The sequence below is a fragment of the Equus asinus genome, chromosome 18 (genome assembly GCF_041296235.1).
Source record: "Equus asinus isolate D_3611 breed Donkey chromosome 18, EquAss-T2T_v2, whole genome shotgun sequence".
Taxonomy (NCBI): Eukaryota; Metazoa; Chordata; class Mammalia; order Perissodactyla; family Equidae; genus Equus; species Equus asinus.
Window position 1 is genome coordinate 583,312 of NC_091807.1, and position 72,089 is coordinate 655,400.

The following is a 72,089-nucleotide window of genomic DNA, read 5'->3' on the forward strand; positions in this document are numbered from 1 at the left end:
CATTTTATCGAATGACATTTTTTTTAGATTCTGAATTAACAGAACTGAAAAAGCTTTTCACTGCCATTAGTAAAGACAGAGTTATTCTTAAAAGAAATCAGGCAAGAGCATTCTTTTCCATACTACTTTATATTAATTTTTCCTTTATTCCTTCTTCAATTAATCTTACTGCATCCATCACACTTTCTATGCAGTCTGTATTTATAGCAAAATATTAAAGGAAATCTCAAATTCAGTATAACTGGCTGATCAGTTAAGGTTGTTAACATTTAAAAAATTCCTGGGTAACAACCCAGAAAGTTGAACTTTTTCCATACTGTTTACATGACAACAGATAAATATTTGAGAGAGAGATTAAATTTGATTATGTCTTGGGTCTCTATGAGCTCTAAAATTTCCATGGTTCTCTGATTTTTGTCATTTCTCTTCAATATGCTAAATATAAAATTTTAGGAAAAAATCTTCTAAGGTATTTGGTTATGGGAAAAGAATTTTAGCCACTAAAATACTGTAATGCTATGTACTAATAAAAAAGACAAGAGAGAAACAACAACCTTTTATGGTCTACTCATTAATCCCTGTAGTAAAAAATAATGAGAACTCCAAGTCATCACAATGAAATACCGAACCACCGCCCCCCTGCTGACCCTAGCAAACACTGCTCAAAAGACTATTATGATAAACAAGAGTAAAAAAGTAATAGCTTCATGTTTTGTTTGCTTTTCTGTTTTTCCTTCTTATACATAAGAACTTCATCCTAGTATACGCGAGGTACCGACCTGCCAGAGCAGGAACAGGGACTTGGTAAAATAAATAGAGAAAAATAACTAGTAAAATGTGATTTCTACATTCAAATTTGGATTATTAGACTGGAAAAGAGGGTTTCAAGCTAGGATACCATCTAAAGAAACCTCTCCGCAGTATTTGTATCTCCCTATCTGAGTTTGAAGAGACTTCTGACTGTGATTAAAGTATCTGAAGGAGGATTTGCTTCAAGGGCAATAGGTTGATCTGTGAGATTGTGAAAAGAAAGGCAGGCGGAACGGCTGGAGAACAATTTTGCTCCATCCAAAATAGAAACTCTGTGTTAGACAAGTGATGGTGAAGCCAAAGATAGAGTTAGAGGCTTGTGCTCAACTCAATTTTAAGAACTCTCAAAGGATATGATCTCAAAGCCAGCCCCTCTATCAACCTGGGATGTCGGGTTATCAACTTAATCATGCATTGTTGGCGGCAGAGGGAGACCTGGAGGCTTAGCAATCCCCTGCCTCTTTCATTTCTTGGGTTAGACAAGTAGTAGACATTTGGCTAAGAAGATTCCAAGTGAGGGTGTGACGGTGGGGGTGAGGTGGCACTGTGCCTGCCGCCTCGGGGCCTTCCCTGTGCGCTGGACAGATACGTCATAGCCAGATCCCAGAGTCTATAGCCTTACCAGCACCTGGGTTCTGAGGAAGGCCGCCTGGCCTTGATTGGCAAAAATCACAACTAGAGCAGAATTAGAGCAGCTACAGATTTAGTTGCAAAGAGCAACTCAGGTGGACCAGGAAGAGCAGGAGGCGACGGGGAGGCGGAGGGCCCTGTCTCCGCCATTGTGACAAGGGTGACCAAGCCTCCTCTAGTCTCTACTTCCACCTCTCATTTAGGGGAGACAAGCAGGATGGGAGGGAGGCTATACAAGCCACTGAGCAACTGAACACTTAATTTTCATACTGTGCTGAACAGCGCCTATCAGAAAATTTTCAGTTACAAGATTGGGTCGTTTAAAATGTGAGATTAAAAGTCTTCCCCTGCCTCCTCCCATAAATTATGGGAGGGAACTTTTGAACATGATCAAATCAGCCACATGCAATAAAAGAAATTTCTTTCTTGTGTGTGTCTCTGAATTGTTGTTTGACATTTGTACCAATGCTTCACGGTATGAGATTAAAACGTGTGTTTTTATTCAAAGACATGATCTTGTTTTAGTTTAGACACATTTGTCACAAATATTATCTGCATATAGTTTCAGATACTGCTTTCCTATTTTCAGGAAAAAAGATTTTCTTGCTACAACTAGGTTTTAGAGTTTTAAATAGTTCTCATTCTTAGCAAGGCCTCAACATCTGTTTTGAACCCACAGTTCCCCGGAAGCCTCGCTCCCATGTGCAGCTTCTCTCACCGCTGGTTCTGGGAGAGCCGCCGGCCTGTCTGACAGCACCGTGACCTCGGAGCTGGAGAGCAGACCTTCGTCCAGGCAGACATCGCAACAAGGCTCCCAAATGCGAGTCCTTTTTGAACACCATTCAAGGACACATCTCACCCCTGTATAGTACACACACATACATGGACAGACACACACAGTCTACTCATAAAGTTGTATAAATAATTTTAAACCATAATTACATTTTAGAGATAAACTATGTGAACATCAAAGGAAAAAAATCATGTAATTTAAAAATATTAAGAAGATTAATCCAGAAAAAATACTGGACATAGACTAAAAAGTTATGAAAATATTTGTTGTTGTTGTTGTTGCTTTGATGGAGATTAGCCCTGAGCTAACATCTGCCACCAATGCTCCTCTTTTTGCTGAGGAAGACTGGCCCTGAGCACACATCCGTGCCCATGTTCCTCCACTTTATATGTGGGACGCCTGCCACAGTGTAGCTTGATAAGTGGTGCCATGTCCACACCTGGAATCCGGGCTGGTGAACCCTGGGCCGCCAAAGCAGAACATGCGAACTTAACTGCTGCGCCACCGGGCCAGGCCCGAAAATATTTTTATTAATTGAAAAAATCCAGTTTTCTATATAATAATTTTTTCAAAAAGTTGTAAGAATAAATTCAAGCTTTAGCTCTTGAATCTATTTGAAACATAGTTTGGGGAACTTCCTTGTTTTCTGCTATGACAATATGCTGCAGGCTCATCTTGGGCATTTCCTGACTCAGACCCTGCGTCACACGGTCTTCCAAGGATCCTAATTCTTGTTACTGGGAAATGGTATCTAGTCTTTTCTGTAGTCTGAGCTACAAGATATGTATACTTTAACAGAAAATTATCATGAGTTCTTACTGTTACTTCCAATTCAAACTAAGGACCAGAGAGATGTTATGAAACTCAATCATCTCACCTTTGTATCTCCTTTTTTCCTGTTCTCAATGACGTTAGTGCAATTCCTCATTTGGTTTATCCCACAGCGCACACACATGCACACCAGGCTCAGAATGAAACTAGCATCGCTCATAAATAACAACTACAGAGAAGAGTTTAATATTTTTTGAAGTTCTTTTTCTTTCTAGGGTATATCTACAGTCAAATCTCTGTATTTTAAAGTCATCATGTGATTGTGCCTCTAACTTGATACGCATTTTGTTTCGTTTGTTCCATTGGGTTTTAATGTTTCTGGATAACTTACCAAAATGTCATTTTGTTTTGTGTGTGTTTGAGACTCCAAGTCAAACTTGCACACATCCTACATGCAGATAAATCTGGCTTCTCTTCAGTCCTTTTTCCACTTCTCCAAATAGACTGCTCATCTCCCCCACCACCTGAGGTAATCCTGTTTATTTTTATAGTTTCTACATGCATTTCTTAAAAATATATAATTTGGAGCAATTTCAATTTACAGAATGTTTGCAGAACTAGCACAAAGGACTGCATTCCACTCCTTCAGAGAACCCATTTACATTACGCCAGTTGCCCGTGAATTAGTCCCGGCCACTGCGGTGCGGCCGGTGTTCGTCTCTCTAGACTCCTGGTTCCTCATCGTTCCTGGACTCTCATGACCTTGACATTTTTGAAGACATGAGCCAATCATTTTGTAAGCTATTTAATTGATAATTGTCTGATGTTTCCTCACGTGTAGCTTCAGTTCATCCATTTGGGGCAGGATAGCACAGAATTGACCGTGTGTTCTTCTCACTGCCTCCTCTCAGGTGGTGTAGAACATAAATTTGATTAAAAAGCGATTGCCAAGTTTCTGCATGATAAAGTAACTTTGTTTACATATTTGTTATTTTTCTTCATTGTTGTTAATAAATAATTTGCGGGTAGATAGCTTGAGATTATGTAAATATTTCACTAAATTGCTTTTTGAATTTTCTTGAATCAATTTTATTAAATTATTTATTAATTTTATTGAAGATTCTGAAATAATTATTACTGAGGTAGTTGCCAAATGGTGATTATCTAATTCCACCATTCCTTCTGTGGATAGCTTTTGATATGCTACTATATGGATGGGATTTTCTTCTCTCTTTCTTATTTACTAGTTGTTTTATCTATGTAAACACATGAAATCATTGATATAATACATCACTATCTATGTGTATATCTACCATCTACCTATCTACCCATTTTAAGTGTGTGGTTAGATGAAGTTTTGTAAATTTGTTGTGTATTTTGATGGTCAACTTTTTCCAGACTTGCCTGAGGAGTCCCTTCAAGCTGGCTTTTGTATTGTTTTGATACGTTCCACTACCCTTTGAGAATTTCTTTAATTTTGAGATTTATTATAAGGAATTGGTTCATGACTATGGAGACTGAGAAGTCCCATGATCTACCGTTTCCACGCTGGAGACCCAGGAAGCCCCGTTACAGTTTGAAGGTGTGAGATCCAGAAAGCTGATGGTGTAGATTCTAGGCCAAGTTTGAAGGCTTGAGAGCCAGGGGCTCTGAGGACAGGAGAAGATGGATGTCCCAGCTCAGCAGTCAGGCAGAGAATTCAACCTTCCTCCTCTTGTTTGTTCTAGTGAGGTCCTCAATGGGTTGGCTGATGCCCACCCACATGAGAGAAGGCCATCTGCTTTACTCAGTCCACCAACTCAAATACTAATCCCTTCTGGACACACCCTCACAGACACACCCAGAAATAATGTCTAACCAGATATCTGGGCATCGAGTGGCCCAGTCAAGTTGACCAATAAAATTAACCCTCACAGGCACCTGTTCAAAATTTCCCCACAGGATGTCATAAAACTACATTGGTTATTTGAAAAAGTAAGTCTAGTATAAAGAGGTCATTGTTTCAAGGCTGGAAATTCTTATTTTGCATAGACTGGCTGCTGAATAATACTAACTCAGTCAACACAGTTTTGTTATCTTTATTATTTCATGTTTTGGATAAAAGGAAATGTGTCATCATGTTAGAAAGAAAGCAGAAATGATTGAGTTTACGATGATATTTTCTATTTTTCACTTTATAAGTATAGAGGCCTCTAACAAAGTGAGATAGAAGTTAAAATATATACACCAGTGAGAAATGGATATTCCAGGTTGCAGTTAGAAATCACTGACATCTCATCTTTGATAAGAAAACTCATATGATGAGTAACAGACTTGATTTTGCAAATTTAAAGAATTTTTATATTTCCATTTGTTTAGTATGGGTAAAGTATTGTTCTAAGCCTTCAAAATATATTTAATTCTTTACTTCTGATAACAGCCTTATAAAATAAGTATTATTATTTTTTCCATTTAAACATAAGGAAACTGAAGTTGAGAAAAGTGGAATAATTCACCCAAGGTCACACTGTTCTTAGGTGGGAGAGCCAGGATTTATGCTGACAGCCCAGCCCAGTCTGGCTGTCCTCTTACACACTCTGCTACAAAGCTCTTCAAATTATAGATTAATAAGCTGTTGTCCACCAAATATCATTGCATTTTCTCATTTCATTATAGAACAATATGACATTTTCTTTGAAAAATGTTTGCATGCAATGACTGAGAAAATACATTTTTAAAAAGTAAGAACCCTTCAGTCAAATATAGGAATTTTTTTTCTGGTTGAAGATCAGATATCATTTTAAGATTTTTATCTAATGTTTCACAAACTATACAGTCAAAGCCTTTGAATAGCTGCATAGCTATTTTGTCTAAAGAGAAACAAGTGAGGATGTGGCTATAATCCTCCAAAATTAGTTTTAAAATTACGTATCCTAGAGGCTGTGATCTTTAAAGATGAACATTTTAAAGCAAAAAAAAACCCTGAAAGTATGTGGCACAGTGTATTATATATTTCTATTCTAAATGAAAGTATTTTTTGAGGCCAAGAAGGTATTGGTATGAGTAACACTAAAACATCGTGCAGCTATTTACATGTTTGCCGTTGTGTCAGGCTGAAAGCTGAGGAAGAACAAATGAAGGAAATTTATAACTCTATGCCCTTCAGATAGAATAGAAGTGAATTAAACACTTCCAGTTAAATAACCTTGTTAACTTTCAAGGTTGTAAAACTCACTCCCATTGCAATTTTCTTTAATATTGAAAAAGAAGATATAGCCATATTATAAAACAATCTAAACATTTCTGTGGACAAGAAACAAAAGAAAGCCGGCAGCAGGAATTGAAAAGTGTCTGGCTCCCGGTGTAAATGGGTGGTGGTTGTCAAGATGCTCTTCCTATGTGGTAACAGGGACTAGAGCTCCTCCCATATGGTGGGAGGCAAAAGCCAGACTCAGCACCTGAAATTACGGTGTGAGCTCCCCTACTTGGGCTGGGTGCCTAAAATCAACTACAACCCCACCTGAGTGCTGGGACCTTGTTGCTCTACTTCTAGGAATGGTATGAGGGAACAGAGAGATACATGGCCGTACAATAGGATCAGGGCAAGGCAACATCCCAGCCCTTGATTTGTTGCTGCGGATGAATAGCCTCAGGTACAAGGATTAGATCTGGATCTGAGCAGGGGACCATGTTAGGCCAGATGAAGGCCTGTCAAACCACCAAAAAAGAAAGTGGGTGCACAGAGAGAGAAAAAGGAAACACACACGTGTGTGCACCTGCGCACATCTAAATAAAAGCACACGACTGGAAGGGCAGCCTTTCAAACTGAAGTTCCAGAGCACATGGGGGGAGACAGATTTCACAAAGGATAGGCAGTAAAGGAATGAGCATGCTTTCAAAGAAAAGCAAATGTTATCATAATATTCCAAAAAGTATATAGCAAAATGTGTTTAAAACTCTCTAACAAAGAAATTAATAAGCGAAAGTAGGATAATACAAATTAAAAGCAGTAGAAAAAATAATAAGAAAAATTTTAAATAAAAAATTTAATAGAATATTTGCTTTACTGGACTTAGTTGAAGAGATGAGTAGCTAACAGAAAGGTAATATTGAGGCATTGATGTAGAAATCTGTACAGAAAATGCCGAAATAAAGAAATTACTAAAAAAAAGTTACCAATATCTGATAGAGTAGAATTGAAAGTGAAAATAATTTAAAAGGTACTATATAATGAAAAAAGTCACAAAAAATCCAAATGTAATATTTATGACTAAAAATCATATATTCATTAAATATAAGGAAAAATAGAAAACATATTACAAGGAAAATCAACCAAATCCAACACCATGTTGGGAGATTTAATATACTTCCTTCAGAAATTTGTTAATCAAAAAAATTTTCTATAAAATTATCTTTGATGACATAAAACAGCACAACTGACTAACTTGATCTAATAAATACATGGAAACTTGCCTTGTCTGCACAAAGACAGACTATACATACATACACGGAATTTTTATAGAAATTGACTCCATACTAACCTACAGGGAAATTTTAATATTTGAAACAATGTAATATAGATTTTATTTTGTGAACAATAAGCAATTAGATTAGAAATCTATAATGAAATGATGGTTAAAAATTCACACCAAGTACATTTGGAAATTAAAAAGCAAATTTTTATGTAACTCACAAATAACAGAAGATGGCTTTTCCCTCGTAGAGACATAGGTCTGAAAGCTTTAAGAACTTTTCAAACCCAAGGTAAGATTAAGGAAAAAATCCATAGAGGCTGGCCCCATGGCTGAGTAGTTAAGTTCAGGGCACTCTGCTTTGGCAGCCCAGGTTCAGTTCCCAGCCATGGGAACCATCTATTGGTGGCCACGCTGTGGCAGTGACCCACATGCAAAGTAAAGGAAGATTGGCACAGATATTAGCTCAGGGTGATTCTTCCTCAGGAAAAAAAAAAAAAAAAAAAGTCCATAGTCATTCCTAAATCCTGAGTATAAAGAAAATATTTTAAGCAACACAGTAGAAAAAAGAATCAGTTTATAACCAGACTTCTCTACAGTGACTTTGAAAACTATATGGTGGTAGAATAATATTCACAGACTATTGTTAGAAAACGTTTATCATCAAAAAATCAGTCCCCAGTAAAGATAGGCTAGCATGGATAATTGTGCTCAATATACTAATCATCGTTGTATGTGCTATAGATCAATCTTTCGAGATGGATGATTTCATTATCCCCAATTTACATATGAAAACACCGAGGCCCACTCCTAAGTGTCCCAGACAGGAAGCAGCAGAATCTGGTTCCAGATTCACCATTAAACATATCGGCATCTTTACTCTAAAAATCACGAATAGAACAGTGCAAAAGAAAGATGAGCACAAATTAATAGAATGCCCCTCTTTATCTGCAGAAAATACTTAAAGGATACTCTAAAGACATAAATTTGACAGTCAATAATAAGCGTTGCCTCTTTTATGTGTAGCTATATGTAAATGAGTGACAATGGGACTAAGATTTTATACTTTTAAGGATAGATAAAAATCTTGAAACAGAAGAGACACATTGTAAATACGAATCTCAAGACTTTAGAATTAAGAATTATCTCAGTAAAATTCCTAAGATTAAATATTTGAGAGAGGAAGAGAGGGGGAGTGGGGAAATAAAAATATTCCAAAGGCTCATTACTAGTGGGTTTGGAAAGAAACAGATAAAGCATCTTAATTGAGATGGTATTTTTATTTTATTTCCATATAATTATTGGAAAAATTGAGTTTTAGATATGATTACAAGAAATGCAAATGGAACGTGCTGTGAGCTGAATGTTTTCGTCCCTCCCTCACCAAACTCAGTTTTAAAGATCTAATCCGAACGCGATGGCGTTTGGAGGCGGGGCCTTTGGGAAGTAACTGGGGTTGGATGAGGTCGTGAGGGTGGGGCCAGAGGGAGGGGTTAGTGCTCTCAGAAGAGACTGTGAAAGCGTGCTCTCTCTCTGTCCACCGCGTGGGACCCAAGAAGGTGCCTGTCTTCAAGCCAGGGAGAAAGTTCTCACCAGGAACCAAGTGTAAACGTTTAGTCAAAATGGATCATCTCTATTTATCGCAATTTGCTGAAGAAATTATTTATTAGTTTCATTTTTTAATTAATTCTATCTTAATTTGGGTACTACTTTTACCAATATCTATTGTTCTTTTTTCTTTCCTTACGTTTTATGACTTAATTTATTTTTATTGCTTTTTTCCCTTGTTAATTTAGAAATTCCTACAGTGAAATTTATAACAATTATATCATGTAATTGCTGCAAATTTGTTATAAAAGATGTAATTGTTATAAAAGACACACCTAAGTCAACGTGGAAACAATAGTTTCAAAATAAAAGAATGAGTAAATTGTACCAGGAAAATGCAAACAAAAAGAAATCTGAAAGTGACAGATTAATGACAAAGAGAAATTTGACATGAAAAGTACCAAGGAAGAAAATATGGATTGTTATTTTACATTAAAAAATACACTCCCAAAAGAGATGACAGAGTCATAGATCTTTGTGGATGAGACAGTCCAGCAATCAAGTGAACAAAGCAAATTCCAAGGAGAATTTGATTAAGCACAGATATAAACATACATTTATATATATATTTTCAAAAATTAGAATGAGATAAAAATAACCAAGAGCACACTATGTTTACAAGACTGCCATGGAGCTCGTGTGTTTGTGTATGTTTGGTTGTGCAGACATTTATCTAAATCACTGCTGTGGGAGAGAGGATTTTACTCTAGTTACAAGCTACTGAGTTAGCCTTTTACTACTGGATGGATCCTGACAGAAGATGCAAGGCTCTTGGCTGAGAGAAAGAGGACTTATTTTTGACAGTACAGTAAGGAACATGAGCACGTCTACACGGGTTCCCTTTCCCTTTCCAGTGACCTGGGGTTGAAGGAGGTGGCCCTGGTGCACGCCTGCCCCTGCGCTGGGTGCATTACAGAATAGGAAGGCTGAGTCTGGGGAAAAGGCCACTTTTAGAATGAGGGGCAGGTAAACCTGCTCTTTGTCTCAGAGGGAGAGAGGACTTTGTCCTTCTAGGCTATGTCTGCAAACGCAACCCAGAGGAATTGTCTGGATACAGTGCCGTGAGTGAGAGCCTTCTGTCCCGCTCGTCAGCAAGGGCATACAGGACGCTCGGGGCCCACGGCAGGGTGACTCTCTCAACAATCACACTGGAGGTTGAAAGCAAACTCATTAAGAACATTAAGTAACTGTCCGCCAGGAGAAAACAAAAACAGACCCTATTATACTGCATCTAATAACAAATTGTGTATATATTGAAATAATTGAAATATTTCAGTAAATCTAAGAGACTAAAAAATATGGCAGGAGAGAATTTTGAAACAAGACCAGAAAGGTGGAAGCTGGGAAAAAGATAAAAGATTACTTAACTATAGAAAACATTTTTAGAATGTCATAAATGGGGTCAATAGAAAAATAAGCTACATAGACATATTTTTGTAGTACAGAGGATTATTATCATTAAATTGAAGTGAAAATTACCAAAATCCAAGACAAAAAACCAGAAAAATGATATGAGTAGAGAAATCATAGAAAAGCAAATCTAAACAGTAAATAGTAATAGAATAATACAAGTCAAAGTAAAAATGAGATAATTTTCTGTAAGACTGGTAAATTTGTAAAAAGCAATGACACTTACTTTATGGGGCTGGATCAAAGGTGCTGACGTAAATTTGACAGCCCATTGCTGGGAAACTAGCCTGTAATATTTTTATTGTGTAATGTTACTTGTAGTAATTAGTTTTGCAAAAATGTGGAAACAACATGTCAATGGGTAGATGCTGAGTACATTATTGTACATTCATACTATGAAGTATTCTGCATCATTTTAAATAATGAATTATGGTTATTACAGAAGATATGGAAAAAATTCCATAAGCTAATATTAAAAGAGAAAAGCAAGATTTAGAAAAATATGCATACTCCAGTTTTCTAAAAGTTACAGTAATAAGAAGTCCATTTTGAGTATATGAATGTAAATATATCGTAAGTAACAGTTTTGAATATGGTGAAAACTGTGGAATAACGCACAACTTTGAGGAAGCCGAGTTCTGAGGTAGATATTAAGTAAGAGATGGGGAAGTGCAGAGCAAAATCTAAAAGAAAATTAAAAATGTTGCATCTAGGTATAGAGTATTGAGGGTTAGAACAGCCACTTGTAACTGCATGGAAGCTGAGTCATTTTATATATGTATATATATAAATATGTCACTAGAAGGAAGAGGAAGCTACCCAGCTAATAATATCTTGTGTGACTCATTAGGTAGACTCTTTGGATCCCAAGTCCTTGCTAACTCCCCATCAAAGGAATGGTCAATCCACCTGCAGCTACTGGAGCTCAGATGGCTCCTGCTGCTCTCCTGAGTCTGCTTTATCTGGCCCCACACCAGCTCTGAGTGCACCTGGGCTGGACAGTTGGTGATTCACCCTGCAAAGTGCGCATCTGTCCCTTCTGATAGGGCTGCTCTTTCAGAAAGTGCCTGAAGAGTGCCTTGTTACAGAACCCTCACAGAGAGGAGGCTCTCCTCAAAACATGCCCGCCTCTCCCCTCAGGTGGCCTCCAGCTCGTCATGGGCACAGACACTTGGAGCTGTCTAGATAGACTCGGAGGGAAGGAAGCCAGGGAAGGGGGAAAGGACAGCAGGAGACACATACCCAGGCTGAGGCGTTCTCTAAGACAATGTGTCCTCTAAGTGCCAGGAGATAAAGCAGGAGTATGTGCTTTTGAATGGAACCATGAAAAGCAGATGATATGAAAAAAGTGACATGTAGAAGTTGCTCTTCCTGGCATATACCTGGGACCTCTAAGTTCTCAACTTGGATTGATGCCACAGAAGGAAGCACAAAAAGACATTCAGAGGGAAGGGGTCAAGGGGCCAGCAGACCAGAGGGTCACCTTCACCACTGACCACTGTAAATGCCAGCTATGGCCTAAAGTGAGAGCACGTCTTGGGTTGAGTTCTTTATCTACTCACCTGAGATATGCCAATGATGTATTATTCAGAGAGAAAAGCAAGGTGGAAAGTAGTGTCTATAGTATTAATACATTTTCTTAAAAAGAGATGTTAATAATAAAACCCCTTACATGTGTGTAGATGTTTGCATATTTTTAGAGTAGGGCAAAGACAATATTGATTACCTGTTGGAGACAGGCATTTAAATGGAAAAGGTTTGGGGAGAACATATAGCAGCTTTCTTCACAGACTGCTGTATTATTTTACGAGTTCTTATGTGAAAGATTTACTCTGATAATTTTGGAAAAGCAATTTAATAAAGAAAATAATAAAAGACTTGGGATTTTGTGCCTTTTCACACACAGAAGTCACAGCATTGTGACCAATGGTTGAAAGTGTGTTGAAAGGACTCCCTTTCCTTTATCAAGTATATATACTGGCAAGAACACATAATAAAACTAATGAAAGAAAATCACACCCAACCTATGTGTCAGTTTAGACTTCACCTTATGATTGCAGTTAAACTACCTGGATCTTGTTTCCTTTATCTGTCATGGAGAAACTTACCTCAATGACCCTATGCTGAGGAACGAAGAAGATATTATATTGTTCTGAAAGTAATTCGTAAATAGGATATTGCTATTATATTGATCTCAAGATGATAAGAATTATTTCACTATTCCGTCTCCAACGTGAGTATGAAAAAGGATGGGATGGGTGAGGAAGAGGTTGCTTTCAAAGACAAAAATGAAGTTACCTTTATAATTTTAGAGAGATGGATAAGCACCTTCTTAATAATCATATATTATCTAGTGCACCTACTCACCTAGCAATGTAGACATGTAAATATAAAATTAAATCAAAATACTGTCATTGCAGAAAGCTTTTAGAGAAAACATATTGATTAGTCTAAAAATGAAATGTGTTAAAAATGTGAAAAAATTCTTAAGAATGATATATAGGCTTTTATAATATTTATTTCTATGATATATGTGCATCTCTGGAGATAGTCCTGCCTTTTAAGACCATAGGAAATTAGAGGAAACTGAAAAGAAAAGTCTTAAAAGGCACAATGTAGTGGGTCATTCCACTACGTCAGGCACTGCTTAACAATCTGTTGAGAAGGCAACTTGAACTAAACAAGCAACGTTTTACTCGATTTCCAAGAGCGACAGGTGCAAAGAGGCTTGAGGAAAAAGCATTCATTATGGGTGAGGTTAAAATTAGGTACTTAAAATTCGTCATCTAATTTAGGTCATTTATCATCCTCCTCAAAGCCCCTTTTGTACAATTGAATCCTGAAGTGCTCAGCTTCCTATTAGGTCATCACAGCTGCCACGGTATCACTCAGAGCAGATGTTTCGCAGACAGAAAGAGCCCCGCTAATTTTAACAGAAACATGGTAACTGTAAGTCACTTTTTGGCAGTTCCAGCAGTGAATGTGAATGTACCATGCAGGTGCAACTGTACGTAGTGAATTGAAAGATAAATGCTTTGAGAAAGGGAAAAGTGATATTGGTGAGAGATCCCTGAAGGGTTTCGTTCCTGACAGGTTGGGACTCCAGAGCCTGTATGCTGTGGTCCACTGTGATGAAATTCACCCTGTTCCTTCTCTTTTGAAAGAAGAGAACAAAAACTAAAGTGGTCAGGCTAATTATAGTGCATTCTCACAATCATTTTCCAAATCTATTTGCACTTGGAAATAGAATCTTGAGGGGAATTTCTTACATTTAAGTCATGAGCTCACATATGAGTATCTTCTCAACTTTTGCCTGTAGTAGTATGAGCATATGTGTTTATATTTCTGTATGTTTAGGTATACGTATATGTGCATGCAGAAATCAGAATGAACCTGTGAAACTCACAGATATTGACCACATACCATAAATTCCTGTCCGGTTCATTATTATTAGAATTCATGGCATGGCATTTCTGTGGAAGAGAAAAAAATCCCTTCTACTCACAAAAAATATGGGAGAGATACTTGTGACAAGTGGCTAATTTAATTCTTAGTGTTTAGCAGATAATTAAATGTACTTGAATTAAATGGGAGAGAGTCCCTTGCTTAATTATAAGACCTTTAAAAAATATGAATTGCAACCATTAAATGTTAATTTCCTGTGTAATCACTGTACTTGACAAATATATATATTTCTATATGTATCTAGGCATGTATGTATGTATATATAATGTATGTTATATTCTCAAAAACATATTTCTTAAAGAATGTATGTGATGACATTTTTAGGAGTTAACGTAACAATAAGAAGCTATGGCCCTGCATTAGTTTCCTAGGGCTACCAGAAAAATCACCACACACTGGGCAGCTTAGCACAACAGAGATGTACTTTCTCACCATGCTGGAGGCTGCACGGCCTCTCAGGCTTGAGGGGAGAGCCCTTGCAGCTTCGGGGGGCTCCAGCTGTTCCTTGGCTTGTGGCCGCATAACTCCAGTCTCTGCCTCTGACTTCACCTGTTTTTCTCCAATTGCTCCCTGTGTCTTCTCCCTTGTAAGGACACTTGACATGGAATGTAGGGCCCACCTAGATAAATCCAGCATGATCTCATTTCAAGATATTTCATAACATCTGCAAAGATCTTTTTTCCAAATAAGGCCACATTCACAGGTTCTGGGGGTTAGGACAGGGACATAACTTTTGGGGGGCTACCATTCAACTCACAACAGGCATTATAGAGGTAAATGAATGTTTTAAGCAGTGTTACTCAAAATCCAGTCCTCAGATGGCCGCCAAGTTTGTGAACTATTTGCTACTGGTCTGCACCAAGATGAGGTGCTTGCACCAGGAGGTAAATCAATTTTATCATAAAGCACACAGATTCAGCTGACAGTTGTTTGGAAAGATTTTCTTTTTCTTTTTTTAAAGATTGGCACCTGAGCTAACAACTGTTACCAATCTTCTTTTTATTTTTTTCTGCTTTTTTTCCCCCAAATTCCCCCAGTACCTAGTTGTATATTATTTAGTTGTGGGTCCTTCCAGTTGTGGCATGTGGGATGCCGCCTCAATGTGGCCTGATGAGCGGTGCCATGTCCACGCCCAGGATCCGAACAAGTGAAACCCTGGGCCGCCAAAGCGGAGCACGTGAACTTAATCACTTGGCCACGGGGCTGGCCCCCATGGAAAGATTTTCGTGGTGAAGGAAACGGTATATTGATTTATTTTCCAGAGCAAGCTCCTTATCGCATCACTGGCCGGCACTTTTTGAGTTGTACAGTTTTAAAATATAATGGCCCATTGACTCTAGGTTGATGTGTCAAATGTAGTCTTATTGGATTGTAAGTCTAATATGGTCACTACAGAAAGATTCTGGGAATGGGGTCATTACACAAGATACCTGATCATCACAGAACTCATTGATTTATTAGCCTTAAATTAGTAGGAACCAGGTACTTGATGGCATGGAGCAACATGATATAACTGAAATGCAAAAAAAGGAACATCAAAGTGAACATACCATTGCCTAACCACACATAATCTGTTTGCCTTTGTTTACTACATTGCATTTTTCTTGCAGAATAGTAAGCACATGTGCAAAACAGTATATAAAGTTATTTTTTACTGTTATTAAGTGGAACACATGCTGTCAAAATCCCAGCCACTGGACTTTTACCTCGCATGTAAAGCTGACATCATCATCTCCAAGGCATCATTTGTGAACACCGTCTGCAATCCATGGGCGTCTCCATTGGCTAAGAAAATTTGATTTGCCCTCAGTTGTGTGCAAGGCAACAATAACTTCTCCCCTGTATTATCTTGAAGTGTGGCATATTTCTTAAAGCTTTTAAGCTAAGATAACTATCAGAAACTTTGGTCGTATTTCACTACGCGATGTCATATTTCGTTTTCTCTATCACTTATCAGGCTTTCTCTCCAAATATCTATTGCTTCTGCTACCAGAGTGACTCAGGGACACGTCCCCAGCGAATCAGTTCTTAAGACCCATTTATTTTTGTTGTGCATATCAGTGTTCATCTTATTACATATTGTTTTCATTTTCAAAGTTAAGAGCATAAAATCGTATTTCCCCAGGATAAAAAGGGCCTAAATCAATTTCCCTAAAGTACATTCCAAAAGCAGCATTAAGTGTGGCATCTAACTTCATTACACTATTGAACTTGAATTTGCTGAACTGAGAAGTTAAGATGTTAATGTCAGACTAAATCAAAAATTAAAGTCTTGGGTCATCACGGTCCATTCAGAATTGTCACTTGAGCATATAGTATATAATATGTCCCGGTAAAAATCCCCACATATTTTGAAAATAATTTCCTCTTTTTTTTCTCTGTCCCTAGGGAACAGTTTTAAGCAAAGCATTTCCATATGGAAAGAGTGAGGAGATTTAATGGGCTGTATAGCGTCACTCATGAACAGTATTTAAGTCTCAGGAGCATAACTGACTCTCGAAGATCAGCATGTATGCAAGCATTTCATTCCCTAGTATGTTCATATGCTGTCAGGGCAGGACACTCCACCAACACAATTATAAACAACCCCAGAAGCCGTGTGATCAAGCCCACTGTTCCATGATCTTGTTGGACCACAGATGCTCCCATTGTAATGGTGAAAAGGAAATCGATACAGCAGCTTCCAGGGTACTTACTCTCGTGAAAGTGAGGGCAGGACATGCGTTTCAACATGATTTTCACAGGTCAAAAAGAATAACTTGGCAAAGATGATCATTTTTATAATTAGTGATGTAATAATAATTCCTAAATTATTGAAGTCAGAAAAGGTGTACTCCCTTTTCCATCGTTTTCTGTGAACTTGAAGGCAGGCAGTGGTCCTGGGACCTGAGTGCACAGGTGACGTGAGGCAGCTGGCAAGCTTTAACAGCATCAGATGCTCAGGCCCCATAACCACCCAAGATTCTGATTTATTCAGTTTAACTTTCAAAGTTCCCAGGTGAACTGAATGTGTTGGCAGGTTGGAGAACCAAGGCTTGTTCAAGAGCAACTATTATCCAATTCTAGTATATAAAAATCACATGGGAGCTTAATAAAATGCATATTTTTATTATGCCAAGCTGCCAGGAATTTTGATGAGTCGGTCTAAGTAAAGGTACTATAATTACATTTTTGCAGGCGTCCTAGGGGACCCTATACCCATGGTCCATGTACTTTACCAGTTTAGAAAAAATCAAGCAGACTCCTTCAGGAGATGTCCTACTAGTTAGAGTACTACTTTATGCAACACTGATCTGTCAGGAGTTTATTTTGACTTATATAGTCACATTCATGCTCAGCTTCCATTTATGATTGTGAAAAGAATTATATGAATATTCCAACTTTATAAATGAAAAAAAACAAGCCACAAAATGTTAAAATGGCTTCCCTAATTCTATAAAAGAGAGATATTACACCTAGGATTAATTCTGGTTTATTGTTTTTTTTCATTCTACCTAAATAATCTCAGGTTAGCTAAGCACTGTCCAAATAAAGGTACCATCGTCTGGTTCTGGGACCAAAATGAATGATGATAAGACTGAAAACCTAATACTGGAAGATATGTCAGCATAGAAACTTGACACCCTCTCTGAGACACAGAAGGGCCTAGTGGATGAGATCATGGGCTTGGGAACCAGACTGCAGGTGTATGTGAATCCTGGCTCTGCCACCAATCAGCTTTGTGACTCTAGGCAAGTTACGTAATCTCTCTGTGCCTTAGTTTTCTCATTGTCACATAGGAGTAATTCTCATCTCATAGGCTCTCTGCGAGGGTAAATAGATTGCTGTGTATCAACTCCTAGAACGGTGACTTTAGGAGTCATGGTGCGACGTATTCTATAGTTGGCTTTACTATTTGACAAGTAGAAACGGACATTTGTAGGGGCTGTATTTGAATGAGGTACTGTGATTCAAGTCATACGAAGATTGTATTTTTGTTTTCAGTAAATTCTATTAAATCTTCAGTTGTATTTGATTACAGGCTACATTTAAAATATCTTTCCATTTAATCAAATGAGTTGAAAATTGCTTATATGGGATTTATTCCTCAAAATGCAGTGGCTTTGGCTCTACTGATTAAGCATCTGCCCTGTTCTTCCTCCAAAAAATGAAAAAAGGGAAAAAACCTCGCTTGCTTTGTAGTAATATAGTAATATTTAAGAATGAATCCCAACTGAGATAGAAAGGAAAAAGGAAGGCTTTCAGGTCCAGTTGGTACAGCGTGGAATGCCGAGCCCACTAACTTCAGGCACCTAAGAGCGGCTCCGAGGGGGAGCCTGGGATGGGAGAGAGATTCTTCACATAACTTCACAGGGCACAACGACTCCATCACTGCCGAGTGCTCTCCCGTACTCAGTCCTAAAAGCTTTGCTGACTTTCTCATCAGCAGGGGAACCCAAAAGCAACATCCAATCATTCTGACAAACTGCTTGAAAGACTCTAACGACCTCGGATGGCAGCCACAGAGAGTGCGGACGCAGTCAACAGAACAAGCAGTTTTGAAATGACAATAATTATGCCCCAGTGAGACTGAGGAGAAAGGTTTTAGAGCCTATTTTTAGGTTCATCTAATGATCGTCTCTTGCTTTTAGCAACTTCACTGGACCGCCTGGGATGGCTTTTTGAGCCTGGTTTTATATTTTTCTCTCCCTTATTTTCTCCTCACTCTAAGTCACTTAACTATACACTAAATCCTTTGTGTGATTCTGGAACAAAGCAGAGTATAAGAATATATAAATGAATAAAAACAACTTTGAGGTATGTGAAGGAGTAAAACTTTGGCAACAGAATCTGGACATAACATATCTTGTTGCCACATTCTATGCTACCTATAGTTTGATGGTTTCCCCTATAGTAATGAAACTAATTCAGAAAAGAGTTACTTCGAACTACATGGTGCTGAAGTTGATCCATAAACAATTCTATCTTTATTGAGAGAAGGAATAAAGACTGTTACCTGCTGTTCTCACAGAATAAATAATTTATATTCTCTTCTCCACAGAAAGTTCTGTTTTGGTTCAGAGTTGGATCAAGTGTTTTATTTAGTTTTGTTTTTGCTATTGTAGTTGCCTTATGACATCAATAAGGATTTGTAGCACGAGCTTAATAGAATTACTTCCTGAGCCTCTGCTGGCATCAGAAGCCAGAACACTGTGTATTCTGAGGACGAGCAGCACATCCTTCATTATCTGTGATCCTTCAACTCATTTCAGATTCTGCCTATGTCTTGCCAAGTGTTTTAAACATCCAAGTGCTTATTTCTTGGGTTGATCAAAACACTAGCTGATCTACCATTACTTGTGACGCTAATGAATCTTTTATAATAAAGTTGTGCTCATTTCTTACATAGAAATAAAATGCAAGGGCCAATAGCAGAGGCACAGTCTGCATTTGCAGTGTGTCGTCTGTCCCCTTCCTGCTTTCCTTTTGCTGTACTTCTGCTCATGTTTGTTAATTCCTGGCTCCTCTTGCTTTTGCTGTCTTCTGTGCAGAACACTATGTATACAAAGAAATATTTTAAAATGAATATTTCTTAAGGTTAGAAAGTAACTGTTTCGAATCTAATCCTCAAACTCTATGTGAAACAGAGATGTTTCTTTAGGAACTGGGGGCATTAAAGATCAGCATTGTACATGTTTTAACTTAAACACACCACTCTTTATTGCTTATATTTAAAGTTTGGCTCACTCTAGTTTTATTTGCGGCGTGAGGGCGGCCCGCTCTTCCCACAGGGGCTCGACCACCGCTTGGTGGCGACGTCGTCGAGAGGATTCTGCGGTGGGGCCGCGGAAAAACCCGAGGCCCTTTTCAACCCGGCGCTGGCACTGTGATTTACCGAATCATAGCCCTATGTCTTCATCTTTCAGAGGGCCTTTTAGCATGGGGACTAGATCAAATTTCCCATGGTAGAGTGATAAAACATGTTACACATGCTTATTTTTAACATAAATAGCCACCATGTAAAATTACCCAAAACTAGCAAAATTAAAGCAAAGCTTAATTTATCTTTCTTTTTCTTCAAAACAACTGCAAAATACCAGAAATGTAAAATATACACATTAATAAATAGAAACAAATAATAATAAAAAAAACAGAAAAAAAACCCACCGTTGAGTTTGTCTTCTTAAATACGGAAAATGTAATGACACACCAAGTCCTGCTAAGTCTGGATCCAATTTACACTATGGCTTCGTGGTGTTCAGTTTTCCCCTTGAACAAAATCCTGAGGCCACAGTGAACTGCTTTTTCCTTATAGAGTCTGTGTCTTTTCCCATCCCATATCCACATTCATGCCATTTCCCCTGCACAGAATGCCTCCACCCATGACCCCCAACCTCCACAGACCCCGTTCTCCGACAGCCGTCCTGGTGCCGCACCCTCTGCCCCTCACCACAGGGCTACAGCTGTGTTTAAATCAAATGTATGAACGTCTGTCTCACTGATAAAATGGGAGTTTTTCAAGCAAAGGGACTATTTTCATTCACTGTTTTTGCAATTCTCTTGTTTTTCTTCCCTCCTTCTTCCCTTCTCTTCCCTCTGGGCCATCCCTCGACTCCCCACTTTTGATTTGGTGAGGAAGATGGGCCCTGGGCTAACATCTGTTGCCAATCCTCCTCTTTTTGCTGAGGAAGATTAGCCATGAGCCAACATCTGTGCCAATCTTCTACTTTTTATATGGGATGCCAGCACATCATGACTTGATGAATGGTGGTAGGTCTACACCAGGCATCCGAACCTGCAACCCCAGGCTGCCGAAGGGGAGTGCACGAACTTAACCACTACACCACCAGGCCAGCCCCCCACCAACCCTTTTTTAAGTAAGTGTAACATGGCTGTAATAGATCTGACATGTGCAGGCATTGCGGATATGATAAATCCAATGTGGTACCTGATCTCCTAAGAAATAGCATCAAGTAAATAAATGTGTGCCTGATAGAGACAAGCACTTGGTACCTGGAAATAACAGTGGAAGCTAAAATATATGGAGTGGTTATTAGGTCATAGACACTTTTATAAGAATTTTACATGTATTAACTATTTAAGTTTTATACCAAGCTAAGAATTCGATGCAATTATTATGCTCATTTTGTGGATGAAGTCTTAGAGGACTAGGGAGGTTAACATAATTTGTTCTAAGTCAAACAGCTGGATTTCAGCTAAGGTGCTGATCCAGGGTGTACACTTATAACGACTGTGCATACTGCCTCTCACTACACATAAGGTAGAAACATATAAATGTTGAAACAGCTTCTTTTCCACATATGATAACCAGTTCCGAACTAATAAACCATAATCTGATATATTATTATAAGAACTATTATTTTTAATTTTTTCTATTTATGTATCTACTATACTTTTAGTCTGTACTGTAAGTACTTAATTTCCTTTTTTGATTTATGCTTACATTTTTACCTTCCTAGTTAACATGTAAATTCTGAGAAAGCACAGATTTCATCTAGGATTTCTTTTGTCTCTTCAACTTCTGGCATGGTGGTGGACACATACAAAGTTTACTTACAATAGAGACTTGACTGGTAATTACTATATTTCCAATGCTATTTAAGCTTATTGAACTCTTTTTTCAAATTACTCTTTATTGAATTGTTTTTAATGACAAATGAAAATCAAAATTATATGTGGAGATTTTCTTGCAATACACATAATTGGACTTGATGCCAAGGTCTTCTTTGTTAGGTATTATCTTGAATGCAAGCACTCAATTGAAAAAGCACTCCATCTTCCTGCAGGAATTGTGGTCTGAGGAACTAGCCGGAGGAAGTGTTGACAGGCTTGCTACTGCTTTACTGTGAGTCCTCATGTCCTTTGTCTCTGGCCCGGGAGTCTCGTGTCTTCTGCCAGAATCCATGGATCTGTGGCAGGCCAACTTGTTAACTTACAAGTAGGGTAAATCTCAGACCCGTCACAGTTATTGATACACTTTTATTCTGAGAGAGGCTCATCAGCAAGCAATAAGCATTCACATTTGATTAGAATCTTAACAAGACCCAGAACAACATATTGAGATTTCATTTGAACTATCAATACTGGCTGATCCATAATTAGTCCACTTTCTAAGTTAACATTTTCCTCAAGAACATCTGTCATCCTACCAAGTGCGTCGTTCCGTCTCTGACATCCACAGCCGTTATCCTTGGAGTAAGCCTCTTTGACCTGCAATCGTCTCCACAGTGTCGTGATCCAGTTGAGCTTCTCCATCCCTTAGCTTTCCATGAGACACTGTTTCCTGAGCTGCTTCTCCCAAGCTCTCCCTTCTAAGAACTGAAATTCCACCAGGAACTTCCTAGGTAATTTTGTTTTCTCCTCCTTTATTTTGGTTCTTTTTTGAGGAGGGGTAAGGGAATTTCGTAGCATTTATCTTACACTTCTTTGCAGAACAGTGACTATTCTATTAAGCTTTCTCTCTTTCTATATTGTAAACTCCTTAAGAATAGTAATGCAGTTTTATTCATTTTGATGCCCTCTATCCCCCATAGCCTGGCATAATTGCTTGAATTTAATGGCTAGTTAAACCCTTTTGAATGAATGGATTTCAAGTATGTAATTAGTATATAATTCTTGCACATTCATGAAGTGTCTAATGTGACTTCAATACAGGCACTTCGTTATTTTTTGTAAGCCAAAAATACATTAGATAAACATTGTTTGTACTTATAGAGGGAAATTGGTACATAACTAGATTGTTGTCCAAGGGTTTTATTTAGAACAGTTAATAAAATATCAATAGGTCTTTAATATTAAGCTAAATGTATATATTCAGTTTCTTGATGTGAAAGTTCCATAAATAGTAAAATGAGTATTACAAATATAAACACAACGCAAATAAACTAAATTATGCCCTATTAAAGATATGGCTTTAGGCTAAAGCTTTAAATCAAAGACCCACAGATATTTGTGTTTCATCAGTCAGAAGAATTACGTGAAATCAGTGATAGTTCTGCTTACCAGGAAACCCCTTGTTCAAGACTTTAATGACAAAGTATAAAATATATCAAGGAAGTACATGAAGTTTGTAGGAAAAAGTGTTTTCTTGGCGAGTTTCACGCATCCTATTATATATCTCTACTTTTGTTCAAGATCTCAGTTTTTAAAGTCTTAGGTCTAGGACCCAAAGCATCTGAATTCATGTGTCCATCCCAAATGTGCTATAGTACGGATTTAGGCAGTTCTGTAGATCAGAGGCTGAAAAATAATACTTGATCTTTTAGGGCTATGCTTACTAATTTTATCATTAAATATATATTATGCAACTAAAATCAAAACATATTACTTTATTAAGGCTCAGCAAAGCTTTTTTTATGGAAATTATTTCTTCTTATATGATATATAATTATGTAATTTTTTATAATATGAAAGTTGTTTCACCCTCTTTGAACATAGGTAACTTGGTAGCAAAGGAAGGTGGGTCAGAAATGTATGGGGCAGGGGCCGGCTCCGTGGCTGAGTGGTTAAGTTCGTGCGCTGTGCTGCGGTAGCCCAGGGTTCGGATCCTGGGCGCGGACATGGCACCGCTCATCAGGCCACGTTGAGGCGGTGTCCCACATCCCACAACTAGAAGGACCTGCAACTAAGATGTACAACTATGTACTGTGGGGTTTGGGGAGATAAAGCAGAAAAAAAAAAAGAAATGTGTGGGGCACTAAGACGTATTAGACTTAGGGAGGCAAATACTTATAATAGAAAAGGAATTTAATTTTTAGTCTGAAGATTTTAATTTGAATCTTGGCTCTGGAGGCAATGTGGAATCAATGAGACATATAACAGTGTACATTTAAATGAAAAAATAACTTTCTAGATGCTGTGGATGATGTTTTTGAGGGAGAGATGATTATTGGCAGGGTGATAATTTAATAGCTGTTAGATGTGAACAGGAAAAAAAACTGCATAAAAGGTAGAGAGAAAAGATTCAAGAAATCTAAGAGAAGAAACAAATTAAACAGCAGACAAAATAATTCTCTGGTTTCTGGTAATTCTAACTGGTTGGTTAGAGTTACTACAATACCATATTTCCACAAATTTGCAAATGGCAACATTTAAATATAAAGAAAAACATTAATAAATCATTATCTTTGTGAGGGAGAACATACGGGAGAGGACAGAGTGGGAATATTTCTTTGAATATTATTTGTTGTTCAGTATTGAAGTTTGAAATAATCAAATATTTTAAATATTCAAAAAATAAAATGGAATTGAAAAGGAAAATCCAATGGAAAAAAATTTCCTAAAAATGGGAAGCCAACTGAAAAGAATGTATCTGTTTTTCAAGTTGCTGACAGCCAGCATGGATAAAATAACTCCTTCAAATGCTTTTTAGAACATAGATGTGGACTTGCATACTTGATAGCATTCTACAAACAAAAGCAACTTTCAAATACATCCATAAGACATTGTTAGTTGCAATGCTGGTATTTTTATCTTCAAAATCTCTATGTGTGTTGAGAACAAAACAAATAAATAATTACACCAATATTGTTAGGCATAGATTTTTCAGTATATAAGAGATATAGTTTTAAAATCAAAATGATTGACTCTATGATATTTAATATGAAATGGAAATATCAGCATAATCTTCTAATTTTTTAATTAATTAAATAGTTCCTAATTCTACCTACTGAAAACACGCAGATTATATTCTGTAAAAACTATTCCCCATCAAAGAGAACAAGGGCTTCCGAGAATAACTGATTTTAGTTTCAGGGCTAGAAATGTGCAAAATAGGAGGTCAAGACGTTTGGGAGAGAAGAGTCTCGGATCCGTTGTTCTAAATTTCCCTAGAACATGAAATTATCAGGCAATATTAGAAGTTCTGATTTGGGGCTCCAGCTATGCAATTTAATACATATTCATCTAATTCCTATAGCATTTAAGAGATTGAATCTAACAATCTTTAGAATACTGACAGTTCTCAAAAGTACACGCTTAAAGAGACTAAATTAAGAAAACTCAGAGATAGCACACTGGTGCCTGAGAGGCACTGAGAGAATCACTCAGAATGAGAAGGGGAGCATCTATCCCAGAGTCACTGGGTCGAATCAGTGATTTACACACCGTAGGTCAAAGAATTTATTTGTTAAAACTAGTACATCCGCTCTCTTTCTTCATAATTTATAATTAGTTTGATTTGCATGACTTTATTTTGGGTCTGTTTAATTGAAATTCAAAATAAGCATGCCAAACAATAAAAATAATTATGTATTCTCTTATGTTCCACATTTAAAATGTATATTAAAATTTCTTCAATCCCAATGATTTCACTTCAACTTTAGTTTTTCCATTTAGACTCCTTTCCCAAGTACTTGTGATCCATTTGATGAAAAAGTACTTCCCAACATCTGCCTTGAATTTCCTTTTTCCTCCAGTCCCATTCCTGAACCCTCATCTTGTTATCTTCTGTAAGTGGAAAATAGTCTGCTTGACATTATTTCTATCATGTTCAGTTTTGTGTATTTCAGTGAAATCTTTCTTAATTATGTTCTTCCCAAGAGAGCACTAAATCTTTTTTAGCCTGTCTTCATAGATTTTTACCTGTTGGCCCTCAGATAAACCCCATTGCTTTTTAAATCAACTTCAAGAGTTAGAAAGTCTTGGGTACTTTATTAAAAGAAGCCATATTAAAACAATATTCACAAAATATGAAAACTCAATTTTCATCCTTTGGAAGAATTTGTTTTCTCTGAAAATAAGCAGAACCTCTAAAGAACGAAGTGACATCAGATACACCAGTACTTGTGCATTTTGGTTCCACTTCTTTTCTCTTTTGTTTATTACTTTTAGTACCTTGAGGGTTCAAACAGTGGTGAAATAGCATTTTTAAGAGCTCATTTTCTTTTAATGTTTACTTCCTACCCAATAAAGCAAGATCTAATGCCTAGAAGATATTAACATTAAGTTAATCTTTACATTTAGATTGTTTCCTGTACTTATTAACCTAAGGTCAATACGATAAAAGGGCCAAGTAAAAAAGAGAGTCATCTTTTTTTTAAATAAGAAAATGGGAAACCAGTTGTGACTTCCATTTAAATGGACAGCTAGTGTAATAGCTCAAGATTCACAACGGAGGGAAATACAAGAGAGAATATACATTTTGTCAACCAATATGATTCTACCAACTAATAATGTGAATTAATGGCTCTCTATATAAACAGTAAAGAAAAACGCTCATTTTCACTTTGCATAGTACCAAGTATTGTCTACATTAAGACATTCCAGTTAAATGGATATTTTAAGTGAACATATTGAAGTAATTTACAGAGTACATAATAGTTGGCAATATATCAAAGATTATCAGAGACTGTGGTTTACTGTGTAAATAGCAGAACAAGTATACTAAAAATATCAATGATTTTTGAAATATGGGCCTTCAAGATATTTTAATAAATGCTTTCTCTGAGTAGCTATTGTAATAGATATGTAAATTGGTAAACTTTCAAAACTATCTCTATTTCAACAATATCATTAGAAGTTTAATAAAATTTAGAACACTGGACACATAGTCAAGGAAAGCAATTCTAGAAATCATCTTGGAGCTTTTTTTTCTTTTCTCAGGAGAATTTATTTCAGCTCAGAACTCGGACCAACTTCAAAGGAGATTTTTGCAGTAATGTTGGATGTATAAGTTGTGCACGGTAAAAGTAAAACTGGCTTCCAGACAACAGCAAAAACAAACCTGTAAATGCTTTGCTATGCAAAGCAATTATGTTGCATCTTCTGAAAGCATCTCTGAAAATGTATACATATGTGACCTTCCTTTCAGTCTCTTTGGAGAAAAGAAATGAAACAGGTAAAAGCATTATGGCATGAAGATAACGTTAAATAGTTTTCTGCCTCTGTCCTAAACAATGGTCAACAAGTCTAAATAGATATTATTGGAGAGTACAATGCGAAGTAAAGCTGTGGATCCTTGGTAGGTCTTACAAGAAAAAAAACACCGTCCCAACTTTGAATGTGTAGTAGCTTAATTGGTTTAAAAAGAGTATCAATCAACTACTTGTTTGCATTAAATAATATATTTTGGAATTCATTAGTAGATCATTTTGTAAAACAAACTAATAATTCTGAGCTATTTGCATCTTCTCAGTATAGAATATTACACTTTACTAATTTTTCATGTACAGGTTTGCAGTCACAAAAATGCAAAACACCCCAATAGACCTTTGTTAAAGAGTTAACCAGGGGAGTAAGGCATCAAGAGGTGTAAATCTACTCCTTTCTTTTACAATATATAAGTCTTAAGTGGTAAAACAAAAACTGTTATGCAAAATAGAGCTTTAGGAAGTATCATTGCTGTATCAAGAAAATAAAGCAGAAAAATTAGTATACTCTCAAATATTAAGAATGAAAAATAAATATAAGTGACCCGTGGTCTTTCCATGTTTACTTGAAGTTGATCACAGTGATAACAACATTTATCTGAACAAGACTCTATGCTTTACAAGGGTCTTCTCTACCTTCGCCACATTCTTATTTTCTGGTAATTTGCACATTACTTCTTCCATAATTCAATACACTTAAAGAATTTATTGTCAATAATTTAATCCAGTCTGATACTTTTTAGATGTAAATGTCAGTCTTTTAAAATACAAATTTTCCTTCATATCAAGATAGACACAAAATATTGTTTAAAATAAGTTTTCTACACATGCTATAATTATTTTTAGTTTAAATTGAGCTAAATTAGGGAAGATAGCTATATGTTTACTAGTTTTTAATAATCAGCAACATGAATCATTTCTTTTTCCTACTTGAATTACTTTTTAAAAATCTGAAAAGTAACTCTCAGCCCTAAAATTTATTGTTCTTTTTTTAAAGATTGGCACCTAAGCTAACATCTGTTGCCAATCTTCTTTTTCTTCTCTTTATTTTTCTTCTTCTCCCCACAGACCCCCAGTACCTAGTTGTATATTGTAGTTGTAGGTCCTTCTGGCTCTGCTATGTGGGACGCTGCCTCAGCATGGCCTGATGAGTGGGGCTAGGTCTGCACCCAGGATCAAACCAGCAAAACCCTGGGCTGCCCAAGTGGAAAGCGTGAACTTAACCACTGGGACACTGGGCTGGCCGCAAAAATTCTTTTGAAAGACAATTAAAAAAAAAGAAAACTGGTTTTACTGTTAAGATTCATAGTTGCTATGCCCTATCCTAAGTAGACCATTTCTCTTTTAGGGAAATAACTTGTCACTTGGAAATTCTGTAGCTCTGTTCCAGCTCAGTCCATTAAAAACATGAAATGGCCAGTCAAAAATGGAAAACTCCAGTTATTAGTTTTTGAATTGTTGTTCCAGTGCTAAATGCTGAGAGTCAGGAGGCGCCTTCCGGATACAGCAAATAAGTCAGCACACACGCAAGATGAGTCACTGTGCACGTATCCTTCATTTCACACAGTCAAAAATAAAAGCTGACAAAGCTAGCCTTTGGCTTCCTTGTCCTATTCCTTATGTCTTTTTTCCAGATTATTTCACTAAACAATTTCTTTATCCCACTAAATCCTTTTAAACCCCCTTCTCTTTGCATATCTTTCAAACCAACCCACTCTGTTTCTCCAGCACACTTGTCTTCAAGCCTCTCTCATAGCTGACAAACCCTTTTGTATAATGTTTTCCTTTTTTTTCTTTTTGAAGTCTCTGATTTCTTTGTTTATCTATAACATTTAACTTCTTATTTTCAAGTACTATACGAATATTTTAAATAAGTGACTTTTGAAAAGCCCAGGGCGAGATGTATAAAATTCTGTTTTTGTGCTAAGAAAAGACATAGAACAGAAAAGCTTTATAACAGCTATTGAAGTTTTGAACAAATAGTTTAACTTTAACCCTCCTCACCCTCATGTGTAAAGTAGAGGAGATAATAATGCCTCCCTTAGAGAGTATAAGAATACACTTTTCCAACTAATATTACTATGCAATTATTAATGATTCTTATCTTTTTTATACATTCATTTCTAGACCAACCAAAGAATTGGCATTGGCTACAGGAAATGTTCCAACTAAAAATAAACGTAAAATTAATGTTTTGTTCTTTCTTTTTCCACCAACACTAAGTTAAGAATTACTCTTTGTGTAGTGACATTGTTTTGCTGTCTTTTTCAGTGATCAAATGATCAGCAGGCAGACTGACCAGCTGAAGCTTATCCACAGAGTCCCCTGACAGAGAGACATTATGGTGGGAAAAGGGCATGAGGAGGTCAGAGTGCGATGACACACTTTGTAAGAAGGTACAGTTCCCTTTATTCCACATCTTTGTTCATCTTGCACTTTTCGACATTAATCGATTTCACAAGTGACTTTTCAGTTCTAAAAAGAATGTTAACTGGCAATTTCTCATTTCCTCTATACTCTTGATTCCCCTTGCTCAGTACTGATTGTAAGATAGATTTTTGGGTCAATGAAACACTAAGTAGATTCTTTTTTTGAATACAACAATGAAAAATTTGTTTTTGATTCAATTTTGTTATTAAGCCCCTAGTAATAATAATTCAAGACAAAGAGTAACGCTTCAAAAACGTTACTATTTTCGATCATTTTCTTTTGGATTTGTTATTAAGATCTGGCTAAAAAGCTGATTACCTCGTGTTGAGTCTGTAAAGGATAAATTCAGTTAAACACAAAGTCCAGCTCTATTTGCCCTGTAACTGTGTTATCATTCGAATGAATAAATTCTGATTCACTCTCCCAGCTAGGATTCAAATGTAAATGTATTTAATGAGGTAAAATTATTAAATGGTTTATGAATGCACTAACTAGACTGGGGTATATTCCTGGAGCCAATTTTAATATCCACTTAGAATGGCCAATTTGAACAGAAGCCCCCAAAATTTCCTGGTGCTTTTTACCTCCATAGCACCGTGAGGTCTATGAAGGGTCTAGTAACCTTGTCTTCAACAGCCTACTTCTGAGTGTCCCTTCCGTTTCCTGTTCTACTGGAAATGTAGCTGTTCACTGAGGACACTCCCCCCAGGGCTCTCTCAGGTGGAGAGTGTTTTCCCTCTCTCACATGTGATGTCAGTCTGGAGGTAGATGGTATCTTTTGTGCTTTGTTTGCTGTTTTTCAAGCAAATTCTCCTCTCTCCCACATAGTCTCAACTTCTCTAAAGTGCATGCTATCAGAATAAACCTTCAGACTAAACTCTTAATTGATGGCATTTACTTATGCCCATGTCAGTTCCCACCTCCACATCACATTCATGCCACGCTTTGCTGTCCAGATCACTGCCTTCCTTTCCATCACTACTCTTGCCTGGGTTTTTAGTGTCTTCTATAACCTTGTTAATCACCCACCAATACCCTGAGCCCTCAGTTGCTTTTCCTCCACACTACTTTTTCACCACTCCCATGGACAAACTTGGGATATTTCCATTAACAATAATTATGTCACAACTTTACATCTCAATTTTAGTTTTTCTCCTCTCTGACCGCCAACTTCCAGCTCATCTATATTTTTATAGCACCCAACAGTTCTTTGACTTTCCTCAAGAGCACAGATCCACTGATTTCATCACCTTTTCACTGTACAATCTTAATCTCCTCCTGTGTGTTTTCCTTCTTATCCAGCTTACGTTCTGTGATATGCTACTACAATATCACTATTGAAAACACCTTTTACAGCTGTGCTCTTCCCTTCTTCCACCCTATCCTCTGTATCGCTCTACTGAAAAACTCCCAATCTTACTTTAATACATGTCCATATAGCTGTAGAAATTTTCTAGTAAATATGGAAAATCATGATGCAGCAGGGAAAGTGAACATTTCAAGAAAAAATTCTAAGGTTAGGTGAGAGGCGATGGATAAAAGAACCTAGTGCACAAATGGAGCAGTTGTCCAGAGATAGTTTATAAACAGTCTGTCCATCGAAACAGGCATCTTTAGCAGGGGGTGGGTGGGGCTGGTAGTCAGGAAAATATGAATTAAACAAAAATGAACAAAGGAGTTGTGGGTATATGCACAGAAATTGTTATAATGACGGGCCATGAAATTCAAACTGATTAAGAAGGTAAATGAGACCATGAGATGAGAGATGGAAAGTAAATATGTGGATTGGAGATTCAGATGAACTGAAGAATTTTTGGAATGTGAGCATTACAGTTGGTATGCCTGGAGGATAAGAGTCAAAGAATTGGTTACTCGAACTCAAGATTTTGGAGATGGTATAGTTATTATTAATATGGTCTAGTGTGTAAACAGGAGAGGGTTGGTGAATGAAAACGTTCTTATTGATTAAATGCCTTGATTTATAACAAAGCTTTCTTCTATAAGAAATAATGTAACAGGTTACATGCTGTTTTATAACAAGAATGAAAATTAGTTTTTAAAATTTTAGAATGCCCTTAAATTTAGTCATCTACTAATCTAGATTCTAGAACAACTAGCCTGTGTTTATAATCTCCTTAATTCATTCCCTTATGGGACAGGAATATGATCATGAGAATATGATCAAATATGTACAGACTTTCCCTAGAACATACAGTCATGCACCGTGTAATGATGGTTTCGGTCGACAACGGACTGCATGTATGAAAGAGCCTCCATAAGATTAGTACCATGCAGTGTAATAGGCTGTATCATCTAGGTTTGTGTAAGTACACTCTATCATGTCCATACAAAGATGAAATTGCCTAACGCCCCATTTCTCAGAACACATCCCCATCATTAAGAGATGCATGACTGTATGTTCATACACAAAATAAGCACATATGCAAAATTTCTGGAGATTCAAATGCCTCCTGAAATTTATCATTGGATCCCTTAGGATAAAGGTATTATTTAGTGTAGAGGTGTTCAGGGTCACATTTTTCTAGTACTTTCTAGTTGCCTATTAGCCTGCCATTTTGAATTTTAAGCATAAGATGTTAGATGACAAAGGCACTTTAGTGGTGGAAACTTTCAAATTAGTTAAATTGCTAAACTTAAGCCATCTTGTATCTGACGAGAATTCTCATCAGATAAGAGGTACATACCAAAAAAGATTTCCTTCTCAAGCTCTGCCTCACAGGATAAACTGAACTCTTGAAATGAAGATGGAGGGGCCAGCCTGGTGGGGTGGTGGTTACATTCTCACACTCCACTTCGGATCCTGGGCACACACCTACACACTGTTCATCAAACCGTGCTGCAGCTGCATCCACAGAGAAGAATTAGAAGGACTTACAACTAGGATATACAACTATGTACTGGGGCTTTGGGGAGAAAAAAGAAATGAAGATAGAAAATACTAAGGCCACTACCAAATCCAAGAGTGTTTATTTTCCCCAACTGAAGAGACTTGAAAACTTTATATTTCAAGCCCAAAGTTAAGATTTCCATGGGTCCTCCTCTACTTTCTGTGGCTTTTAAAGCAGGCAACTTACCTAAAAATGCTCTGGGGTATGACCTCAGACCTACATTTCACTACTAGGTTTTTCGTTGATCTGTGTGTGCTGTCGGTAACTCATATGTTTCAAATTCTTCACTCATAGCATATTACCTATCCTTCCAAGTGAGTATGAAAGAGATAATTAATGTGAATTCTCATTCAAAACATACAAAATATTAAAGAAAAGCAGAAAAATAATGTTATATAATCTACTCTAACATAATAACAATGTCAAACTAGCCTTCTTGAGAATATAGCATCCTGGGCCTGTATGCCATAGGTAAAGTGTGAGAATGTTGTAAATGACATTCATATTGATAATCCAAATACTTCTAAGAAAATCATCTGTTTACCACCAGAAGACTTTATATTAAAACGGTTGAACATTCTTCAAATAGCTAGTGATCCCATATTATTCATTATTTATTATTTAAAATCCAATTAGTTGGCAGATCAGTTGAAAATGATGTGGGGCAATATACTGCTTCTGAAAGTGTGTGTGACTACATTAAAAATCAAATTTAATAAATAAATGGTTGTAGTCATTAGGTACTTACAATTTATTAAATACTATACTCTGTAGACACAATCAGAAACATAAATACTAGGGAAAAAAATCCATGTCCTCAACAAGCATATCATCTGTTTGGGAATACAAAATTAAATATAAAATTTACATATTCAAAATTTTAATAAAGACATTATAGGAAACTAACTTAATTACACAGATTGTAAATGACATATTTCATAAGGAGAAATTCCTTAAGGTTATAGTGGTTGAACTGGATTCATTAGTTAATTAGTTACTTTAAAATCTTCAGTTGACCACCTATGATGTGTTAGGCATGATTCTAGGGCTTATGTCACATGCAGGGAATACAAAAGCAAATAAGATGAACTCTGTCAAGAACTGTGAATGGTATGAGCTTTCACCCTATGTGCAGACTCACAAGTCAGCCTGCCACAGTATTGTGGATAACGGCAGAGGGTGTGTGACTCCTGTTCTGAGTCAGAGTCTTTACACTTACGGCACAGCAAAAAGAAGGAGCTTCATGTTTGGGTGAGTTCCCCTTGTACTCCAAGTCCCCCAGGGGTGACGTGAAGGGGCTCAGGTGCGCACTGAACAGGTAGTGGGTTTGCATCACAGCTGAGGAACCCTGGGCTTAGAGATCCCGACTCTTTTATTATGGACAGTAAGCAAACCTGCCTGTCCTTTGCTCTGGAAGGAGACACTGATTATACCAGTCAGGCAGCAACCTTGCCCTCATGTTTGCAGGAGATGCTGATATTCCAAGGCTCTTTGCCAAACAATCGTTCTGGAAAAGATAGGCCAGAACAAAAGTCAGCAGGGCCTGTATTAGATTTTTATTGCTATGCAACAAATTATCACATACTTAGTTGGTTAGAACATGTTTATAATCTCACAGTCCTTATGGGTCAGGAGTCTGGGTGTGGGAACACAGTCCTCTGCTCAAAGTCTCATAGGCTAAACTTAAGATGGCAGTTAGGTTGAGTTCTTTTCTGGAGCTCAGACTATTCTTCCAGGCTCACTTTGTTGTTAGCAGAATGCAGATTCTTGTGGCTGTAGGACTGAGGTCTCCATTTCTCGCTGTCTGTCACCTGGCTTCTAGAGATCAGCTTATAAACGTTACTCACAATTCCTTGCCATATTGCCCTCTCACAGGCTTTTTCATACTCACTTACTTTTTCAAGGTGAGCAGGAGAGTCTCTCACTCCAGTCTACTAAGATGGAGTTTTATACATAATTATGTGAATGACTGTTCCATCATCTTTGGCCATATAATATTTCCTAATCAAAGGGGTGACTATGCTTTTGTGATATTCTATCGGCCAGAAGCAAGTCAAAGATTTCTCTCACCCTCAAGGGGAGAGGATTATCCAAGAGTGTGACTCATTGAGGGGTCACTTTAGGGCAATTTTGATTAAAGACATGCGTAAAAATAATAGGCCAATGATGAATTACTTTCCAGCAGAAGTACCTTGACAAAGAGAAGCTCACGTTCTATTGGTCTTTCTGGTCTTCCTATGTGTATATTATATATATTCATAGATAAACATATATACGTGTCTGGTAATTAAAGTTTGTGCTAAGCAATACTAAAGAAGTAACAGACAGCTTGATAGACTAACAGAGGCACCATTTTGGAGATGTAAGATGTTCTTTGAGAATGGATAGGCTTTAGACAGATCACAAATTGGGAGAAGATTATCAGCAATTGGAGGGGTATACAGAAAAGAGAAAGAAAATTACCAGACTTCTTGGGGGTCATCAGTGAGTGCTCAAATTAAATTTGAATGGTGACCATTGAAAAGATGAGAAGGTGCAATAAGGCTGGAAGTTTCCCTGAAAATGATAGGCTAAAGAGGTTTGACTTTACTGCGTAGGCAGTAAGAGAGTGAAGGAAATTGGAATGGAGGGAGGAAGTATGATTAAGGGAATGCTATTTAAATATGTAAACTTAAGCTCTATTTTCTAGGATAGTAAGATATCCAAGCAGAAATATTCAGGAAGCAAGTAACTAGAACTTTGAAAGAAAATAAAATGCAGACTTGAACAGTAGATGTAGAGAGGGGATTTCTCATGAAATGGGGTTGAGGAACCTACAAAAAAGAAGTGTATAAAGGGAGAAAAAAATAAAGATAAAGGTAAACTGTTGAGCACAGGAAGAAGTTGTGTTAATAAAACTAACGGTGAAGGTATGAGGAGGACCAGGCTAATGTAGCATTATATAAAACAAGGGCACAGATGAAAACATTGATGTGGAGCATCATTTGGAAAATCTCTGATTATTTCTCAAAGCATTTTGTGAGTTGAATGGGGTAGAATTTTGACTAGAGATAATTCAAAAAAGAGCATGCTGAGGAAGTAGAAACAGTGATAATGGATCATTTTTTCTAGAAATTACGGAAGTGAAGAAATTGGCAAGTAAATCCAACTGCTGAGGCCACTGCGATTGTGACTGGGGCTGCAATGTCCAAAGCATTTGAAAGTGCTTTGTAGAAATACACTTATTTATAATCTTTAAGAAGCATAGAATATTGTAAATAACTTGTTACTCATTAGGTGCATGGAAATAGAAAACTTCTGGTGTTACCAGTTCTAAGATTAATTTTCTGGGAACTGCCCTGTCTGAGCATATCACAGACACTTGGGGGAAAATTACTGTTTCTACCCAGGTTCAACCAAGGAGAGCAATTCTGGTCTCCTTTTGGATTTTAGCAAAACTATGTTCCATGCTAGAGGATGCGATTGGTGCATATCCTTCTCGTCCCAAAGTACTTTAAAGTATATTTTTTCTGGTGATCTTTTAATTACCACGGAACGCAAATGTGGCTGAAGAAGCAGCCTATTTCAATCTATGCAAATTTTTGGATATTTGCTTTAAAGTTTACCTAAGCTCCAATTTGCTAAATTATCTGTTTTCTGTGTCTATAATAACTTTAGAAATAAGACAAGAATTGTAAAGTTATTAAGGAATGTCTAAATGTGAAAATAGAATAACAATATATATGTTAATACCAAATAAAATGGTGTCTTTCATCAACTGATTCTTAGGAATCCATACAGTAAAGTGAAAAGGAGCCCTGCAGAAATTGTCCACTCAAAATTTTTGCATAAAGTTTTAAAAGTTTTGATTATTTCGTTCATTTTTATTTTCTGACATTTTAAATTAATTTTTGAAAAATTGGGCAAATACAACTCTATACAACACTGAGGCACTGACTACAAGGGTTTACCAAGAGGCCCTAATAAAATTACAGCCAAATATTAACAATGCAGACATATGCACACACCGCTATGCCTGCACATACATGATATTAAAATTAGAAAACAGGACATATGAATTCATGTTTGTTAAATTTGAATGCGCATACATACATAGTTTTGCTTACACTGAAAATGTCTGTAAGGTTACAAAACTGGTTACATCTTCTGGAAAATAAGATGAGAATTTTTCCGTTTTTCTTTTAGACTTTATATTTAATAATAAGCATAATGAGACCTAATAAATGTATTGGTAAAAGTAACTTTTAAAAAGAAGTTATTATATGTAAAAAAATGAGGAATTGAATTATAGTAGTGTGGTATGTAGATTGGTGGGTGGTTGAGAAAAAGGAACAAATGTTGTTGACACTGATATTTAGACAGGGAACTTGGTGGGATGTAGTGACAATTTGGACAAGGAGGGCAAAGAAGATTTGCAGTGTATGACACGACTCAGTTTCCCAGACAGAGTAACTTTCACCTGAATAACAAGGCTTTGGATAAGATTGATCAAGAACCAAACACATACAATTCCCTTTTGTTTAATCCAAAAAAGTGTAGTGACTTAAACATTTCTTTTTTTTTTTTATTGCAGTAACAATAGATTATAACATTATATAGCTTTCAGATGTACATGATAATATATTTCGAATTCTGTGTAAATTACATCATGTTCACCACCCAAAAACTTATAGCCCATCCCCTCACATGTGAGCCTAATCAACCCTTTTGCCCTCCCCTCTTCCCCTATGGTAACCACCAATCCAATCTCCATTGCTATGTGTTTGTTTGTCGTTGTTTTTATCTTCTACTTTTGAGTGAGATCATACGGTATTTGACTTTTTCCCTCTGACTTATTTCACTCTGCACAATACCCTCAAGGTCCATCCATGTTGTCACAAATGGCTGTATTTCATCACTTCTTATGGCTGAGTAGTACTCCATTGTGTATATATACCACATCTTCTTTATTCATTCATCCATTGATGGGCACCTAGGTTGCTTCCAAGTCTTAGCTATTGTGTATAATGCTGCAATCAACATAGGGGTGCAAGTATCTTTATGCATTTGCCTTTTCAAGTTCTTTGGATAAATACCTAGCAGTGGGATAGCTGGATCATACGGTAGTTCTATTCGTTTTTCTTTTTTTTGAGGAAGATTAGCCCTGAGCTAACTGCTGCAAATCCTCCTCATTTCGCAGAGGAAGACTGGCCCTGAGCTAACATCTGTGCCCATCTTCCTCTACTTTATATGTGGGATGCCTACCATAGCATGGCGTGCCAAGTGGTTCCATGTCTGCACCCGGGATCCGAACCGGTGAACCCCGGGGCTCTGAAGAAGATCTTGTACACTTAACCACTGAGCCACCGGGTCAGCCCCTGATCTTTTTAATGTATTGTTGTATTTGAGTTGCTAGTGTTTTGTTGAGAATTTTTGCATCGATGTTCATCAGTGATATCGGCCTGTATTTTTCTTTTTTTGTGTTGTCCTTGTCTGGGTTTGGTATCAGGATAATGTTGGCTTCAGAGAATGAGTTAGGAAGCCTGCCCTCCTCTTCAATTTTTTGGAAGAATTTGAGAAGGATAGGTATTAAGTCTTCTTTGTATGTTTGGTAGAATTCACCAGGGAAGCCATCTGGTCCTGGACTTTTATTTTTTGGGAGGTTTTTGATTGCTGTTTTGATCTCCTTAGATTGATCTATTCAAATTTTATCGTTCTTCTCGGTCCAGTTTTGGAAGGTTGTATGCTTCTAAGAATTTATGCATTTTTCTAGATTACCCAATTTGTTGGCTATTAGCTTTTCATAATATTCTCTTATTATCTTTTGTATTTCTGAGGTGTCCATTATAATCTCTCCTCTTTCATTTCTGATTTTATTTATTTGTGCCGTCTCTCTTTTTTTCATGGTGAGTCTAGCTAAGAGTTTGTCAATTTTGTTTATCTTTTCAAAGAACCAGTTCTTGGTTTCATTAATTTTTTCTATTGTTTCTTTAGTCTCTATTTTGTTTGTTTCTGCTGATTTTTATTATTTCCTTCCTTCTGCTGATTTTCGGCTTTGCTTATGCTTCTTTTTCCAGTACACTTAGATGTGCTGTTAGGTTGCTTATTTGAGATTTTTCTTCTTTGTTGAGGTAGGCCTGAATTACTATAAACTTCTCTCTTAGAACTGGTTTAGCTGTATCCCATAGATTTTGGCATGTCTTATTTTCATTTTCATTTTTCTCCAGGAGTTTTTTGATTTCTCCTTTGATTTCTTCATTTACCCAATCATTGTTCAGTAGCATTTTGTTTAATATCCACATTTTTGTGGCTTTTCTCGTTTTCTTCTTGTAGTTGAATTCTTGTTTCATACCTTTGGTCAGAAAAGATGCATGGTACTATTTTGATCTTCTTAAATTTATTGAGATTTGTCTTGTGGCCTAATATGTGATCAGTCCTGGAGAATGTTCCATGGGCATTTGAAAAGAATGTGTATTCTGTGGTTTTTGGATGGAATGTTCTGCATACATCCATTAAGTCCATCTGGTCAAATGTGTCGTTTAAGGCCAGTGCTTTCTTATTGACCTTTTGTTTGAATGATCTATCCGTTGATGTAAGTGGAGTGTTAAAGTCCCCTAGTATTATTGTGTTACTGTCTATGTGTCCTTTTATGTCTGTTAATAATTACTTTATATATTTAGGTGCTTCTATGTTGCTTGCGTAGATATTTACAAGTGTTATATCTTCTTGTTGAATTGTTCCCTTTATCATTATGTAGTGCCCTTCTCTGTCTCTTGTTACAGTTTTTGTTGTAAAGCCTATTTTGTCTGATATAAGTATTGCTACCCCCGCTTTCTTTTCTTTTCCGTTTGCATGGAATATCTTTTTCCATCCTTTCACTTTCAGTTTGTGAGGGTCTTTAGGTCTGATGTGTGTCTCTTGTATGCAGCATATACTTGAGTCTTGTCTTTTTATCCAATTGGACACCCTATGTCTTTTGATTGGGACATTTAGTCCATTGACATTTAAAGTAGCTATTGATAAATATGTATTTATTGCCATTTTGTTACTTTTTTTTCTGGGGGTTTTAGTAGTTCTTCTTTGTTCCTTTCTTTTTCTCTTGCTCTCTTCCCTTGTGGTTTGAAGTCTTTCTTTAGTAATATATTTGATTTCTTTTCTCAAACTTATTTGCTTACTTATTATAGGTTTCTGATTTGTGATTACCATGAGGATCCTATTTAATATTCTATGTATATAACAGTCTATATCTAGTTGATAGAATCTTTAGCTTAACATCTTTCTAAAAGCTCTACTTTTTCACTCCCCCCCCACAGTTTATGTTTAAGAAATCATATCTAATCTCTTGTTTTGTGTGTGTCTATCCATTAGCCCCTTATGATTGAAATAGGTGATTTTAGTACTTTTGTCTTTTAACCTTCATATTATCTTCACAGGTGGTTGATCTGCCACCTTTACTACATTTTTGCCTTTAGCAGTGATTTTATTGCCTGGGTTTTTTGGGGGGGTTATTTTTTTTTTTGATAATTTTTTTATCCCTATTTGTGGTCATCACTTTCACACTTAAATAAGTCCCTTCAGCAATTCTTGTAGAACTGGTTTTTTGGTGATAAACTCGTTTAATTTTTTGCTTGTCTGGGAAGCTCATTATCTCTCCTTCCTTTCTGAATGACAACCTTGGTGGATAGAGTATTCTTGGCTGTAGGATTTGTCCTTTTAGCACTTTAAATACATCATGCCATTCACTTCTCGTCTGTGGGGTTTTGACTGAGAAATCCACTGATAGCCTTATGGGCTTTCCTTTGTATGTGACTTGTTGCCTTTCTCTTGCTGCTTTTAGGAGTCTCTCTTTATCTTTAACTTTGGACATTTTAATAATAATGTGTCTTGGTGTGGGCCTATTTGGGCTTATCTTGTTTGGAGCTTTCTGTGCTTCCTCAACTTGAATGTCTGTTTCCATCCTTAGATTAGGAAAATTTTCATCTATTATTTCTTCAAGCATATTTTCTGCCCCTTTGTCTCTCTCTTCTCCCTCTGGGATACCTATAATATAAATGTTAGAGTGCTTGATATTGTCCCAGAGTTCCCTGAGACTGTTCTCATTCTGTTGAATCCTTTTTTCTTTTTTCTGTTCTGCTTGGGTGATTTCCTCCAGTCTTTTGCCTAGCTCACTGATCCCTTCTTGTGTATCTTTTACTCTGCTATTGAGTCCCTCTAGTCAATTTTTCATTTCCAGTATTGTATTCTTCATTTATTATAGATTCTTTTTTATATTTTCCAGTTGTTGATGAGCTCTCTCTGTTCATCTAATCTTCTCCTAATATCTGTGAGCATCCTTATGAGATTTTGTTTGAACTCTTTGTCAGGTAGGTCACTGATTTCTGTTTCATTTAGTTCTATTTCTGGGGTTTTGTCCTCTTCCCTTGCTTGAAATGTATTCCTTTGTCTCCTCATTATGCCTCTTTCTCTGTGCTTATTTCTATGTATTAGGTTAGTCAGCTGTGTCTCCTGATCTTGGAGATCTGGCCTTACATAAGAGATGCCTTTTGAGGCCCAGCAGTGTGCTTCCCTCTCGTAACCAGACCAAAAGATCCAGGAGTGACCACTTTGTGGGCTACTTGTGTCCTTCTGCTGTGGCAGGGTTGCTCCTAATGCAGGTACCCAGGGAGTCCAGTCTTTCCTTCCTTGGCCAGCTGTTTGTAAATCTGGTATGGGGAGCCTCAGCACCATTGACTACAAGGTCTAACAGCATGCTCCTGTTGCAGTTTTCCTCTTAATTGGGTTGGTACCCAGTGTAGCTGGTTGCTAGGCTCAGGGGCTTAGACCTGTTATAGTCCTCAGGTCTACAAGGCTGTTGTCAGTTCTCTTAGTAGTGTTGCTGAGTGGGGCTGGCCTTAGGCACAGGAGCACTCAATTGTTTCAGCCTTTGCAAGGTGGGCCTAATCCTTTTTATGGCTATTTGTGGAGCACAGGTTTTATGCTGCTGATAAGCATCACCCCCCCCCCCCCACAGGACCACACACAACATCAACACAGCCCTGGTCTGTGCACACTTCCCAAACCCCTGGAGCATACCCCGATGCCCCACTGCAGAGGCCCCCACTTCCCCACCAATGCCCCCCACAGTTCACCTGGTCCTCACACAGGCTCTGCCCCACAGAGGCAGATACCCTTGCCTGCCTGTAAAGGATCAAGGTACCCAGTCAATGCAGGCCAACAAGTAACCTGAGGGCTTGCTGTTGGGAGGGGCTGGTCCCTAGGGTGTGCTGCCTGCCCTCGCTGAACTGGATTAAATCTGCACTCTAGTGGGTGTGGCAGACAGGGGAAGAACCTCAATGGCTCTGCCAGGGTCTGTGTCAGCATGCCTGGAATAGGTCAGAACAATGGCCCCCACCAATGTCTCAGTCTCCAGAGAGGTCCCTCCTCTCACCAAGATGTCCCCAGAGCCCACCAGCTGAGTCCCTTTTCATCAAACGGCTGTCAATCTTCTTTCTGGTGATCTTAGGTTGCTGAGAGAGTAAATTTGTGTGTGGGCCGGTTAAGACCCCAGTCTTTTCAGCTTTCATCCAATAGCTTTTCTGCTAGTATTCCCCACTGCAGTTAATAGCCAACAAAGCCAGATAGTAAGACCTTCATCTCAGTAGTGCTGAGTCTGAAGCATGCTTATAGCAGTATGGGTCCCTGTTCCCTGCTCTGTACCTCACTCCTCCAGGGAGGGCTGGGTACATTAGGGTGGTTCCCACCTGGCTGGCTGAGAAACTCCTCTGCTCCTGAAGGTGGCTATTTTTCTCTCCAGCAGGAATTTCTGCCTCTTTTGCCTTAATCAGGACTGTCCCTTGTTGTGGGGTTTCTTTTTATCCAGTTTTCAGTTTACTATCCAGGGTAATTTTTCCAAAAATAGTTGTAACTTGGTTGTGTTCATGGGAGGAGATGAGTTCAGAGTCTGCTTATGCCACCAACTTGACCTAAACATTTCTGTACCACTGTTGTAGAGGTAGACACTTTTTCATTGACAACAAAAACTGGCATTAACTCAAATTATACAGAAATAATTTTTATGTCTATTAATGATTTAATATAAAGATTAATCTAAATCTTGAAGCTCCGCTAGGCTGCTAGGGTGGAAAGAATTTCTCATTGTTTAACAGCTTATTTTTTCTCTTTTTTTAATCTGCCCTATGTTCCAGGATCAGGGTCAGAAGTTCCTTGGGGATAAAACCAACAACATTTAGTCAGCATTAAATCTAGTAAAGGGAGATGCCCACTGTCTCATGTAGGCATGTGTTCAGCCTCTGAGAGTCTCTACTTTAATCTGTTCAAGAATCAGCAGCACAGCTATTCCAGGCAGTAATAAAGTGACTTCAGTAAGCTAATGTGTACTTTTAGCAAGTATCCTAAAGTGTTAAATTAATCAATGCTCAGAATCTCATTTTAATTTTCTAACTGAATCTAATCTTTGGTCTACAGTTTTTGCCAAGTCCTATGGACAGATAAATTACTAAATCTAAGCAATAAAGATCATTATTTTTAAAGCATATTCACTATGTATTCAATTGCAGTCTATCAAAGATATTGTAAGAAATAAAGTGCATGATTTGCTTACAAAAGCCTAGTTGGCATCCATTAGTAGGTACAATTTGTCTTGCTTTTTAAAAAAAATTTGATTTATTTTTTTTTTGAGGAAGATTAGCCCTGAGCTAACATCTGCCGCCAATCCTCCTCTTTTTGCTGAGGAAGACTGGCCCTGAGCTAACATCCGTGTGCAACTTCCTCCACTTTATATGTACGATGCCTGCCACAGCATGGCCTGACATGTGGTAAGTAGGTCCACACCGGGCATCCAAACCAGTGAACCCTCAGCCCAAAAGCAGAGTGCTGGAACTTAACTGCGATGCCACTGGGTGGCCCCTGTCTTGCTTTTTTTGAGAATTGGCTACTATTTAACCTATGGAATATAGATACTTGAAAGAGTCTTAAATCTCCACGGTGGAAAAAATAAAGAAAACGGTGGTGGTTTAACTTTATCTGTAGAAGAAAAAATATTCATGAATAATTGATACCTTATTTTATTGTGTGTGTAATATATTTGTCCTTTAATATTACTTTATATGTAACCCTGAATGTTTTAAAATAAAATTTATTTTGGATTACATATGCGGTAGCATTGTTCCAAATTAGAACAAAGGAAGAGTTCTAAGATTACGTTATATTGGTTTCAGAAGAACATCTTTTACTCATTTTCAGTAGCGCATAATTATAGCGCATGCCCCAAGGTAACTTTCCGAGCTTGAAGTCTGCACTGAAGCGTCATCCTGAGAAAACTCAGTGTTTTGCCTTCAAGTATCTACTGTTACTGTGCAGTTGTAACAGTTGTACTGTCTTATAACAATAACTGTTGTTTATGAAGAGAAAATTATTATAATCAAAATTTCCAAGTGACCTATAGTTCTTCAAAGAATAAGTCTAAAGCAGTAACTGGAAAATCAGAATACAGCTCAGCACAAAAGTTAAGACTATTGTTTTAGTCTTTTAAAACATGAAGCATTGGAAGTTACAAAAATTTATAGAAATTAAGCCTACATAAACATAGATGATATTTTTACATTTACTATTTAAGATATGCTTTCTTTAACAAATATACACTTTGAGTAACTAAAGTGCTTCCTCTGTTTGAAGAAGAAAGTCAGCTTCATGATTCCATTATTTGCTAATTCTCTTACAGATTTTATGGCATGGATGTTTTCAGATAACGTTTAAAGAAGTCCTTCAGCCCTTTACTTTTAACAGAATCAACAAATTTTCCTTCTATGAATGTTTGGAGCCTATTTACCCTTAGTGCCTGCAATGAATATTGCCTGGTGGCTACAGTTCAGGCTCTGGATTCAGAGCACCCATGTGGTATCCCACTCCATCTGTAGCGCCGTGACCTTGGGCAAGTCCCTTAACTTCTCTTTTTCTCACAATGTTTTCATGTTTACAATATAATTCATAACAATGATACCAAGATTGAACTTTTGTTCTAAGAATTAAATACATGTAAAGAGATAAAAATGTTTCCCGGAATATTTCAAGTGTTCAATATGTGCTTGATATTATTTTTGAAATATCCGAAATACAAAAAATGATCCAATATCTATGAATAAAGTATGACAAATTATCAATTATCATGTACTTATATATCTAATAAAATAATTCAAATCTGTTTGCCCATCCTCTATTCCCTTCACCAGTTGTCCATTGGACATATCTTCTTGGATGGATTCCATCACAGTAAACTTTGATACCAAAGTAAACTTGTACTTCTCATCCTAAATTAGTGTTTATCAGATCTCCTCTTCCTATTAAGTTCCCAGTCACTTACAGGTTAAATCTTGGAGTCGTCTTTGACTTATTCAGCTCTATTTAAATTTTTTATTAAATTCATCTTTATTTAAATTTTTGGGCTTGGAGATCAGACTTTTTCTTTCAAAATGTTTCTCTCTCTCTCTGTTTTTTCTTGTCCTACTACCGTAGTCAAATTCATTGCCACTCATTCCTGGTTTAGAAGAGTGGCTCTCTAGTTTGTTTTTTTCATTCAGCTAGATCCATTCATTACTTCTGAGAAATCCATGATTGAATGCCAGTTTTATATGTTGCTTCCCTACACAAAATCCTCCATTATCTTCTCTTCTCTATATTATGCTAAATATAAACCTCCTTTGCCCAGTCATAGGATTTCTTCTACTCTAGCCCATACCGATCCAATTCTTTCACACAGTGAAAACCTGTAGTAGTCTTTATATTTCAAGAATCATGCTCACCACCACTCCTGTTCTTTGTCATATGTTGTTTATCTCATGAAATATGTCCTCTCTTTATTTTTTTACTTGGCTATATTCTACTCAACTTTTAAAGTTCAAGCCATGTTCTAGCTTTTCATAAAGCCATCGTTGACTCTATTAGTATGCGATACTTTCCTTCTCTTGTGAATTATGATTTTATTTAGTGGCTATATCATGCTATTTCATGCTTAATAATTTGTGGTCAATCTTTTCTAACTGGACGATTCGCCACATCTAGCGTACTTACCTCTTTTGCTTTAATGACAATTTTTTTTCTCTGACCTGTATTTTCATATGTTACCTTTCTTGACCTGCCTCTAAAATTTTGCCATTTGACATGACTCTATCTTTGGCACACTCTTTTATTAGCTCCCATCAATGTTTTATTTTCCCACACACGTACTTTTAAACAGGATGCTGCAGACTGCACTAAAATTTCTATCTCTAGCTCCAATTTCTGTTCTGCGTTTTGGCTCCATATATCTAATTGTCTATTAGATATGTTGATTTGAACCATAGCTTGAAATCTTAACTTTGAATGTATGCAAAACCAAATTTGTAATTTTTCTTACCCCCAAAACATATTCTTCCTTTGACTGGTTTTAGGTTTTCTTTACACTTAGCTTCTTAAGTAGAAACCTTTGGGTCATCTTTGACAGCTTTCTCTTCTCTTACACTTGACATAGGACTACTCCCCAAATTTTGTTGATCCTACTTAGTACATCTCTCTAGTCTTCACATTCACTACCACTACGAAGGTTCAGAGTCCCATCAACTCGGTCATCCAATTGTGTGATATTTGTTCTTTTCTTGTGCCTTTCTTATCCCTCTCTAATTCCTGATTGATACGTTGGGCAGACTTATTAAGACTGTATGTCACAAGGGCTGGCCGGGTGGTACAGCAGTTAAGTTTGCACGTTCTGCTTCTCGGCGCCTTCACTGGTTCGGATCCACTGTGCAGACATGGCACCACTTGGCAAAAGCCATGCTGTGGTAGGTGTCCCACATATAAAGTAGAGGAAGATGGACATGGATGTTAGCTCAGGGCCAGGCTTCCTCAGCAAAAAGAGGAGGATTGGCCGTAGTTAGCTCAGGGCTAATCTTCCTCAAAAAAAAAAAAAAAGAATATATGTCACATTAGGTCACTTCCTTTCTGGAGTTCTAATTGTGAAACGTGGATGATTCTCCTATATCAATACAACTAACTACAGAAGTGGTGCTTAACATTATAGTTAACATTAACTTTTACCTAATTAAGAGTTATTAATTCATTACTAATTAACACTATATCCTTTACATGATCATACTTCCATAGAAATATATGTAAGAATTGTGGACAAGAATATGTATAATTAAATCATAACTTGATGAGGAAAAACAATATTTTCAGGATCAAAAACTTAATAAATTTGAGTTTTATTGCCAAAGGGAATGCACTAGCAGATAAGAAGCTATAGTCACCATTAATTGAAAATATGTAAACTGTGGATAGATATTTTCTAACAAATCTGAAATGTTTATACTTTGATACCATCCCCAAATCTCTTTTGAAAGACACATATAAAATAACTAATTTTTTCAATTTTTATTTTGTATTGAGGTACCGTTGTTTTATAACATTATATAAGTTGCAGGTGTACACCATTATATTCTGATTTCTGGGTATATTACATCATGATCACCACCCAAAGACTAATTACCACCCATCACCACACACATGTGCCTAATCACCCCTTCTGCTCTCCTCTCTCTCTCCCTTCCCCTTTTGGTAACCACCAATCCAATCCCAGTCTCTATGTGTTTGTTTGTCATCATTTTTGTCTTCTACTTATTATTGAGATCATGTGATATTTGACTTTCTCCTTCTGACTTATTTTGCTTAGCATAATACCCTCGAGGTTCATCCATGTTATTGCAAATGACAAGATTTCATCTTTTTCTTTGGCTGAGTAGTATTCCATTGTGTATATAGACCACATCATCTTTATCCATTCATCCCTTGATGGGCACCTAGGCTGCTTCCAAGTCTTGGCTATTGTGAATAATACTGTAACGAAATAGGGGTGCCTATAGCGTTTTCTGTTTTCTTGTGAGGAAGATTGGCCCTGAGTGAATATCTGTTGCCAATCTTCCCTTTTTTGCTGGAGGAATATTGTCCCTGAGCTAACATCTGTGCCAATCTTCCTCTATTTTGCATGTAGGACACTGCCACAGATGACTTGATGAGTGGCGTGTAGGTCTGCGCCCAGGACCGAACCTGTGAACCCCCAGTCCCCGAAGTGAAGTGTTCAAATTTAAGCACTACACCACCAGGCAGGCATATATCTCTACACATTCTTGTTTTCATGATCTTTGGATAAATACCCAGCAGTCGAATAGTTGGATCATATGATTGTTCTATTCTTAATTTTTTGAGGAGTCTCCTTACTGTTTTCCATGGTGGCTTCACCGGTTTGTACTCTCACCAGTAGTGTATGAGAGTTCCCTTTTCTCCACATCCTCTCCAACACTTGTTATTTCTCGTCTTGTTAATTATACCCAAAAATGGCTAATTTTTAACATTTTAAAGAGTTGGTTTTTACCTGTGCTTTCCAAAAACATCTATGGTATAGTAACCTTTTGAGGATGATTTAAGAACTTACAGTTTTTCTTAATTCTTAACTGAACTCTTGACATGTTTGCCTTCTTCATTCTATTCATGTTCTTTGGTTTCCATCTTTTTAGAGTTGGTAGATATTTTTGTCCTAGTGTAAATTATAACAGTGTGATTTTTCTTTTATTTCAGTTCTAGAGTTTCTATTTCAGTGATTCTATGATCTTTTCAAATATAGCTTAGAGTAGCTAAATTTTTATAGTTTATCATATCGGGGTCGAATTTTCTCATCAGTGCTTCAATATTTTTAAAACATTTATTTTTAGTTTATTACATGTATGTCTATGCAACCACAATATTGAAAATAACATTTAAGTTAAAATATGATTTTATATCTTTTTCATGTAATACAAAATTAGCAATAAAATTGCCAATAGAAATCTTACTTCTAAGTATTTAGTCAGTGGGATAAAACTCTGACCAAAAGAATATTAATTTTCACTTACAAAACAGTAGTAATCCAAATTTCTAACTAATAGCAAACCAATTTATTATAAACTAGTTTACTTGAAATTTTAGGCTAATTGACCATTAATAGATGAAATGTGTAATAGATTAAATGTATATATTTTTAAAAATGACAAGTTGGAATGAGTTGGCTGTTAGAAGATGGAGACAATTTAATGACTGTTTTAACATTGACTTAGAGAATGGAGGGCATAGGTTTGGGAGGAGTAAAGTATATTTGTGTGACACAACTATGACACGAGGATGTCTCTGATAGGGAAGTTGGAGATCTAAGATGTATGAGTCTTTAGGGGAAACACAATTGTCACATGAGAACACTTTTGCATGAAAAAAGGTAGTCTGTTCCAGCCAGCATGATGTCTCTAGCCTTCTCACATCTGCATTGTATTCCCGTATATTCGTTCTCTGTGTGGCAGTTTTTAAAAATACGAATTAAAAAGATTCATTAACATTTATTAAGCACTATATACTAGCACTGTAATAACTGCTTAACATTACATCATTTAATCCTCCCATCCCTATTAAGTAGGCATTATTGTTATTATTTCCATTACAATAGAGGAAATTGAGGCAAAAATAATTTAAGTAAATTGTCCAAAGTCACACAGCCACAAAGATTCATAGCAAGGTTTTGATCATTGTCTACAGAGTTCTCAATCTTAAGAAAAAGAATCTACCTAACTACCTACCAACGACCTATATTTATCTATCCATCTATCATCTATCTATCATCGTCTATCTATTGATTCTTGATCTATAGATCAATAGATAGATAACATAGATCATTAAATTTGTAGAAATGACAAAGTTGAGATACAAAGAATAACTGCAAAACAAACATCAGTATATTCATCACTCACTTTTAGAAATAGCCATACTTTGAACATCCTGGTTTCCCCCTACTCAATTCCATCAACTTTCTTTCTATATTTTCTTCTGAAAGTTATCACTGTGCTAAACTTTATGTATAACATATTTTTGTCTTTCTAATGCTTATAACATGTTTGCATGGTATTGAATGTTATGTAAATGGTACTATATGGGATATATTTTTATGCAACTTATGTTTTTCATTGATAATACATGTTGATGATTATGGCAATCAATAATTCACTTTCTGCATAGTATTTCATTTTATAAATATTACATATTCACATATTCATACAATAATTTGTATGATTATATAAATTACATTGTATTATCATATTCTTGTTTCTATAAACAATGAAGCTGTACATTTTACATACATTTCTCATGGTGTGCGTGGACAAAAGCATCTTTATGGTATATGCCTATTAGTAATATTGTCAGGTCATAAGACGTATGAATCTTTGACTTTGTTCAACATTGTCAACATGTTTTTTAAAGCAGTTGTACCAATGTCCTCTCACTATCTACAGCGCATGAGTCCTGATGGTTTCACCCTTGCAAATACTTCATATTGAGGGACTTTAATTTTTGCTAGTCTGGTGGAAGTAAAACTGATCTCAGTCATTTTGTTTTCCCCTTATTTTTATTGAATTTGAGTACCTATTGGACTGTTTATTACACATTATTTTTTCCTTTTTCATGAAGTGCCTATTAAAAATCATTTGCCCACTCTCCTTTTGATTTTTTTAAGTCTCTTTCTTATAGGTATTTGGGAGTTTTTTTGAAAACTATATTCTGGATACTTATTCCTTTGTAAGTTTTATTATTGCAAAGATTTTCTCATTTTGCAGATTATCTTTTCATGTTCTTTATGACTTTTTTTGATTAAGAGAAACTCATAATTTTAATATATTCAAATTCATAAATCTTTTCCTTTATATTTTATACTTTTTCTGTAGGAAGTCTTCCTTTACCTCAAAGTTCACAGCTATATTCTTGTATTGGTTACAAAGTTTAGTGGTTTTGCTATTTATACTTAAGTCCTTAATACATGAAGAATTTTTATGGTGTGGGGGAAGAATCCATTTTATTTGCTCTTCATTTTCTGATGATAAATCATTATCTAATGACTTTGCCTCTAGCAAAAACAACTTGGCATGGTACTAAGATAACTACACCAGCATTCTTTTGGTTGGAATTTATCGTGTATGTTTTTCCACATCTTAAAAAGTCTTTGTGTGCCCTTCTATTGTAGGCATGCTTCAGGTAATGAATGTATTTCTGACTTACCAACTACAGTCTTTTTTTTTTTTTTTTGAGGAAGATGAGTCCTGAGCTAACATCTGCCGCCAATCCTCCTCATTTTGCTGAGGAAGACTGGCCCTGAGCTAACATCTGTGCCCATCTTCCTCTACTTTATATGTGGGATGCATGCTACAGCATGGCTTGCCAAGCAGTGCCATGTCCCCCCCTTGGATGTGAACCAGTGAACCCTGGGCCACCAAAGCGTAACTTGCACACTTAACCGTTGCACCACTGGGCCGGCTCCTCAACTACAGTCTTAGATCCTGCATTTTATCTGAAGATGTAACTCATTTATATTTATCACAATTACTGAAATATCTGATTCATGCCTACTATTTTATTTTATGCTTTGCTTATGTATTACATTTTATATATTTTTTTCTCCTTCTTTGCCTTATTTTGGATTAATTGTATTACTTCCTTTTTTTCTCATATTAATATTTTTCTTCTACTGGCTTGGACATTGTGTATGCTATTTATAGTATTTTAGGAAATAGAAATTTTAATGTGAATACTAATTTTAACAAAGTACAAATAAACCTTAAAATTAATGTTTTCTTTCTCTTCTTTGGAACAACACAGCCATGATGACTTTTGTCCCAATATGTATAGTATTCTATAATTTAGATATTATAAAATGTATCAATATTTGCTTGAATTTGCTCACACATTTACTGATTTCTTTGCTTAACATTTCTTCTAGCATCTGAAACCTTCCCTCTTGATCATCATTCCTTTTTAAGGACATCTGTTAAAATTCCACTTAGTGAGGTGTTATTGCTAGTAACTCTTTTGTTTTTTGTCTGAAAATATGTCTATTTCATTCTTGTTCCTGAAAGGAAATTTCCTTGAGAATATATTCTAGGTGAATATTTTTTCTTAACACACTCAGGACATAGTTTTATCATCTTACATCTTTTGTTGTTGTTGACAAATCCATTTTATGGTTGCTTCTTTGCAGAATGTTCATTTTTCTGTCTGGCTACTTTTTAGATCTTTTAGTTTTTGGTAATAAGCTACTTCGTTCTCATGTATTTAAATGTAAATTTCTTTTTATTTATTCAAATTGAGATTCTCTGGACTCCCTGAATCTGAAGATTCGTGTTTTCTCTCAGTTCTGAAACTTACTAGCCAGTACATTTTCATCGATCTGTTGCTACCTTGTTAAGTTATTATATATAGTATGAAAATCAACCAGAAAGAAGAAAATTTCATAAAATGTGATGGCAGAAACTGTTTAGAATACAAAAGATAAGATAAACATAACAATTTTTGAAACAGCTAGAGTTATATTAATAAAATAAGAAAATCAAGTAAAGAGATTCTAGTTTCTGGTTTCCATAGATGTTTATGCAAAATGTTATGGCAGGTGTTTTTCTATACCTGAACTGCATGTCTCTAATTAGTGCAGTATTTTATTTGATGAAAATCTATCCGAGCTTTAGCCTCCTCAAAAGATTGTTTCTGGAAAATGCCACTCAAACCACACAACATCCTTGTTTGTGTTTTATACTTTTGAACAATTCCTTGTGTTCAGAAATTGTAATATAAACTTTCCCAATATCACTGCACAGCCATATCTGTGATTCCATATCTCACAGTCTGGTCTAAAATTGGATTTAAAGTGGTATACAGACATTTTTGGAAAAAGTAGACTATATTTTCATTTTGTGTGCGTCATTATTACATAGAAAACACTCCCCTACACAACTGTTGTTTTCTAAATGGGTCTTTAGTTCGGTATTGTGTTTATTTACATCTGCAAATCTGTGAATGTACGTCTATTTAGTTCCTCTTTTTGAAGACTCAAGACTTATATATATACACTAACTTAAAAGTACAGTTCACATGTTAAGAATATTGTGATAGGCAGCTAAGTAGAAATAAAACTTAAAATGCGTGTCCTGATGTGTGTTGTGGTAACCCTTTCAGATCTTCCTTCTGGAAAAGAAAAGACAATGGGGTTCAGATAAAAGCACAAGATTGCTTTTTACTACATAGATGTTAAAGTGTATTTTTTCATTCATAGTTATATTTGAGGCTTGATGTTTTATTGGCTAGATATCAAATGCAAATCATTTGTAATATGGGAAATTTGCAGACTCAATAAAAATCTTTGGAAATGCTTATAGACAATCCTTTTCATGATGTGTCATTCCTTACAAATGTGGTTTATTGGCATTATATATGATTTAGCTCAGAGCACACATCTGTAATTCAGGCAAATTAAAATATTTCAAAATGAAATATAGATAGATTAGTCAATTCTGTTTTAAGGAAAATGATGTCTGAGTTCTTTTTCAAATTCTTTGCCTTATCTTAGAGGCACAGATTTGTCTTCTGATTTAATTGTTTTGGGATAGAATATCTCATCATCTTATTACATATTTATATTGCAAATTTCCACTCATAATTATCTAGTGAGTTAAATGGCATTTTAAAAGAAATCTTCTTGAAGGATACACATGTAAAACATGGGAAATTTTTTTTTATTTTTTAATGAAAATACGTATTTGAATTTTTGTGTGTGAGGAAGATTGGCTCTGAGCTAACATCTGTTACCAATATTCCTCTATTTTGTATGTGGGATGCCACCACAGCATGACTTGAGGAGGGGTGTATAGATCCATGCCCAGGATCTGAACCCATGAACCCCGGGCTACCAAAGTGGAGCGCATGAATTTAAACACTAGACCACCAGGCTAGCCCCTGAATTTTTTTTAAAGGGATGTAGCTATAACAACTTGTATTTCAAACTTGCCATTGCTACTGGCTTCATATCTACTCTTGCTTCAGTTGTTTGTAGAAGCGAAAGGTGCACCCAAGAGAATCAACTGAGCTTTTGGAATCTGAGAAGACAAAAAGCAAAGCAAATGCAGAAGGGAAAAAGAGCCATGTTGACAAACGTTGTCTTCATGAATTCTGTTCTTTTATAGAAGGGGACATTTATGTACTTTGAACACTTGATTCCTTGGTTTATTCATGCAACAATTCAGAAATATGTATTTTTATTTTCCATATGCCATACCCTATTAAAAGTGGGTAGATATTGGTTTTTACCATAAGGAACAGCAATGGAGATAAGCTGCCACTGCTGAACTCAAAGCTTTCCATGTAGTGACTGCCCATTTTATTTCAGCGTCATCTGACACCCAGACCAAATCACTCTTGCTTATAACTAAGAAAAGCTACCAACACCTATTTTACCCCATCTCAGTCCAAGTAGTTTCTTTCACTGGTTTGAGAATCCTGCATTGTGTCAAAGAAAAATTTCACTGGACAGAGTTAAATAGGCAGGAATACTTTATTCAAGACTATTGATAGGGAAGGGGAGACTGAGCTCAGTTTCATGGAAATGACAGGCAGGAGAGTTCATAGCCTGGAGAGTTCTCACCCTGGACAATTCTAACCCAGGGAGTTCTCACCCTGGAGAGTTCTCAAACTGGAGAGTTCTAACACGGATAGTTCTCACTCTGGAGAGTTCTCACCCAGGAGAGATCTAATCACAGAGAGTTCTCACCCTTGAGCATTCTCACCCATCAGAGTTCTAACTCTGGAGAGTTGTCACCCTGGAGAGTTCTAACCCAGGGAGTTCTCACCTGGAAGAGTTCTCACCACAAAGAGTTCTGACCCCTGGAAAGTTCTAACCCTAGAGAGTTCTCAATCCAGATAGTTCCCACTCCAGAGAGTTGTCACTCTGGAGTGTTCTCACCTGGAGAGTTCTGACCCTGGAGAGTTCTGAATGCTGGAGAGTTCTCACCATGAAGAGTTCTGACCCCTAGAGAGTTCTCACCCTGGAGAGTTCTGACCCCTGGAGAGTTCTGAACGCTGGGGAGTTCTCACTCTGGAGAGTGTCACCCTAAAGAATTCTGACCCATGGAGACTTCTCAGCATGCAGAGTTCTCACCCCAAAGAGTTCTAACCCCTGGAGAGTTCTCACCCCTGGAGAATTGTCACCCCAGAGAGTTCTCACCCTGGAGAGTTCTGAACCTAGAGAGTTCTCACTCTTGGAGAGTTCTCACCCCAAAGAAACCTGACACCTGGAGAGGTCTGACCACTGGAGAGTTCTCACCAGGAAAGTTCTCACCCTAGAAAGTTCTCACCCAGGAGAGTTCTGAACCTGGTGAGGTCTTACCCAGGAGAGTTCTCACCACAGAGAATTCTGACCCCGGGAGAGTTCTCACCCTTGGAGAGTTCTTACTCCTGAGAGTTCTGACCCCTGGAGAGTTCTCACCCTGGAGAGTTCTCATCCTGGAGAGTCCTCAGCCTAGAGAGTTCTAACCCCAGAGAGTTCTGACCCCTGGAGAGTTCTCACGCCTAAGAATTCTGACCTTGAGGAGTTCTGACCCCTGGAGAGTTCACACCACAGTGAGTTATGACCCCTGGAGAGTTCTGACCTTGGAGAGTTCTGATACCTGGAGAGTCCTCATCCTGGGGAATTCTTACCCCATAGAGTACTCACCCCAGAGAGTTATAACCCTGGAGAATTCTGACCATGGAGATTTCTGACCCTGGAGAGTTCTTACCCTGGAGAGTCCTGAAGCAGGAGAGTTATCACCTGGTAGAGCTCTCACTCCTGGAGAGTTCTCACCACAGAGAGTTCTGATACTCAGAGAGTTCTCCCCACTGGAGAGTTCTCATCCCAGAGAGTTCTGAGCCCTGGAGAGTTCTTACCCTGAAGAGTTCACACCATGGAGGGTTCTAACCCCAGAGAGTTCTCACTTCAGAGAGTTTTTATCACAGAGAGTTCTCACCCCTGGAGAGTTCTCACCCCAGAGAGTTCTCACCCAGGAGATTTCTGAACCTGGAGAGTTCTGAATCCGGAGAGTTCTGACTCCTGGAGAGTTCTCAGCTTGGAGAGTTCTCACCCCAGAGATTTCTCACTCTGGATAGTTCTCAACCCAGAGAGTTCTCATGCTTGGAGGGTTCTCCACTCAGAGAGGTCTCACCCCAGAGAGTTCTCACCCCCGAGAGTTCTCACCACAGAGAGTTACCAATCTGGAGAGTCCTCACCCTGGAGAGTTCTCACCCCTGGAGAATTCTTTCTGTGAAGTTTTCTCACCTCAGAGAGTTCTCACTCCAAAGAGATCTGACCCTAGAGACTTCTGATGTCTGGAGTGTTCTCACCACGGAGAGTCCTGACTCCCAAAGAGTACTCACCCCTGAAGAGCTCTCACTCTGGAGATTTCTGAACCTGGAGAGTTCTAACCCCTGAGAGTTCTCACCCTGGAAAGTTCTGACTGCTGGAGTGCTCTCACCCGGGAGAGTCCTCACCCATCAGAGTTCTAACCCTGGAGAGTTCTCACCCCAGACAGTTTGCACCCCAGAAAGTTCTCATCTTGGAGAGTTCTCACCTGTATAGAGTTCTCACTCCAGAGAGTTCTGAACCTGGAGAGTTCTCACCCAGGAGAGTTGTCACCCCTTGAGAGTTCTCACTCCATAGATTTCTGACCCCTGGAGTGTTCTCGCCCAGGAGAGTTCTCACTCATCAGCATTCTAACCCTCTAAAGTTCTCACCCCATATAATTCTGAACCTCAAGAGATCTCACCCATGGAGAGTTCTCACCCCAGAGAATTCTGACCCTTGGAGAGTTCTAACCCTTGAGCATTTGCACCCTGCCAAGTTCTCACCCCAGAGAGTACTGATCCCTGGTGGGTTCTCAACCCTGAGAGTTCTCACCCCTGGAGTGCCCTCACCCTAGAGAGTTCTGACCCCTGTAGTGTTCTCACCAGGGAGAGTTCTAACCCCTGGAGAGTTCTAAATATGGATAGTTCTCACTGTGAAGAGTTATGACTCTGGAGAGTTCTGACCACGGAGAGTTCTGATTCCTGGCGAGTTCTCACCCAAGAGAGTTCTGACCCCAGAGACTTCTGATCCCAGAGACTTCTGACTCCTGGAGAGTTCTCACCCCAGAGAGTTCACACTCCAGAGAGTTCTGACCGCTCAAGTGTTGTCACCCAGGAGAGTCCTGACCCATCAGAGTTCTAACCCTGGAGACTTCTCACCCTGTAGTTTTCTCACCCTTGTAGAGTTTCCACTCTGGAGAGTTCTGATCCATGGAGAGTTCTGACCCTTGAGAGTGTTCACCCCTTGAGAGTTCTAACCCCAGAGAGTTCTCACCCGAGAAAGTTCCCTTTCCAGAGGGTTCTCACACTGAAGAGTTCTCACCCTCGAGAGTTCTCAGCCTTGGAGAGTTCTCACCATGGAGAGCTCCGACCCCTGGAGAGTTCTATCTCTGGAGCATTCTCACTGTGAAGAGTTCTCACCCCAGAGAGTTCTCACTCTGAACAATTCTCACCCTGGAGACTTCTCACCCTGAAGAGTTCTCACCTCACAGAATTCTCCCTCCAGAAAGTTCTCACCCTGGAGACTTCTGATCCCTTGAGTGTTCTCACCCCAGAGAGTCTTAACTCCTGGAATTTTCTCTCCCTGGAGAGTTTTGACCTCTGACAAGTCTCACCCTGGAGAGTTCTCACTCTGTAGAGTTCTGACCCCTGGAGAGTTCTAACTCTGGATAGTTCTCACTGTGAAGAGTTCTCACCCAAGAAAGTTCTCACCCCAGAGGGTTCTCACCCTGGAGAGTTCTCACTCCAGAGCGTTGTAACCCCCGAGAGTTCTAACTCTCATGAGTTCTCACCCTGGAGATTTGTAACCCCGGAAATTCTCACCCCAAGAGTTCTCACCCTGAACAGTTGTAGCCCAGAGTTCTCACCCAGGACAGTTCTAACCCTGGAGTGAGTTGTGGAAATGTCCTGGAGGACATTAGGGTGAGGCTGGTCAATGTGATCTGCTATTGGTGTTTGCTAACTCGTGTTTATTGAGGATGTTAGGCTCCTGTCCTCCTACAGAGGCAGGGAAAGAGGGGCCCTATCTTTCTTGTCACTTTCCTTTTCATTCCATTTCATAATTACGTTTCAAAAGGTTGTTTCCCAGGTCCTCGAGAAAGATATTCGTGGGCTGTAAAACTGGCAGGTATGTAGGGGAAAATTTCATAGCAAAAAGGGGATAAAAGTATTTACAATTGCCAATTGTCTAAAGTAAAAGCTGTAACAAAAAGGAACCTACAGTCAGGAAGAAATGTGTCTTAAGTTTAGTCAAGCCAAGGCGAATATCAATGCCCTCTTGTCAATTGTTCTGAATTTAGTCTGCAGAACTAATTTGCCCTAGGAATATAATACTTGTTTACTGAGTACATATTAATTGGAAAATAAGTCAAAAAGAACATTATAGAGAATCTTTCAAAGGCTCGAGTTTCCTTATGAAAGGTGAAGCTAACCCCAATCCTCCTCAAGTCCCTCCATTTCTAGTTCTGCTGGTTTGCACCCGAGGAGTCTGTGCTTTTTGCTTTTTTTGCCTGTAATAAAGGGGATTGCCCATTGCCTTCTATGCAGCAGCTTTATTTGCTAGAACCCAGTCATCATGTGCTGGCAGTTAGCTAACCCCTCGAGGAATTCTGTGTTTCATTGTGCGTTGGCTACAGTGTAGAGCCACATCATTTGATTAAGGTACTACTCCGACCTGTGAATTCAAGTTAGTATGACTGGTGGGCTTCTGCATCGTTTCTTTTGAGACTGTCAACTCTCTTCCTGTTTGTGTGCACAAGGTATATTTTGTTTTAGCATTTACTTGAAATGCTAATTCCAATCTTTATAGGTAAATGTTTAAAATAAGCCTTTCCTAAATCATTTTATAAGACGAGAATTGATCAAGTACAAAACCATCAAGTTCTTGTTGTTAAATTGCGCTTACTTCCACTGTCTTTGTGCGTCTATCTGTATTTTTCAAAATGGAGAATTACTTCAAAGAAGGGAAGTATAGACACCTAAAATTGGCTGTGCTCTGATATCTAGACCAAAGAGATTTTACATTTTCTTAAGATAAACTGCAAAATCCCTTGATGTTTGCTCACCTTCCTTTATAATTCTGACAGTATTCTATAGCACTTAAAATTCTTACAAGTTTTGTATTTAGTGTTTGAGTTAAGCGATTGAAATTATGAAAAATTTCTTTTCTAATTTTTGACACATTTAATTTTTAAAAGTCCTCTTTGTTTTGAAAATGTGAATTCATTTAGACTTATTCCTGCTGTTTTAGAAACCAGTTCAAATAAGTATGGCATTTTTCTTATGCTGGGAAAAGAGAGAATCTAGACTTCCTTTTAGATTACTGCCTTTGGTAGATATGGACTGGGTTGGCATGTTGTATTTTCACTCAATTTTTAAAATCCTTGATATATGTTACTCCTGGAGGCAAAGGTATATGAAACATCACATGGCCAAAGAAACTGAAAAGCAATTATTTTTATTTTCTTAAAAATAATTTTTCTTCCAAATAAATACCATGTTTTTTTCTAATAACATCAATGGAATGAAAGATCCTTGATAGATATATAGTCTCCCTTGCTGTCACTAAAATTGTCTCCCAAGGAAATATATTTTATGATTTGAGTCTTATATTAAATGCTTAGGATTTTTTTCTTTAATAACCCCACAAAACTCTCAAGGAAATTGACATAAATGCAGAGCTAACATTTTAAAGCACAAAATGTGAAAAGACTATAAGAACTTTGTGTTCTCCAGCAGCCTGGTTGTTTCATTTTATTTATTTTTTCCCCAAATTCTGAAACTACTAATTAATTAAATAAATTTTAATTTTGGTAATTATGGCATATTAATGCTATCACTTAACCTCTAAATATGACTTTGGTGAAATTTGATTGCATAAGTTTACACACCTTGTTATTTTCAAAGTACACTGATTTAAGCTTTTAAAATTTTATTTATGATTCAAAAGCTCTTTAAAAAATTATTCTGAAGTTTTGAAATGAACATGAGTTTCTTGTTTATAATTGTGTTGTTAATTTTTATTGTGCTGTGAGCATTGAATGTGGGCTTTAGAATTTCCTATTTGTGATTTTGTCTTTTTATGACTGAGCACATGACCAATTTTTATGAATATTAGTCAATCATTTCAAAGATATTTTTCAATTTTTGCAAATAACATTTTATTAGTTATTGCTTTTCCATTTAAGTCTCTGTGTTCTTATTGTTTGCTTTGCATGTTATACTACAACCTAATTTTAATATTTTTCATTATTCTGTCTACCAACACATCCTTAGATTCCTAATTATTTTTGCCTAATAAGGGGCTTTCTGTTTTTCTGTATTTAAGTTTACAGACTTTCCTTTTATTGTTTAACAGTTGATAGACTATGATCTACTCTATTTTCAATGTCTTTTGTGTTCTTTTCTTCCTTCCTTCTCTTTTGCCTTCCTTTGCTCTCTCTCTGAATACTACTATGGATTTGAGGATTTTTATCTATTCAATATTTTCAAACCATTAAATTTTTGAAGCCATCAATTTTCTTTTTCACTATCAAAAGTTTTCCAGATGTGCCCAGTGAAAGGCACTTCAGCCTAGGTCCTACATCCTTTCTTCATAACACCCACAATGGAATTCTTTATAAATTTATAGATTTTTTATAGCTATTTTAGTATTGGTGGTGTTTTGACTTGTAACTTTCACAAAGGCATGAACTAGAACAACTGAAATGTCTCCAAACTTTTACTCACAGACATAGATTTTTTTTGGATCTTCTCAATTTTGGATTGATTTTAGGATTTTTTTTTTTTACTCATTGTTTAGTCTATCTTTAGGAATCGAAAGATGATTTCCTCCTCTGTTCTAAGCATTTCAATCAGTGTTGAGCTTTTCAATTTTTTAATAAACTTAGATTTTTAGAATATTTTTAAATTTACAGAAAAACTGTGAAGATAGTACAGAGATTCCATAATCCTTACACCCAGTTTCCCCTTTTAGTAACATCTTACATTAGTATAGTGTATTTGTTACAATTAAAAAAACAATATTGATGCACTGTAATTGTCAAGTCCATATTTTATTCAGATTTCCTTAGTTTTCACTCAATGTTCCTTTTCTGTTTCAGGATCTCATACAGGATAATGTATTACCTGTGTGTCTTATGTATTATGTCTTCTTAGACTCGTCTTGGCTGTGACAATTTCTCAGACTTTCCTTGATTTTCACTGCATTGACAGTTTTGAGGAGTCTTGGGCAGGTATTTTGTAAAATGTCCCTCTTGAGATTTGTCTGATGTTTTTATCATGTTTAGATTGAAGCTATGGATTTTGGGTAGCAAGACTATAAAGACAAACTGTCATTTTTTTCACATCTCATCAAGGGTCCGTATTATCAGTATGACTTATCAGTTATCCTTGGTAATGCTGACCTTTGTCACTTGGCTGAGGTAGTGTTTGTCAGCTTTCTCCACTATAAAGTTCCCCAGCTCCATATTCTTTGGAAAGATGTCACTATGGCACAGCCCCCACCTAAGAAGTGAGGAGTTATGCTCAGTCTCCTTGAGGGTGCAGTAACTACGTAAATTATTTGGGATTCTTTGGCATGGGAGATGTGTCTCATCTCCACTTATGTATTTATTCATCATTTATTTATATCAGTATGAAGTCGCTCATATTTATTTTATTAATAATATTGCTCACCTTGTTCCAAGGTTGGCCATTGAGAACACTTTCAGGTGACACCTGTGTCCATTTAACATACTCTCATCAACGGGTATGTGCATGTGTGTTTGTGTGTGTTTTGCAAACTTGTTTATTTCATGACATGATGAGATGCTCCAGGCTCATCCTGTATATTTCTTGCCTTAGCCCTAGAATCAGCTATTTCTCCAGAGTCCTAGTTCTTTCTATTGGTCTAGGCCTTTTGTTATTGAGCCAATGGATTCCTTCCTTAGTTTTGTCCATTTTCTGTGTAATGTTTGCTGTGTTTGACCTGATCTTCTTTCACTGATATTTTTTTGAGTGAGGGGCTTTCGTCATCAATTCCAGGACACACCGATTTCTCCCAGGAAGATACAAGAAACCTTCATAACTAAAGGGGTTCTTCTGAAAAACAGGGTGCCTGAAAATTCAAGGGGAGACAAAAATATCCAGCCCCAGGGAAAGTTGGAGTCCGATTCAATACAAAATGTGTTGAGAAATGGGGTAAATATATTCTTTTTAAGATGAGTATAAGGAAAATGAGATCTTGGTTTAAAGGCACTGTAAAAGAGAGAGCCCTCTGATCAAGGAAGAATGGAGCCTGAGGGAGTTCAACTTTCTTGAGGTGTGGGCCTCTCCCTGCATTCCTGAAATCAGGGCTGCCACGGAGAGCAGAGCTGAACAGTAACATTCCAGTGGATACCGCATAACGACAGGCGTGGAAGAAGATAGTTTGGGTAAAATATATCCGGGGAAAGTGAAATGAATTATGCAGAAACATATTCTAAAGGAACAAGTTAACCATTCTATCAAATGGTCTAAAAGGAAACATGTTTCAGAAATATCCTATGTTAACGTGGTTTGGAAAAGAAAAGTTTACAAAGTCTACTAGTCTGATAAATACAAACACTATCAAAGACAATGGATAATATATTTAATATATATAGGTACACTGTAAAATGTATTTGGAGAACATTAATATGGATGTAGAATTTATATATAGTGTTAATGATTTCATAAATAATATATCATAATATTTTTGTGAGAAATATGTGATATAGTGGATTTAAATTCTTGGCCTATGGTAAACACTCAATAAATTTTAGCCATTATGATTATTATTTATAGTATCAACAGTAGTAAAATTAGTATTTGTAAAAAAAGTAGGTACTTCTGACCCCTCCCATCTAATAGAAAAAGAAAACTTTAGTTTTAAACCCAAAATTTGTTGTTAGATTATAAGTGGTTCACTAGGGACTAACTTTTGTGTGTGTTTTTTGTAAATGAAGGGATTATACTTTTTCCTTTTTTTATAGTGAATTGTAAAAGATTGTCTAAAATGGTTATGCACGGTTAGATAATTGGAGGGACTCGCAAGACTCCACTGAATATACTAATGTAAGCCTTTAATAAAAGTGAATAGTATGGTAAAAAAGGAAAAAGAAATTGCAGGCAAGCTTTCCAGGTGCAGCTCTCCAGCTCCCTTCTTGGTCACACAGGATGCACTTTGTGTCTGGATGGTGAGCCATGCAGATATGTGGGAGGAATCTTGGTTTCAGGAGAACTTGGGCAAAAGTCTCCGGCAGGTCTTTTACACCCCATGGGTCACGTAGCCACACCAGGCTGTGGAAGAGGTTTAACTGGGTGTAAGTTATCTGTAGATTCCTAAACAATGTAGACCAATTAGACCACATACTTCCAGAGGAGTTTCAAGCTTTAAGCAGCACACTATAATCACTAATTAGCACATTTCATCCTTATTTTGGCTGAAGTCAAGGGTCCTTGGAGTAAGGCAAAGACTGCCTGAAATCTAACTGTATGATAATTCCACCATATGCAGTGCTTGTCAACAATTCCTTCTCTCCCTGCACATGTGTGCCTCTTTCCCCAAAAAGAGGACTGATTCCCCTCCACTCTGTTCTGAGATGAGCATTCGACTTGCTTTGGCAAGTAAAATCTGCTGGAAGTGACATTGTGTGTTTCAAATAAGAGACCTGGTAGTTTCTGCTTTTGCTTACTTGCTACTTTGAGCTTCCATGTAGAGAAGTCCAGACAAACCTCTTAGAGAAAGAAGCCCTGCAGAATGAGAGAGAACATAGTGGGGCTACATGGAGGAAAAACCCAAGAATCCAGGCTGACAACCTTCATCAAGGTGCTAGGCATGTGAGTAAGGTCTTGAATCCTCAATCTCTAACTGAGCCGTGAGAGCCAATGACAGGTGGAATGGAGAACAGCTGTCCCTACTGAGCCTGCCCTAATTCTTTACCTAAAAACCTGTGAGCAAGAAGATGGTGGGTGTTAAAGTGATTATTGCAGTGACTTGTTAGGCAGAAAACCTAAGGGAAATCTAGTGGATTAAGATCTAATTGTGTCAATTTATAATTCTGAATATTAATTATGCCCAAACTTAACTAGATGATAATTACATTTCTTAAAAGAGATTTTATAGATCATATAGTGCCTATATTAATATTTAAACATTAAATTAAATATTTATAAATGAAATTTTAGTATTTAAATGAGAATTTTAGATTTTCAAATTAAGAAGCATCTTGCCTTTACCTTTAGAAATATCTTTAGAAATTCTTTAGAAAACAGTCATATGTGATCATTACTTTTTTAAATAGACTTTGTTTTTTAGAAATCAATTTTATTGATTTCATCTCTAATTTCTACTATTTCTTTGCTTCTTCTTACTTTGGATTTAATTTGCTCTTCTTTTTCTTGTTTCCTAAGGTGGAAACAGATTTTTGATTTTACATCTTTCCTCCTTTTTAATATATGCATTCAATGCTATAAATTTCCCTCTAAATATTGCCTTCACTGGATCCCCAAAATTTTGATAAGTTGTGTTTTTATTTTCATTTAGTTCAAAATGTTTTTTTAACTTTTTTTATTTTTGGATGTACATCATATTTCGAATTCTATGTACATTACATCATGTTTACCACCCGAAAACTAATTAGAGTCCATCCCCTCACATGTGAGCCTAATCACCCCTTTTTTCCCTCCCCCGTTCCCCCTTCCCCTATGGTAACCACCAATCCAATCTCCAATGCTGTGTGTTTTTTATCGTTGTTTTTATCTTCTACTTATGATTGAGATCATATGGTATCTGATTTTCTCCATCTGACTTATTTCACTCAGCATAATACCCTCAAGGTCCATCCATGTTGTCCCAAATGGCTGGATTTCATAATTTCTTATGGCCGAGTAGTAGTCCATCATGTATAATACCACATCTTCTTTATCCATTCGTCCCTTGATGGGCACCTAGATTGCTTCTATGTCTTGGCTACTGTGTATAAGGCTGCAACGAACATAGGGGTGCAAGTATCTTTATGCTTTTGTGTTTTCAAGTTCTTTGGATAAATACCCAGCAATGGGATAGCTGGGTCATATGGTAGATCTATTTTTAATTTTCTGAGGATACTCCATACTGCTTTCCATAGTGGCTGCACCAGTTTGCACTCTGGCTAGCAGTGAACAAGTGTTCCCTTCTCTCCACATCCTCTCCAACATTTGTTGTTTCCTGTCTTGTTAATTATAGCCATTCTGACCAGAGTGAGGTGATACCTCATTGTAGTTTTGATTTGCAATTCCCTGATAGCTAATGATGTTAAGCATCTTTTCATATGCTTGTTGGCCATCCATATATCTTCTTTGGAGAAATCTCTGTTCAGATCTTTTGCCCATTTTCTAATTGGATTGTTGGTTTTTTTGTTGTTGAGCTGTATGAGTTCTTTGTATATTTTGGATATTAATCCCTTATCAGATATATGGTTTGCAAATATCTTCTCCCAATTGTTACATTGTCTTTTCATTTTGTTAATGGTTTCCTTTGCTGTGCAGAAGCTTTTTAGTTTGATGTAGTCCCGTTTGTTCATTTTTTTCTTTTGTTTCCCTTGCCCGGTCAGACGTGGGATTTGAAAATATGCTGCTCAGACCAATGTCATAGAGCGTACTGCCTATGTTTTCTTCTAGAAGTCTCATGGTTTCGGGTCTTACATTCAAGTCTTGAATCCATTTTGAGTTGATTTTTGTCCATGGTGTAAGGGAATGGTCTACTTTCATTCTTTTGCATGTGGCTGTCCAATTTTCCCAACGCCATTTATTGAAGAGACTCTCCTTTCTCCATCGTATGCTGTTGGCTCCCATGTGGAATATTAGCTGTCCATAAATGTGTGGGTTTACTTCTGGGATCTCAATTCTGTTCCACTGATCTATGCGTCGGTAGTTCAAAATATTTTTAAACTTCTCTTGAAATCTTTGACTCATATTATTTAGAAATATGTTATTTAATCTCCATGTAGTTTGGGATTTTCCCATCTATCTTTCTGTAATTGATTTCTAGTTTAATTTGATTGTGATCTGACAGCAGACATTGTATGACTTTTATTTTTCCAAATTTGTTGAGGTATATTTTATGGCCCAGAATGTGATCTATCTTGGCGACTCTTCCTTGTGAGCTTGAGAAAAATGTATGTTCTGCTGTTGTTACATGAAGCAGTCTATAGATAACAATTATATCAAGTTGATTCATGGTGTGGCTGAGTTCAACTATGCCCTTCCTGTTTTATCTCCTGGATCTGTCCATTTCTGATAGGGGAGTATTGAAGCTCCCAATAATGGTAGTGGATTTATTTACTTCTCCTTGCAGTTCTATCCATTTTTGTCTGACATAGTTTGGCCCTCTGTTGTTAAGCTCACACACTTTAAGGATTGCTATGTCCTCTTGGAGAATGACCTCTTTATCATTATGTTTTGCCCTTCTTTATACCTGATGAAATCTTCTCTCTCTGAATTTAATACAGTTACTCCTTCTCTCTTTTGATTAGTGTTATGTTGGTACATTTTTCTCCATCCATTTGCTTTTAAGTTATATAGTCATGAGCTGCATAATGACATTTTGGTCAACTATGGACTGAGTATGCAATGGTGATCCCATAAGATTAGTATCATATGGCCTGAGCGTGTAGCAGGCTATACCATCTAGGTTTGTGTAAGTGCACTCTATGATGTTTGTACAATAATAAAGTCACCTAACAAGGCATTTCTCAGGACGTGTCCCTGTCATTAAGTGACACATGACTGTATATGTCTTTATATTTAAAGTGGTTTCTCATAGACAACATATAGTTGGTTCATATAGTTGGTTTTTTGATCTACTCTGAAAATTTCTATTAATTGGTTTCTTTAGACCATTGATGTTCAAAGCGATTATTGATACAGTCAGATTAATATCTACCATATTGGTTAGTATTTTCTACCATTGCCTTTGTTTTTTGTTCCTATTTTTGTCCTCCATTCCTTTTTCTACCTTTTGTGGTTTTATTAAGCATTTTATGATTCCATTTTCTCTCCTTTCTTAGCATATTTGTTACATTTCTTTAAAAAATTCTTTTAGTTGTTGCTTCAGAGTTTTCAATATGCATTTCAGCTAATCAAAATCCACTTTCAAATGACACTATACCCTCACAGGTAGAGTGTGTACTTATAATAACAAAATATCCTAATTCCTCCCTCTCATTCCTTGTATCATTGCTGTCATTCATTTTCCTTATATATAAGCATACATAAGTACATATATAATATATATGATATGTACATAAGCGTATATAATCAAATACATTGTATTATTATTTTAAGCAGAGTGTTATCTGTTAGATCAATTAAGAATAAGAAAAACAAAACGTTTTATTTTACCTTCACTTATCTTTTCTTCAGTGTTTTTCCTTTTTTTTTTTTTGAGGAAGATTAGCCCTGAGCTAACATCTGTTGCCAGTCCTCCTCTTTTTCCTGACGAAGACTGGCCCTGACCTAACATCTGTGCCCATCTTCCTCCACTTATATGGGGCACCTGCCACAAGGTGGCCGGATAAGCAGTGCGTAGGTCCCCACGCGGGATCTGAACCCGCCGAAGCAGTGTGCGTGAACTTAACCGCTGGGCCACCGGGCCAGCCCTGCTCTTGCTTTCTTTATGTACCTCTGAGTTTCTGACCTATTTCATTCTCCTTCTTGCTGAACAACTTCTTTTAACATTTCTTGCAAGACAGATATACTGACAGCAAATTCTGTCAATATTTGTTTGTCTGAGATAGTCTTTATTTCTCCTTCAATTTTCAAAGACAATTTCCCCAAATACAGAATTTTAGGTAGGTTTTGTTCCTCTCAACATTAAATATTTCACTCCACTCTCTTCTTGCTTCCATCGTTTCGGAGGAGAAGTAGGATGTAATTCTTATCTTTGATCCTGTATAGGTAACGTCTTGCTTCTTTCAAGATTTTTTTCTAATCCTTGATTATCTTCAATTTGCATGTGGTACACATAGTGAGCTTTTTTGGCATTTATCCTGTGTGGTGCTTTCTGAGCTACCTGGAACTGTGGTTTGGTGGCTGACATTAATTGGGGGGAATTCTTCATCGTTGTTGTCTCAAATATTTCTTTTGTTCCTTTATCTCTTTCGTCTCCTTCTTGCATTCCCAGTCCATGTATGTTACACATCTGTAGCTGTCCCACAGTCTTCAGATTTCCTCTTCTGTTTCTTTCAGTCTGTATTCTCTTTACCTTTTTAACTAGGAACTTTCTACTGACATATCCTCAAGCTCAGAGATTCTTTTCTCAGCCATATCCAGTCTACTAATGAGCCCATCAAAGGCAATTTTTATTTCTGTTACAGTGTTTTTAATCTCTAGTATTCCTCTTTTGTTCTTTCTTAGAATTTCCATTTTTGCTTACATTGTCTATCTGTTCTTGCATGCTGTCTACTTTATCCATTAAAGCCCTTACCATCTCCATCATAGTTCTTTTAAACTTCAAGTCTGATAATTTTTACGTCTTCACTATGTCTGGTTCTGATGCTGGCTCTGTCTCTTTAAACGTTTTTTTTTTGCTGGGGAAGATTCACATCTGTTGACAATCTTCCTCTTTTTTTGCTTGAGTAAGATTAGCTCTGAGCTAACATCCATGCCAATCTTCCTCTATTTTGTATGTGGGTTGCTACCACAGCATGGCTGATGAGTGGTGCAGGTCCATGCCTGGGATCTGCACCTGTGAACCTGGGCCGCTGAAGTGGAGCATGCCAAACTTAACCACTACACCACAGAGCTGGCCCCTCTTCAACTTGTACTTTAGTGTGTCTTATAATTTTTTGTTATAGTCAGACATGATGTACTGGGTAAAAGATACTGCTGTAAACAGTCCTTGAGTAATGCGGTCGGGAGGTGTGGAGGGAGGGGAAGCATTCTCAAGTCCTTTGATAAAGACTATAATTAGTATTTTAGTCAGTCCAAACCTCTGAACTGTGAACTCCACAGGTGCTTCTTGATTTTTTGCCTCTTTAGGTGGGCCAGGAAGGTTAGAGGGGCTGGAGTTGGGTATTTTCCACCCCAGGTCAGTTACGCTCTGATAAACCCAACAGTTTAGCCTCTGGAAAACTAGTTTCCTTGAGAGCAGTCCTTGCTAAGAAGAACGGAATGCTCTGGAGTACCCTAAAATGATTCTTTTCCCCTCCCCGACAGAAGAATGAGAGAATTTTCCTCTGATATCTCCTGTAAGCACCTGTTCCACCTCCTGGAGGTGAAACTCACAGAAGGATGCTGGGCTGCTGGGACCAGGTCCCCTGGGAGTTTTTACCCCTCACCTTGTCCACACTGAACCTCCAGCAGTTTATCAGTTATCGTTCAGGTCTGCTACCCGAGTGCTGGTTCCAGTGGAGGTTCCTGCTTGGGGCTTTCTGCTCTGCTTCTGATTCTCTGAATCTGCTGTCCTGTCTCTCCAATTTTGGGGGCAGCGTTTTGCTCTGTGAGCTCACTTCTTTGACACATGTAAGAAGAGTTGTTGAGTTTTCAGTTTGCTCAGGTTTTTATTTGTTATTAGGATGGAGAAGCCACTTCTAAGCTCCTCACAGACTGGATTGAAAACTGTTGATTGTTGCATTTACGAAAAAAATTTAGATATAAAATGATTAGATATCTTGGAATTTTAAAAATATTAGATTGAAATTGGAATTTAATTCTTGCTGTTTTAACTTAAATCGATTTCACACACATATTCCCACCGATTTATATAGTACTTACAAACTTTTCTGCTGTTCTCAAGATTTCTAGTGCACACTCCTCTGCCTTCCACACACTGTGTTTCTCTGTGGTACGTGTGAGTCAGCACGGATTCTTAGTACAGTTTCTATAGATGAGTTTTTAAATAATCAACCAGTGAGTTTCTCAAAGAAGAATAATTTATACTCCTCCATGTACTTATTTATAAATACAGAATATGTGTTTCTAATGAAATAATTGTAGCAAAAGTAGAGTAAATGTCATGCAGGTTATCATCATTCACAGACCCTTTCTGAGGAGCAGAGTCACCTTCCTGCCCTGATGGTTCCACCCCAACAGGAGCGCTGCTGGGCACAGAGCCCAGCTGAGCTCTGAGTGACTCAGAGAAATACGTCTTCATGTTGCTGTAGCCACTGTAATGCGGCAGTCTCTGTTCCTGCAGTGGAACTCAGCCTGTGCTGACTAAGATGTGTGGACATGTTCCAAAGGTTGTTCTCACAAACTCCATTTAGACTACACAGGTTTGTTTCAAAGGTGAAGTTTATCGAATTCAGATCACCATATTTGGTTTTTTTTCATGAAACTACTGAAATCTCCATGGAAGTGTGTGAATGCGAAGTTATGAAGAACTTGCTACTTCAGTGATTTCACAGTTAAAAGGAAAGGATCAGATAAGTTAATGTAAAGTGGATTAAAGAATAACTTTAATTTTTCTTAGGGGAAAAGTAAAACAGCTCTAGAAGGAAAAAAAAGGTAGAAATATTAAAAGTTTCCAAGTAACACTGGCAGTGAATCTGGATGAAAGTCTTTCAAATACACACACACACACACACACATTAGCCTATCTCATGATTTTGGAATCTTAGTTTAATGATGAGAGTATTGCCTATTCATAGACACAGTCTTCAGAAAGAGAATTGATCTTACATCATCCTCGATGCTTTAGAAAGACTCCACTCTATTTATATCTATTTTGTTTGTCCTGAGACACTCACTAAGTATATGTTAAATTTTCACAAAATATTAGCATGCCCACTGGACTTTGAAGTTTCGTTTTGGTTTGGAATTTTTCTGGTGCTTCCTTGTTTATTGTTCCTGGATTCTTACACTCATTCCATGATAAAATATTAAAGATATAACAATAAAAAATATCTCTTCTTCTACAGTGCTAGTTTATGGTGAGAATATTTCTAGGCAAATAAAGCCTGATTACTATCCAATAAATGAAACTACAAAGTCACTGTAAAGGCTCCATGACAACTGAAATACTTGTCCCGTAATGATTTTTTCCCTAGAGTGCACCGCAGAAGCAACCTGATAGCCTTTCTCCTGCAGCTGAATAAGCTGTTATGTGCTTATTCTAGTGTTTAAAATGTCTCTGAAGGCTCCATCCTTAGATAAAGTTTAAATAGTGTATAAAAAACACTAACCAAGGGAAAATACATAATATGGTTTACTCTCCTGAAGCGTAAACTGAGCAGACACACATTGTGCCAAAATAGCACATACTTACATTTCTTTTAAAAACGATATAATACTACATAAACCCAGAGTCTTTGAACAGGAAGAGGCATATGCCCACAGGGGCGTTCAATTCGCATATCACGGGCCGAGGGCAACACAGGTGCTGAGGATGAATTCTGGATGAAGGCGTCACCTGCGAAATGACAAAGATTGACTCTGTGTGTACCTCGATGCTGGTGACTGAGCTATCCTGGTACTTGGCTGATTTCCCAGTAAATTACAGGTGGGCGGGCGCTGAGGTCTCGCCGTTACAAAGCATCATCTGTTGGATCAGTGCAGAGGGGAGCGCAGGTGAGCAGGATTAACAGCTACATTTATCTCCCCAGTACTTAGTAATTGCTTCTGGTGTGGCTCCCTCGGAGCAGAGCATTTCGTGGACTCCAAAAGCATTTTGACGAAGCTTCATGTGTTCCATGCTGGCAGGGTTCTCACGTCCTAAGTTAGGGTATGTTTCATTTCCTAAGGGGGCAGAGGTGTAGCAAATAGACAGGGAACCACTTGTACGTGAATCATCATTCTTGTTGCTCTTCCATAAACAAATATTGGAGTTCGCCTTTACATTCTTAATATGGATTTGAAAATACAACTAATATACTCATCCTATTTTTATAAATATTTTCCCATATTTAATAGCTGTTGACATTTATCAAGTACCTTCTCTATGCTGTCTAGATACTGATTGAGGCTTTTATGTACACATAGTTCTAAGAAAAATCATTTTGTGTAGATTATTTCATAATTACAACCAATATTATCATTGGTTACAATTATAATCAAATAATGAAGAATACTAGGCTAAAACTGGTTGCCTTTTCCTTCTTGAGAGACTTAAAAGATCACTTAGATTGTGCTGCTGGATGAGGAAAGACTTATAGTTATAGGCAAATGGAAGAATAGAGCATAGAATGCAATTTTGGAAATTTTTGGTAGTTTTCTAGTTCTATGTGCAATGATATATTAGCAGCTGAGTTTTCCAGTGTATATTATGATTTTGATAAAAAGCTTGACTGCATTTCTCTGTTTGTGTGTGTTTGCATGTGGTTTGTACTTTATAACCCAATACAAGGCCTTGGAGAGCAGACAGGATGGGGAAAGGCTATGAGATGTCATTTCTATGCTGTCTGAGGCTTTGCACACACCCGCAGCCCACAACTACACAGATCTTGATGAACTTGAATAAATAATATACTATTCCTGTATTCCTTTCCAGTCTTTTCTACCAATACAGGCATGTGACTCCTGTATTTATAATTATTTCTGGACTTCCATGTGGCCAGGTGTTTCTCAGATAATGGCTTTCTTGGCTTTGAAAATGTCACTGCATCCGTCCCATTCTAATGTCCTGAGATGCAAATGTGAGAACACGTGGAATTGAAAATGGAAAATAATCAACATTGTATGTGTTTAGAGTTTAACATAAATATAAAACAAATTTTTCCTTTAGCTCTACTCCTGTTGTTTGCAGTGATAAACATCACTAAATTTGTTAAAATGTATAAAAATACAAAATCTACTATAAGTTATTAAAAACATTGAAACTTTTTCCAATGTTTTCAAATATCTAATAGTCTATTGCAAATTTGGAAGTTTAATTTGTGTCTAATTTTTAGAAAATAAATAATTGTTGCTCCCATGTATTCAAAAGGGTAACATTTTGACACTATATCACAGTGATGTATTTGCTTGTATGAAAGAGATTAACTCATCTTATCTTTTTGCATATCTCCAAATATGTCCCCATGCTTGT

The 72,089-nt window shown here is 37.2% G+C and overlaps 1 long non-coding RNA gene across 1 annotated transcript; it reads left to right on the forward strand.

The window, feature by feature from the left end:
• The first annotated feature begins 3,666 nt into the window (after positions 1-3,666).
• Positions 3,667-29,197, forward strand: LOC139041010 (uncharacterized). Its single transcript, XR_011495457.1, has 3 exons — positions 3,667-3,800; positions 26,542-26,776; positions 29,079-29,197. It is a non-coding gene; the product is annotated as an uncharacterized lncRNA (long non-coding RNA).
• The last annotated feature ends 42,892 nt before the right edge of the window (positions 29,198-72,089 follow it).